This window comes from Triturus cristatus, chromosome 6 (genome assembly GCF_964204655.1).
Source record: "Triturus cristatus chromosome 6, aTriCri1.1, whole genome shotgun sequence".
Classification (NCBI taxonomy): domain Eukaryota; kingdom Metazoa; phylum Chordata; class Amphibia; order Caudata; family Salamandridae; genus Triturus; species Triturus cristatus.
Genome location: NC_140589.1, coordinates 4019875 through 4091963, shown reverse-complemented (window position 1 = coordinate 4091963; position 72089 = coordinate 4019875). Strand labels below are relative to the sequence as shown.

The window sequence follows — 72089 nt, the reverse complement described above, 5'->3', positions numbered from 1 at the left end:
CCACCTCTGCCACGGAATCCCTCAACACCACCCTTTAACAGTGCTCCTCAAGTCTCCAAAACTACTCTCTCTCAGATGCATTTATTAGTTTTATAGCGCCACACATACCAGTGTAGATTATCAGAGCACTTTACATCACACACATTACCCAGGGACAATCAATCATGCATGTGTAAATCAGTTTTAGGAAACGTTACATAGGACAGAGGACTACAAGGTGTTGGAGTCGACAGTATAGTTTGAGTGCTTGGTCTGGAGAAGCACAAACTCAGAATTGAAAATGAACACCTTGGTTGGGGGTTCACTTTAATAATAAGAATTAATTTCTACCCAAATAAACACATTTTGCAACATTAGGATAATGAAAGGCGTGGGAAAAAAGCATAAAGCTTCAGCCTATACCATGCAGTTTTCATGCAGCTCTTTCATAACAGTTAATCACCAGTTATTCTGACATTTTTATTGTTGGCTGAAAACTGCTGGAGGCAAAGAACGCAGCAGCAGATGCCTTTAAAACCATACTGTTAGGCGCCCCCACCCGATGTCAGCACCCAGTATGGTGGCACCCGTGGCACCGCCCTAGAGCCGACCCTGCCCTTGATATCAGCTCTTATCACACGGTTACCCGACGAGAAGTCGATATCCCACCCTGGCATTGAAGAAGAGCTGAAGACCACTGTAAACAGTGCAGTGGGCTTCCATCTCTTTTTTTGAGGCATCCACTAAGGGGTGTGAGAACATCCCGGGCCATAGGCACCAGCCTCTTCAAGCTATGGTGGCAGAGTGGGGGAAAAAGTGCCTCAGAGGTACTTCTCGGCACAAGGCCCTGCCCCCTCCAAGGCCCCGCCCCGTCTCACATGGTGAGATTTTTGTACAAGTTGGCGGGTTTGAGGACTACCTATCCTTCTCACTCTGTAAAAGGCCCCCCGCACATGGCTTCTTTCCACGCAGACCATTTTAGAACAATAATTATTATATATGATCACTCAGATTAATTACAGTCATTTTAATACCCTCAAAACAATGCAAACGTTGAGTTCAACTCACTGAACTATCTCCTGTCACCTCACGCACATTGGCTGACCTGCTTGGCTGGTCGAAACAAGAAAAGAATATACAACATAGGGAACCCGGACAGCAAGCAGGCCAAGGACGCAAAGGAACGGAGGAACCATCCCAACACCAAAGACGGCTGCTCACATGGAAGTATTCAAAAGACCACACCGCCACGTGTTTGCAATATTCAATTGGCCACACAACCATGTCTGAAAGCTCTTCACGATCCCCGGATCTTATGCGACAAAACACCTTCCAGTGCTGCAGATCAGAGCTTATAAATTCTCCCTACTTCCACGGACAGAGTAATTTCACAGTTATACGCACATACACTCATCATATGCTGGGGCCCATCACACCAACATTAATTCTATTACCCTATCCACACTGAATATACGAGAGAACTCCTAAATCAATCTGCATCTAATCTGAGGTCAATGCAACCTAATTGATTTGTCTCGAGTCATGATTTAAACAGTTTAAACACATTTGAGATCTCAATAAATTGACAAAGAAATAACCACCCGACACTGTAATTCAAACAAAAGGTTATTTTATCTAAATTAGTTCAAATGTAAAGTCATCCAATAGCAAAATCATTATTCTCATAGTTACCTATTCTAGCTAAATGTCGTATTTTAGGTCAGGACAGGTCTCTCAGTAAAGTCTCCCAAGTCGCCGTCCTCTCAATCAGCATCGATCCTCTCGAGCATAGGTTCAAGAAGAAGTGGCCTAAGACCCTCTCTAGTCTAACAATATTTAAACTAAAACTTACACATTAAAAGTTACAAACAAGCTCCAAGCGTCCGTTGAGCAGAGCGAGCAGGAAAGGATGTTGGCTCGCAACATTTAGAAAAACCTCCGCTCTCGAATATCTCAAAAATAAAAACACGGAAGAAGGAAGCACAAACTAAATCTGCAACATTCATGGATGCTCTTCTCCGGAATTATAGTGAAGCCACCGCAAGTTTATCAAAATGTTCATTGTGACAATTGTTCTCTTCCAAGGATATCTGGCGATGAGCCCAGAGCTGCTGTGCTGTCCTTTCGGAAACTTTTAGCTCAGACAGAGGCCGAGGTCATGTTCAACCATATTCCGCGAGGCCTCTCTTCATATTTCATCTACCCAAATGCAGGCTGTAAATGTCGGCCATTTTCCAATAGGCCAAAATGGACAATCTTAATTAAAAGAAACACAAAACAACGTTACTACATCGTATTGATTATACAGTGTTAATTCCCACTAACACCCTTATGTGTATGTATTTATCTAGCCATTTGCGACATAAAGAAGCGTTAAAGCATGTTATTTTAAAGCGCAAACACATAACAAATAGCACTTTAGCCACACGTATTTAATTAATTTGCTCACCAACTTAGTTCACGTATTAATTAAGCCATGCAATTGCATTCCCACGTGTAATTTTTCATTAGTAAGGTTGATTAGTCCGAACACTCGACAAAATTAATATCTAGTAATTATTCTTTAGTAATTTTAATTATAACATATAGAAATATAAACTGAAGTTTGAGTTTAAATAGAAAACCCTGCTCCAGCAATCCCCCCTTTGGTGATATATCATCACCACAAAAATCCACCCCAAAAATGTTGTCCCCTTTTCTTAGGAGAAGTTCAAATGCCTTTTTGCTTCACATTACACACCAGTTTCTCTTTCATCATCTTTTTTAGTTTCTAAGTACATGCTCTCTCTAAATTCTTCTAATTATATTTCTTGTGGGTCTCTTTTTGACCTCTTTTGTCTCTTTTCAATATTTTCTTTTACCATTTTCTTTTTACTCCTCCTATTTCTACAACATAAGCATCCTAATCTAAGAATCAATAAAGCAACAATCACACATGTCAATGGAAACAATATCTTACCAAAAATAGTACTACCTATCTTAGCAATAAAGTTCTTAACAGCAATCATCTTATTAGCCATTTTTGTCCAGATACTTTCAGCTTCCAGTGGTACTAATTCTTCATGCAAATCAGTAATATTTTTGATATAGACCTTTAGATCTTTGCTTTCATCAGGAATGTAAGTGCAACAATGTTGAACTTTCAGCATTCCACAGACTCCACCCTCTTTGGCCAATAGAATATCAAGGGCAAGTCGATTTTGCAGAGACATGGCGCGTAAGGCAACCATCTCCGTATTTACCAATAGAAACCCTCCAGCGGTGCTTGACGATAAACGATCCACCACTGTTGACAGCTTCCGAATTCCATATGCATTTAATGAAATTCCCACTGCTGGAATCAAAGCTCCAAAAATATCTCCTACAATATCTGACCAAGTTTCTCTCTTAAAGCGTGTTAATAGATTAATTTGTTCTGCATCTTCTATTCTATCCATATGAAAAATCTTTGGAAAGACCAGGCCAACATAACATGTGCCATAGCAATGGTCAGGCAACCTGTAATAGGCCTTATTCCCACAAATATAATACACTCCCATAAAAACTGGATCTTCTCCTCCCTTGAATCGCCATCCTGTGGCAATAAAGTATGTATCATGACACTCACTAGTCCCAACAAAATAACTATCATATTGGGATTTCCTTCTAGTAATGCATAGTTTACCCTTCTGTGGTGCATCTAAAGCCAAAGTTGGACTGGCCCCATTTTTCAACTCTTTTCCCATCTCAATGTCCCATATTGTCTCACTCATTTTATATCCTCCTGCCTTTTCATGCATGCTCACTCTCCTTTCCTCTACCATGTCTAGGAAAGCTTTTTCTTCCTCCTTCAAACTACAAGTTAAATTGTTTCTAAAAATGTAATCTAATGTTAATTCTTCTGCTTCAATAAAAATCTCACCAAAAATATTAGCTTCTTTAGCAGGATTCAATTTCTTATTCATAGGCAATTGCCCAAAAATGTTATCTTTATTAGACATCTCATAATCTATTTTCCCTAACAAATAAAAGATACTACTTAGCACACTACACGAAATCCCATACGTAGCTGGAAGATGATGATAAGTGACTCCCTCTGAAACGGATGCTGGTAATTGCATACAGACGTAGCAATCCCTTACTTCCATTGTCTTTACGTATTCATACAACAATTTTGAAAAAACATTGCTTGAAAAATCATTAATTGATCTATCCTTATGTATGTAAATATTACTAATTCTAGTTGGAACTATTTTCTGTGAATTCTTCTCTATGTTAGTCATATTCTCAGTATGTATTCCTAAAGTGTCTATTGTAAATCTAAAAGTAACTAATAAAGCAAGTACACCCCATAATAGCATTAATAGTCCCGTACAGCAGCAGCACATTCTGCACCATCTTTTCAGAAAGGTACATCTACTTTGATTATTTTCTGTGTTAGCCATTTTACTACTTTGACTGTGTCTTTTGACTTAGCCTCTACCACTCCATTACTGAATTTCTAGAACACTAGATTATTTCAATCTGTTCATTTTTAGATTTCTTCTTCTTCAGTCTTCTCCAAGTGACTCCTTTAATTCACTCAATTTGGATTTTCATCACTTTTCACTTCTTCTTCAGCAACATCAAATTGTATCAGATCTTCAATATCCTTAGCATCTGACTCTTCTCCAATGTCAGTCAAGATAACTTTCAGGATTCCAACAGCTTTCTCCTCCTCAACCACTCTCCGTAAGGTCCCCTCTGCATTTCCTTGACTCTCTGCCTCTTCTACTTCTTCAGGCAATGCCACGTACGTCCATTCCGGTGACCTATACTTCTGGTTGGGCATTCTGATTCTCTTGATCTCCTCTGGTTCTTTTGATTCCTTTTGTTTTTCACCTTTTGCCTGATTCTGACTCGACACCTCGTTCACCTGTTCAGCTTTCGATGAATTCGCTCGTGTCAGTCGATACCTCAGCCTCTTTATCTTGTTAGGCCAAAGATCTCCTTTTACACTTCTTTTCTGTTTCACTTCTCTATTGTTTCTTTCTCCAATCCAAGTTCTCTTTCTCAGAACTCGACCCTCTGGTTTCTCATTCTCACTCTCATCCGATTCTGTCTCATTTGCCTCTTGTTCATCAACAATTCTCTCTTTTTCCACAGTCTTCTTTTCCACCGATTGAGATTTCCCTACTACTGTCCCTCCTCGGGTCTCCGACACGCAATCTTCTTGCTATCTACTTGTCCCTTCACCTAGCTTATCAGGAATGTTCCCTACACCTCCTTGGGGGTCTTCCGCAATCTGCCCCTCTCTATCTTCTTCTGACCCTACTTCTTCAGAAGTAATCTCAAGTGGATCCTCAATCTCTTCATCTGACTCAGGTGTAGTCTCTGTGGAATTGCTCTTTTCTTTCCTCTTTCCCCCTTTATTTTCTCCACTGCTTGTTGAAACTTCAGGCACTCTTACAGAAACCGAACTCTCCTCTGAGGTTCTCAATGTTCCTCTTGTAACTCTTGTAACTTCATCTGGTAAGAAAAAAGAATCACCTGACTCTCTTTCTGACTCTCCTTCCCCCCTTTCAGGATTCTTTTTTCTTCTCACTGTTTCAGTGTCTGCATCATCACTAGAATCTGACTCTTCAAAATACTCTTTCCCAGTCCCCTCTTTTGGATTTGGAACTCTCAGAGTATGACTTGCATGAACCCAGTTCTTCACTCCAGCACACTTCACAGCAGTCGTCGTAGTCAAAATGACTTGTCTTGGCCTTCCCCACCTTGGAACCAAGCAATTCCTTCTTCTGTGCACTTTTATTCTCACCTAGTCCCCTGGACTCAGATCATGGGCTTGCTTCTTTTCAAGTGTGGTGGCGTCTCCTCCAACCTGGTGAAACACAGAATGAACTGCGTCAGTCAGGCCTTTACAGTAATCCAAAATCATGTCATCAGTTATTGTCATCAACTTGTTGACAGGCAGGAATGCATGTCTCATTGCACGTCCCATCAATATTTCATGTGGACTCAACCCTGTAGTTCTGTCTGGAGTAGATCTAATAGTCATTAGCACTAGAGGCAAGACATCAGGCCATTTCATTCCAGTGGCTAAACACATCTTACCAATCCTGTTTTTGATTGTGCCGTTCATCTGTTCAACAACACCAGAAGCCTCTGGCCTGTATGCACAATGTAGCTTCTGCTGTATGCTCAATGCTTCACAAATTAAACCCATGAGCTCATTGTAGAAGTGTCCCCCTCTGTCTGACTCAATTGTCACTGGGAACCCGTACCTAGGAATCACCTCTCTTAACAGCAACTTGGCCACTGTTATTCCATCATTTCTCCTAGTCGGATAGGCTTCAACCCACCTTGAGAACAAACAGACCACCACTAGAACATACCTCAATCTATTGACCTGTGGCATTTCAATGAAATCTATTTGCATTCTGGTAAAAGGACCTCCTTCTCTGCCTATTGTTCCTAGGCTCACCACTGTTTTCTTTCCAGTATTGAATTGCTGGCAAATCAAACATCTTTGACAGATGCTCTCTGCAATCAGCCTGAAATTCGCATTGTACCAGGTTTGTTTGAAGGACCTAATCATAGCATCCCTCCCCAGGTGTCCCTGGCCATGATACATTCTTGCCATTGTTGACAACATGGAATTTGGCATAACTGGTCTTCCATCTCTATAGATCCAAACATGATCTTTTTCTCTTGGAGCACAACCTGCTTTGATCCAATCTCTCATTTCCTCATCTCCTGCTTCATCCTACAACTGTTTCACCTCATCCCATGTTTCCAGGACATTAGTAAACATCACAGAACAAAAAGACATTTCCTTCTCTCTTCCCTTGTTAATCGAATGATTGTTCTTTGCACAATACTGTGCTATGTCATTTGCAAAGCGATTACCAAGAGTAACAAAATCATCACCCTGTCCATGAGCAGCACATTTTACAACTGCTAGTTCTTTGGGCAGCTGTATCGCCTCAAGCAACTTCCCAATCACTTCAGCATTCTTTATAGGAGTTCCACTTGAAGTCAAGAAACCTCTCTGTAGCCAAAGCTGGCCAAAGTCATGAACCACTCCAAATCCGTACTGACTATCAGTCATTACAGTCACTCTCAAATTCTTCCCGATCTTGCAAGCTTTTGTCAATGCCACCAATTCAGCTACCTGAGCAGATCTAACTCCTTTCAAAGATGAAGCTTCCATAACTTCTGAAACTTTACACACCGCATATGCTGCACTCAGCACACCTTCCTCCGTCCTCAGACACGATCCATCCACAAACAGCACATGATCACTCTCTGGTAGTGGCAGATCTCTTATGTCTGGTCTCGGTTTTGTACAGTAATCAAGCACATCCAAGCAATCATGATCAACATCATCTCTCACACTCACATTTTCAGCATCTGGCAACAGTGTCGCTGGATTCACATTCACACATCTCTCAAGAGTCACATTCGATGCTCCCAGAATGATTTTTTCATATTTAGTCAGCCGACTATGTGACATATATTGAGTTCTGCTTCTTGTCAAAAGAATCGCCACATCATGAGGTACAAATACCCGTACAGGATATCCCATTATTATACCCTCACTCTGTTCCAAGCTTCTGCATGTAGCAGCTACTGCTTTCAGGCAACCTGGCAAACCCACAGCTACTGGATCAAGTGTTGATGAGAAGTACGCAATCGGCCTTCTCAGACGTCCATGTTTCTGGATTAACACTGAAAGTGCACAACCATTCCTCTCACTACAGTACAGTTCAAACTCCTTCTCATAATCTGGCATTCCCAGAGCAGGAGCTTCACACAATCTGCTCTTTAATTCTTCAAATGCTGCCATTTGTTCTGCATTCAGTTCCAATGGGTCTTTTACTTCACTTTTGGTCAATTTAATCAGTGGCTTTGCTATCAGGGAGAAATTACTTATCCACTGACGACAATAACCCACCATTCCCAGAAACATTCTCACTTCTCTCTGGGTCATTGGGGCTCTCATTTCTCTGATAATTTTGATCCTGTCATTGGTCACTTTTCTCAGACCTTTTTCAATATTGTGTCCAAGATAATGTACTTCTTTCTTGCAAAATTGCAACTTGGCTGGAGATACCTTTAACCCTCCATCTGCCAGATGATTCAGTAAAGCTATAGTATCTACTTCACAAGCTTCACGCATCTTCGATGCCACAAGTAGGTCATCGATATATTGTACTAGTACTGAGCTTTCAGGCATGATCAGACTTTCCAATGACTTCTTCAGCAACTGATTGAATATTGAAGGACTCTCTGTATACCCCTGTGGAATACGGCACCATGCCAAAATACGCTGTCCAAACCGAAATGCAAAAATCGGCTGGCTGTCATGATGCAATGGAATTGAAAAGAAAGCATGGCACAAATCAATTACTGTATACCATTCAGCATCATGCGGAATCTGATACAAAATCACTGATGGATTTGGCACAATGGGACAGCATGATACCACAATTTTGTTAATCTTTCTCAAATCTTGCACAATCCTGAACTTTCCATTAGGTTTCTTCAGCCCCATTATCGGTGAATTACATGGGCTACTCAGTAACTCCCTCAAAACACCCTGTTGAATCATCTTGTCAATTATAGGGGTTATTCCCTCAATTATCTCTGGTGTCAATCTGTACTGTGGGATATTAGGGTAAGTGATTCCCTCTTTCACTGTAATCTTTACTGGATCTACATTATTCATCAATCCCACATCCTCTCCAGTAAAATCCCAAACTGCTGCTTTTACTGTATTTCTCAACTCTTGAGGTAAATCATCTGGATTAAATACAGCATATGTTCCAACAATCTCACTTTCTCTATTATCTATAGTCATCCTGTATAAGACATCCTCATCCGGTGTCTTAAAAGCTATTCCATCCGGAGTACAAAAAATTGTGCAATTCATTTTACACAATAAGTTCCTACCTATCAAGTTCACTGGACTAGTGTCGCACACCACAAATCTGTGCATATCTGAAAATTTCCCTATCCTTACCCTTACTGGTTCAGTAAGACGAGTCTTAATCTGTGTATTAGCTACACCAACCACTTGGATTGCTTCGTCCGAGAGAGGAAGATTTCTTATATCTGCTGACCTGACAGTTGATCTGGTCGCTCCTGTGTCTACTAAAAAAGTAACACTTTCCCCATTTTTTTTCCCATCTACAAATGGTCCTGCCTGGTCTATTTCTAGAGTTGCTCCAAGTAGGCACTCTTCCTCCTCTCTTCGGCACCGTCAGTAGTCCCCTTCAGACTCACTCCCCTCCTTCTTTAGCCAGTACTGTTGTACCGGGTTTGAACATCTCGGTTTGTTTACCTGCTCATCATTGTAGAATCCTGAGTCCTGGTTATATTTCTGGGACCCTCTATTCTGTGGTAAGGGCAGTTTTGGCTCTTGATTCTGCTGCTTGACAACCTTCTGCTGTTGCTGCTGATGATTACACCCCTCGTTCTGCACCTGTTGATTCAAGGATTTATTCTCATTACTCACTAATGGTGGCTTTGTACACTCGGATCTCCAATGCCCCAATTGTCCACAGTTGTGACACGGGAACTTCTTTTTGGCCTCTTCTAAATTCCCCTTTCCTTTTTCTGTACCATATCTGGGCCTATTTCCTGGATTATTTGCTTGTTCAACCAGCTGTGCTTCTTGTCTTTCTGCAACCTTCACCTGTGCCCACATTGCTTTTTCCTTCAGCTTTCTTTGTTTTGTCTCAATTTCATCACTGAAATATTTCGCATGTCTCAAGATCTCATCAATCTTTTTACTCTGCCAATCAACTGTGTGCTCTCGAATCATCTCACTGATTTCAGGTCTCAAGCCATATACAAATCTGTATACAAAATGACTCAAATCCTTATCACCCAGGTGTTCATCTCCACTGAACTGTTTAAAAGCCAGTATCAGCCTTTCATAGAAAGCATGAACTGATTCCTTTGCTTCCTGATGTGTTCGATCTATCTTAACCCAGTCTGTCTCTTTAGGGGGTACCTTATTCTTCAGAAACACAATAACCTGCTCGTACTTCTTCATTACCTCCGGGTCTGGATCTCCTGTTTTCTGATCTCTTGGGTACTCCTTAGCAGGCCAATCTACAACTATTTTGCACTCTGCCCACAAGTCTGCTGGAACAATTATATCAAACAGACTATTCAGGTCAATCCACAGCACTTTTTACAATTTCACAAACCTATCTACCTGCCTATACCACTCGACAGGCTTTTCTCTCAGTCGAGGGAAATCATTCGTAAATGACAAAATATCCTGTCTAGTCCATGGGACATGTACATATCCTCCTCCAGGAATCTCTCTCATAGGATAGGCATCCACTGTTTTTTCCTTTTCTCTCATAGGAAATGCTGAATAAGTCCTGTCCACTGAATCTTCCCTTTTCTTGTACCACCTATCCTTCCACTTTTCCACATCACCCCATTTTCGCAATAAGGAAATCATTTCCTTAATCTGCCCTGTTCTGCCAACATCATTTAGATTCTCGATATCTTTATCAGAAAAATCCACTCGGTAAGGCTTCTGCAAAGCTTTCACCTTATCCATGTCAACTCCCATTTCACTCGCTATTCCTTTTAACCTGTCATGTGTACTCTTAGCCCTCCAGGTGATACTCTTGCACATGAATAACAACTCTCCATCATGATGATTTTTCAACATTTCTGTAGGAATTGTTCCTGCTATGAGTTCCTCCAGTTCTATGCACAACCTGGCCACATCAATTGCCTGTGAATCTTTATCCTTCTTTTGGAGAACTTTCAACCAATCATTCAAATCCTCAGCCGTTATTTCTGTGGACTTTTTCACTGTACCCACTTGTTCTGCCATCCTCTGTGGTTCCAAAATCGATCCTTCCACACAACCAGCATTCAATCCTGAATTAGGCCGTACATCTAACCCTCCACTACATGTGTCATGTCTCAATTGTCTCAAATGATTTTCTCCCATCCTCATTCCTGACTCTCCCGAAGAACCAACCAAACCATTTCCTACATATGGAACTGTCAAACCATTTTCACCCATCCTTTGCTTATCAAAAATAGGCATAACCGGACCTATGGTTACAGGCACTGTAACAGCTTCTAGATTCTTCGTCAATTCTCTAATTTTCTCTGTCAACTCTGATGTGGTTCTTGCTAATTCTCTTGTTTTCTCATCCCCAATTGCACCCTCTCTCTTTCGCTCCCTCTCTCTCTCCCTTTCCGCGAAAGAGCTACCACTTTTCAGATCAGGTGTCGCAATTTCTGTTTTAACAATTCGCAAAGTATCTCTTATGGGAGTAACAACTGGTGTTCTCACTTCTGGTTCTGGTCTATATGGAGGTGGTCTCTTGTAAATCATGTCATCTAAGACTTCATCCTCATAATCATTAGCCCCATACCTCTTTAATTCTGCATCAGGTACCTTTTCCGTACCTTTCCTTCCTTCTGTTTCCTCAACAGTTCTCATCGGATACAGTCCCTCTGACATACTAGCATCTCGCCATCTCCTCATTCGATCATGATGAGTTTCACGATCATATTTCCTCCCAAAAATGTACCTATAATTACCTCCACTCCTCTGCTTTTCTCGCTCATGCACCTCATCTTCCCATTCCACCAATGCCTCGAACTGTGTCGGCCTTGGTCTAGGCTCTAGGCACATCATCTTTTCCCGTAAATTTCTCAACACGGCCAAATTAAATGAACCATGTTCCGGGAACGCTAAAACACCATCTTCTTTAGTGTACTTAGCCCAATTGTCTAACCAGATACAGGTATGATACCCATATTTCGCAACCATGAAGGATGCAGGGGTTCTTGTCGGAGGTAACAATTCACCTTCTCTAGTTATTATGTCTTTATCCTTGTCGAACCACTTTTTAATTTTACCGAACAAGGATTTCTTCTTCTTTTCCTCCGTTTGGTAATACATTTTCGCGTTTACCACAACCCTCTAGTCCTTTCCGCAACTGTACGATCTTTTGTCCAATAACAGCGCGACTCACACCAACACACCAATCCCGGAGCGTCTACGTCACCCTGTACTCCTTCCAATCCCTGCGCGGCTCACACCAGCGCACCAATCACAGCGCGAGCACTGTTCCAATCCACTGTCCAATCACAGCGCGGTCTTTCTGACGTCAGTAGTCACTGCAGTCGCTTCTACTCCTGTCTCCTGTCACTCGTTCGTCTACCCCTCGATCACAAAGCCTTCTCAGTAGACTCTGTTTCAAATTCTACAAAATCTATTAGTTACAACATATAAACATCTCCATTGTCAGCTCCGCTAACCACAGAATAGTAAAAACCTTTCTCACAAGAATCCCGCTTCTCTCTAGAACAGCGCTTACCTCTGCTCTACCACTGAATTATTACTTTCGCTGACACAGTAGCACATCCCTCTACTCTGCCCTTCTAACATGCGTCCAATAACTGTTTCCTCCCGGAATGCTCCAAAGAGTCTCACAATCAACTAAATGCTCACACATTCACGCACTTCCACACTAGAAAATGTAGTACATTTACACAGAATCCTGCTTTTCCCGAGAACAGCGAACAATCTGTCCCACTACAGAATTATAACATACGTTAACCAAGCAGCGTTTACCTCTGCCCAGTCCTTCAAACAAGCTCAGAGAATATCTATTACTTCTCCAGCGGTAAGCTTTAACGGCGAACCTTACGGATCCCTGGGACTTAAGACCAGAGTTTCACAGATAACCTTCGCTACCATACACACTCCTCTTATACAGAAAAATATCTCTAGCAGTAACACACGGCGATGTCACTAAATCCGAACCCAGACAATGCGACATGCAACTTCAATTGTCACACGCTTTTCCCTGCATACGTACAGGGCCAACAATCCCGTCTTTCCCGAGAGCAGCACTCACTTCCCTCTGCCCTACTACGGAACCGTCACCGACTCCCTACGTCGCAGAAGTCGTACACACTACATAGAACTCAATACGACGACTTCAACATTTAGTGTTAATACATGTATCAACATCAATCAATAAATCAATAAATCCAAAAGCCTATGTACAAGCAATCTATCAGATCAAGACAATAATCAAAACCATCATACTGCTACCAGGAAACTGCTTCAGATCAGAGCTTATAAATTCTCCCTCCTTCCACGGACAGAGTAATTTCACAGTTATACGCACATACACTCATCATATGTTGGGGCCCATCACACCAACATTCATTCTATTACCCTATCCACACTGAATATACGAGAGAACTCCTAAATCAATCTGCATCTAATCTGAGGTCAATGCAACCTAATTGATTTGTCTCGAGTCATGATTTAAACAGTTTAAACACATTTGAGATCTCAATAAATTGACAAAGAAATAACCACCCGACACTGTAATTCAAACAAAAGGTTATTTTATCTAAATTAGTTCAAATGTAAAGTCATCCAATAGCAAAATCATTATTCTCATAGTTACCTATTCTAGCTAAATGTCGTATTTTAGGTCAGGACAGGTCTCTCAGTAAAGTCTCCCAAGTCGCCGTCCTCTCAATCAGCATCGATCCTCTCGAGCATAGGTTCAAGAAGAAGTGGCCTAAGACCCTCTCTAGTCTAACAATATTTATAGTAAAACTTACACATTAAAAGTTACAAACAAGCTCCAAGCGTCCGTTGAGCAGAGCGAGCAGGAAAGGATGTTGACTCGCAACATTTAGAAAAACCTCCGCTCTCGAATATCTCAAAAATAAAAAACACGGAAGAAGGAAGCACAAACTAAATCTGCAACATTCATGGATGCTCTTCTCCGGAATTATAGTGAAGCCACCGCAAGTTTATCAAAATGTTCATTGTGACAATTGTTCTCTTCCAAGGATATCTGGCGATGAGCCCAGAGCTGCTGTGCTGTCCTTTCGGAAACTTTTAGCTCAGACAGAGGCCGAGGTCATGTTCAACCATATTCAGCGAGGCCTCTCTTCATATTTCATCTACCCAAATGCAGGCTGTAAATGTCGGCCATTTTCCAATAGGCCAAAATGGACAATCTTAATTAAAAGAAACACAAAACAACGTTACTACATCGTATTGATTATACAGTGTTAATTCCCACTAATACCCTTATGTTTATGTATTTATCTAGCCATTTGCGACATAAAGAAGCGTTAAAGCATGTTATTTTAAAGCGCAAACACATAACAAATAGCACTTTAGCCACACGTATTTAATTAATTTGCTCACCAACTTAGTTCACGTATTAATTAAGCCATGCAATTGCATTCCCACGTGTAATTTTTCATTAGTAAGGTTGATTAGTCAGAACACTCGACAAAATTAATATCTAGTAATTATTCTTTAGTAATTTTAATTATAACATATAGAAATATAAACTGAAGTTTGAGTTTAAATAGAAAACCCTGCTCCAGCACCAGGAGAGGCGGGTGATGGAGGAGAGGGGTGGGATCTGTGACACATAACTTCGCAGTCTCGTCGTCTCCCCAGGGTTGATTTCAGGAGGGTCGGCAAGAGCATAAGCAGGGGGAGAAAGAGGGAAATAGAAACAGAAGCAGGGCTTTAAGTGGGCCGGGTCCTGCCGGTGCTCATGACCAGCAGTTCTAAAAAGCCGGTGCTCAGATGGGTCCCTATCGGGCCCTCACCCTCAGCATAATAAAACAAATCTTAACTCTGCGACAGTGTCAGCCTTCACTGACTTTGATGCAACTTCAAAGAGACTCGTTGTAGGTCTTTCACAGTCTCATAAGGTCTGAATTGAAGCATTTTTAATGTTCTATACAAATAAGCCATAGTTGTTGCTTATTTATCTTATGCAACTAACAACCATTAGCAAAGCCAATAGTCCTGGCATGTTATAGGTGTCATTTTACTTGTAATATATATCTGGATGCAATGACAGAAGCAGCAAATTGTTAGTCAGGCAGCACACTATGCTAAACACACATTTTTTAGCTTACTTTTACAGCCGCGCCCGAATTACATTCTCCCTCGCCCCCCCTATGTTTTTTCATCCTACTTAAAGCCCTGAGCAGAGCTGATTTAAAGAAAGGGGAACGATCGGGAGAGAAGAAGAGAGACTTTTTTTTCAGGCTGGCCTGCTTTCAGCTCACCATCGGCTCTGGTAACGCTATCTTATAAAAGGCACCCAAGCAAGGGGGGAAAAAAGGAGGGGCGAGCGACAACAGCCAAGAAACAGGCAGATGCCGCGCAGTCTCATCAAGATGGTGGGGAGTAACACAGCCTTCATTTATCACATCGTAATCGTGCAGCTCCAGAGGCCTCATTTTTGATTAATAAAAAAAGTTGACCTAACTCACCTTTATGCTGCAGACAGGCTCTCTGTGCCAAACATCCCGTGGACTGGAGAGCGCGCGCTAGTAATGTTAGCCTCAGGAATTATCTGTTGACTTTTCCACGCCCACGTCCTGCGATGTAGTTTAAGTGACAGGCAGGCGGCAGCCAATCAAAACACTTACTGAGCAACGCATGGGCGGGCAAAAGCGTGCCTCCTGATTTGTTAACATGGTTTTCCTCTCTTCCATTTCTACGAAGATTAACATCGTAGAAAAGAAAGAAGGACAACCGTTTAACAGTGCAGGCTTTTGGAGTGACTGCAGATTTAAGTCACAGGTATGGTGGCGCCCGGCGCCCCCCTGACCTTGGCACCCGGTGCGGCCGCACCGCTCACACTGTCCAAAAGCCGGCCCTGCTGAAGTTTGGGGTGCTTGTTGTTACTACTGATAGATGCTCCACTTGCTTATCTCATTTTTGAGGCGATACTATTTTTAGTCATCATATTTATGGGCAGATTGAAATCAGTAAAATCGCTGGTGGTCCCCGCAAATCGCTCATCTATTTCTCGTGCACACCTCTATACTCGGCATATCAAAATCTATGGCTCTGTGACCTCTTCTCCAAAAAGTGTCTCTACTTCTTCTTCTACAGCCACCAAGGCACCAACCAAACGGTTGAAAAAAGATCCACCTTCTCCACCAAAGCAACCTACATCAGTCTCCATGGATCTTCTTCTAGAAGAGATACGTGCGTTACACTCTTTCGTGAAGACAAACTCTAAGATACAAGTGCTGACAGATGGCTGGGCAAAAATGGAAGAGAATTACTGCCGTTGAACATTGTGTGGATTTCCTGGGCTCGGCTTGCACTCAGGTTTCCGTCCTTCAATCTCAAGTTGCATTTTGTCAGAAGCAGATTGAAAACCTTGAAAATAGAAACAGGAGGAACAACCTACGCATTTGCCAGAAGGTTCTGACCCTATAGCCTTTTTTAAATCGTTCTTGCCGAAGGTGCTCAACTTGCCAGAACCCACTGTATTGAACATTCAACGCGCTCACAGGCGAGGTCCTCTCCACTCTTCGACCATCTGCTCAGCGCAGACCACGAGGTGTAATACTCTACTTTCTCGAGTTTACAGATTTTCTCAAGGTGTTGGCTACTGCCCGGTCCTTGAAGAGGATTTCGTCTTCAGGAAATCCACTTTTTTTCTCGCTGGACTATGCAAAGTCTACAGCATACAGAAGAAAGGAATTTCTGGCCATGAGACCGGCTATACGTTCTATTGGTGCACGATTTGGCTAATTTCAACCAAGCCTGTTTAAAGTGACTTTCAACAATAATACCGTTAATTATGAGGACCCGATCAAACTCAAAAGTTTCTTCAACTCACATTGCCCGGAGAAGATGGATATTTCAAAATTTCATCCCTGATGATTCTCTCTTCACGGCATCTTTCGTTACAGCCTCACATACCTACTCCGCTGAGTCACTCGTGGAGCTCATATACTATTTACCAGTTTGGTTTCTGTTTCATTCCACTTAATGTAACTTAATGTTTGCTTTCTAGGTTCATATTTCAAATGTTAACCCCTTCGCTGCAAGGCCTTTCCCCCCCCTGTGCAAAGCCTTTTTTTGGCTATTTGGGGTAGTGCGCGCTTAGGCCCCTGTAACTTTTTGACCACATAAGGTATCCACGACAAATTTGTGTCCTTTTCTTCCAATATCATGGGGATTCTAAAGGTACCCAGGGTTTGTGGATTCCCTGGAGGGGTCCCAGAAATTAGCCAAAATACAGCTAAAATTTGTTTTTTGGGGGAAAAATGGGAACAAAGGGCTGCAAATGAAAGCGTCTGGATTTTTCACTGCAAATGGTATCAAAAAAGTTTGTGGGGCTGAAATCACAATTTTCCCAGCTTTTAGGGAATGACAGACTTTTGTCAGAAAATCAACATATTTTACACAGTTTTGGCATTTTTATGGGGTATAGCCTATTTCTGCTATTTCATGTGCTTTCAACCTCCTTCCAGTTAATTGTAGAAATGGGTATGAAAGCAATAATGGATCCTGGAAAGCTATACATTTTAGAAAAGTAGACAAAATTCTGAATTCAGCAAGGGGTCATTTGTGTAGACCCTTTAAGGTTTCTTTATAGAAACTAACAGTTAAATATAGGAACAATTGAAAATTAGTGGAAAAAAACAGCCTTTTGTGTCAACGTTTTCACCTGTAACTTCTTCTAATTATGACAGCTCTTTGAAAGCAATATACTGTTACATCCACTGGACCTTTCTGGTTGTGGGGATATATAGGACTTGTAGGTTCACCAAGAACCCGACGAACCCAGAGTCAAAAACTGAGCAGCAATTTGCAATGGCTTTTTATTATGTTCCGGGTATATAGCAATTATTGTGGGAAAATGTATACATGGAAAAATCGGTATGAAAGACACCTATGTATTTCTGAAATGGGAATAAATTATAGAGTTTAGATACAGTAGATATTTGCACATTTTCGAAATTGGGAATACTCATATTAGCTTGAGAATTATCGGTCATTTTTCAAAATGATTTCTTTTTTACACAATGTCTTTCATTTGGAAGGCAGAAATGCATCGAAAGTCAATAGGTAATAACAGTTGCTTTACAAATCTGAATTACCCTAAGTCTCCCTATAAAAATGGTACCTCACTTGTGTGGGTAGGCATAGCGCCCACAACAGAAAATGGCTCAAAACCCAACGTGAGCACACCACATTTTTACAATGAAAAATTCCCCTTTTTTTGCAAAGTGCCTAGCTGTAGTTTTTTAACACTAGCTCTGCCGGCACCTAGGGAAACCTAGCAAACCTATACATTTTTTAAAACTAGACACCCAGGGTAATCCAGGATGGGGTGACTTGACTGCCTCCCACCAGGTTCTGTTACCCAGAATCCCTTGCAAACCTAAACAATTGTCCAAAAAAACCAATTTTCCCCACATTTCTGTGGTGGAAAGTTCTGGAATCTGCATGGATCTGCAAATTTCCACACACCCCGCGTTCCCCAAAGTCTTCCGAGAAAAATTGTACCTCAATTGTGTGGGTCAGCCTAGTGCCCACGACAGGAAACGGCGTAAAAGGCAACATGGACGCACCTCAATTTCACAGTGAAAAATGACCCTTTTTTGGCAAAGTGCCTAGCTGTAGTTTTTTAACCATAGCTCTGCCGGCACCTACGGAAACCTAGCAAACCTATACATTTTTTTAAACTAGACACCCAGGGGAATCCAGGATGGGGTGACTTGACTGACTCCCACCAGGTTCTGTTACCCAGAACCCCTTGCAAACCTAAAACATTGTCAAAAAAACACATTTTCCCCACATTTCTGTGATGGAAAGTTCTGGGATCTGCATGGATTCACACATTTCCAAACACCTCACGTTCCCCAAAGTCTTCCAAGAAAAATGGTACCTCACTTGTGTGGGTCGGCCTAGTGCCCACGACAGGAAACGGCGTAAAAGGCAACATGGACACACCTCAATTTCGCTGTGAAAAATGACCCTTTTTTGGCAGCATGCCTAGGTGTGGTTTTTGATCCATAGCTCTGCCGGCACCTTGAGAAACCTAGCAAACCTATACATTTTTGAAAATTAGACACCCAGGGGAATCCAAGATGGGGTGACTTGACTGCCTCCCACCAGGTTCTGTTACCCAGAATCCCTTGCAAACCTTTCTGTGATGGAAAGTTCTGGAATCCGTGTGGATCCACACATTTCCGAACACCTCACGTTCCCCAAAGTCTGCCGAGAAAAATGGTACCTCACTTGTGTGGGTCGGCCTGGTGCCCGCGACAGGAAACGGCGCAAAACGCAACGTGGACACACCTCAATTTCGCAGTGAAAAATTACCGTTTTTTGGCAAAGTGCCTAGCTGTAGTTTTTGAACCCTAGCTCTGCTGGCACGTAGGGAAACCTACCAAACCCACACATTTCTGAAGACTAGACAACTGGGGAATTCCAGGGATGTATAGATTGCGTGGATCCCCAAACGTTTCCTTACCCAGAATGCCCTGCAAACCTCAGAGTTAGCTGAAAAAATCACTTTTTTCACACAACCTTTGTGTGGGAAAGTTGTGGCATCACCTGGCTAACACAAATCTCCTACCACCCAGCGTTCTCCCGGGTCTCCCAATAAAAACGGTGCCTCACTTGTGTGGGAGGCCCAAGTACCCGCGACAGGCAAGGGCCCACAACGTAGTGAGGCGACATCAAAATTGCCTATCTCAAAACGACCTGGCTTTGCAAGGGGGGCCTCTTGGATTTTCTGGCCCAGTGTTCAGCGGCCACCTAGGGAAACCTACCAAACCCACACATTTCTGAAAACTAGACACCCTGGGGATTTCAAGGAGGTATGGCTTGCGTGGATCCCCCCAAAGTTTCCTTACCCAGAATGCCCTGCAAACCTCAATTTTAGCTACAAAATCAACATTTGTGACACATTTTTGTGTTAGAAAGTTGTGGCATCACAGGGCTGACACAAATGTCCAACCACCCATCGTTCCCCCGGGTCACCATATAAAAACGGTGCCTCACTCGTGTGGGAGGCCCAAGTTCCCGCGACAGGCAAGGGCTCAAAACGTAGTGAGTCGACATCAAAATTGCCTATCACAAAACAACCTGGTTTTGCAAGTGCGGTCCCCTAGGTTTTTGGCCCCGTGCTCGGCGGCCATCTAGGGAAACCTACCAAACCTATACATTTTTGAAAATTAGGCACCCAGGGGAATCCAAGATGGGTGACTTGACTGCCTCCCATCAAGTTCTGTTCCCAGAATCCCTTGCAAACCTAAAGAATTGTAAAAAAAACACACTTTTCCCCCACATTTCTGTGGTGGAAAGTTCTGGAATCCGCGTGGATCCACAAATTTCCACACACCCCGCGTTCCCCAAAGTCTTCCAAGAAAAATGGTACCTCACTTGTGTGGGTCGGTCTGGTGCCCGCGACAGGAAACGGCGCAAAACGCAACGTGGACACACCTCAATTTCGCAGTGAAACATTACCCTTTTTTGGTAAAGTGCCTAGCTGTAGTTTTTGAACCCTAGCTCTACTGGCACGTAGGGAAACCTACCAAACCCACACATTTCTGAAGACTAGACAACTGGGGGATTCCAGGGAGGTATGGATTGCGTGGATCCCCCAACATTTCCTTACCCAGAATGCCCTGCAAACCTCAGAGTTAGCTGAAAAAATTACTTTTTTCACACAACCTTTGTGTGGGAAAGTTGTGGCATCACCAGGCTGACACAAATCTCCTACCACCCAGCGTTCTCCCGGGTCTCCCAATAAAAATGGTGCCTCACTCATGTGGGAGGCCCAAGTACCCGCGACAGGCAAGGGCTCAAAACGTAGTCAGGCGACATCAAAATTGCCTATCACAAAACAACCTGGTTTTGCAAGTGGGGTCCCCTAGGTTTTTGGCCCCGTGCTCAGCGGCCATCTAGGGAAACCTACCAAACCCACACATTTCTGAAAACTAGACACCCAGGGGCTTTCAGGGAGGTATGGCTTGCGTGGATCCCCCAATGTTTCCTTACCCAGAATTCACTGCAAACCTTAATTTTAGCTCCAAAATCCACATTTGTCACACATTTTTGTGTTGGAAAGTTGTGGCATCACAGGGCTGACACAAATGTCCAACCACCCAGCGTTCCCCCGGGTCACCATATAAAAATGGTGCCTCACTCGTGTGGGAGGCCCAAGTACCTGCGATAGGCAAGGGCTCAAAACGTAGTGAGGCGACATCAAAATTGCCTATCACAAAACAACCTGGTTTTGCAAGTGGGGTCCCCTAGGTTTTTGGCCCCGTGCTTGGCGGCCATCTAGGGAAACCTACCAAACCCACACATTTCTGAAAACTAGACACCCAGGGGCTTTCAGGGAGGTATGGCTTGCGTGGATGTTTCCTTACCCAGAATCCCCTGCAAACCTAAATTTTAGGTGAAAAAAACACTTTTTTTCACACACTTTTTTGAGGGAAAGTTGTGGCATCACTGGGCTGACACAAATTCCTACCAACCAGCGTTCCCCCGGGTCTCCCAATAAAAACGGTGCCTCACTTATGTGGAAGGCCCAAGTACCCGCGACAGGCAATGTGTGGGTTTGGTAGGTTTCCCGAGGTGCCGGCAGAGCTAGGGTTCAAAAGCTACTGCTAGGCACTTTGCCAGCATAATAGTTGGTGTCTAGTGGGCTTTTTGCCCCCCGGGGGGGGGGTGGCAGATTGGGGGCTGCTGCCTCCATCTTCCCCCCAGGGAGGGCAGAAAGGCTATAATTGTTGCGGTGGGGGTGGGAGCATTGGCATGCCCGTTTTGGGCAGCCCCCACCCCAATTAAAATTTACCCAAAAAAATCCCTGGTGTCTAGTGGGTTTTTATCCCCCCCCCCCCCGGGGGCAGGAAGGCTGTAATTTTTGCAGGGGAGGGGGTGGGGGCATGGGCATTCCTGTTTTGGGAAAGTCTACTAGATGTCAGGGATTTTTTTTAGCAAATTTTAATTAGGGTGGGGGTTGCAAAAAACGGGAATGCCAATGCCCCGAACCTAATAAAAATGTTCCCCAAAAAATCCCTTTCGTCTAGTGGCCTTTTTGCCCGCCCGGGGGTGCAGATTGGGGGCTAATGGCTAATTATAAAGTCCGCCGCAATGGGCCACCAGTGCCGCCGCGGCCCCCGTGTGAAGTGCAAGCGCACCTGCACTTGTAAATGCTGCCTGCAGTGCACGCACTGTGAGGTGTGCTATGTACCTCGTTTGTGGTTGTGGGTCCCGTTCGAGGGCCGACAATCTTGTAGCGTGCGAAAGCGCTACCAATGGCTGCCCTGGGCATAATGTTGGCCAGCCCTCGCGCTGGAAAGTAGCGCAGCAGTGACGTGTCACCACCATGCGCTCTTGTGACATGAGGAGTCGAGTCGAGTCTAGGACAGTGGCAGTGGCAGTGGCAGTGCTGGGCGATTAGCTGCAGCAGAACAAACCACCCCTACTGTAGAGACCCTGGAGTACTGGAGCCTGAGGAACGGTAAGAGCTACGAGGGGAGGAAAGGATCTTTGGTGAGTGGCAGGGCAGTGGGCACAAGACAAGTCCTACTTAGCTGCCAAGGTTTCAGATTCCTATGTGTGACATTTTTATTACTTCAGTATAGTTAGGAGTGACAGTTCAATGACTACGAGTGACACTTTCTCTTCAATAAAATAAAACAACGAAGTCAAGGGAGCTGGGGCTGGGTCCAAAATACCTTCCAAGAAATGTTCACAGGGTTGCAGGTTGTCATCATTGTCAGCGATGACATCCTGATCTTTGCCAAGTCCATGAGGGACTAATGCTTCACACAGGGAAGTGCAAATTCCTAAAGGAACAGATCAGGTTTTTCGGGTACACCTTCTTGGCTGAAGGGGTAGCTCCAGAACCGGAGAAGTTGTGTGATGTCCAGGAAGCCCTGGCCTGACCAGTGTGTCTGAAGAAAGATGTCTTCTGAACTATTGTGGACGGTTCATACCTGATCTCACGGGCCTTAGCCAGCCCCTCTGAGGGGCTGGGTAAGGCCCCAATGGACAAAGAGAGCCCTCTCAACAGACACCACCCTGCGATACTTTGATCCAATGCAACCAACAACCATCGCAGTTGACACCAGCCCAAAGGGGCTAGGCGCTGTCCTCACCCAAGAACAGCATTGAGGAGCATGGACTCCCGTGGCCTATGCCAGCTGGTTGCTCACCACCATGGAACAGAGGTATTCACAGATTGAAAGGTAGGCCAAGACCGTGAGGGAAACCAAACTAGAATAGGCATGAAAAGGGCATTGGAGACCTTACATCTTTATAATAAGGAAAACAAACTCCAAGCCGATGCAACTAAAACTAAGGTGCTGGTCTTTGGCCACAAACCCAAAAAAATCACTACTCGGCCCGTTAAGAATTGCCACTGCCAATAAGTATAATTATCTGGGAGTACACTTCTTAGACACCGGTGGAACAACACTTCAGGCAAGAGCACTGGAGGCAAAAGCGGCCAAGGTCACACATGCCCTACGCAGATTACATCATAAGCTCCTAAGCCATTCAACAGAGGGCATTCGACGAGTAATGCAGCCAAGTTAATTCCAACACTGAGCAATGGCCATCTTGCTTTCCCTGGATTGCTGACTGGCAAATCGGAGCGCTTGCACATCACGGCCTTCAGAAAGATTTGTAAGCTTCCATATTTGACAAGGCGCATACTGTCTAGAATTCAATATCACAGCAATAGACATAGAATGTAAAAAGGATATAGTGAAATTCCATCATCATGTGATTAAGGCAAGTCCTGGCACTATCAGTGAAGCACTACAAATAGTCTTCGCCGACAATACTAGTCTTTGGGAAGGTACCTTGTGACAGCCTATAAGACACAGGGTCTGCCAGCTGATCTTCTAACGGACACTCAATTATCAATGGCTGGCCTAAAAAACCTGCTAAAGAAGCAAGGAAAGATCGCTTCAAGACAACAGGATCTTGAACGGATCAGATCCATTCGAGGCGCAGAGGGCCTTGTCTACTCACACAAAGCTATCCCATTGTTCATCTGCGCGTCGGTGCAGGGGTGATCTGCGGACTCCCTGCCGACGTGCTGATAATAGTTTAGTTGTGCGCACTACGGTACAATTGAAAATAAAAAGCGTCTGATGCGGCTGCCGGGCAGGAAATCACTGACCAGGCGAAGCATACTACACACCATGTCCCCGTGTGTCTCTGTCCTGCACGCTCGGTGCTGGCCAACCTCCTGGCCCAGCACTACAGCTAGAGCCGGAGAGTATCTGGGCTTGTGACATTGTGTCAGAGGGTGCAGAGTCTCATTGATGGACAGCTAAAGTTGTCTTCCACTTACCTGTGGTGCAGAAGACATGAACCAAGGAGCGAACAGCAACAGAACTGTTCATAATCAGGTGGTAAGCTATAAAGCAGCTCCTGGGCAGAATGAATTCCTGGATAAACTTTCATAATGTCCCCAGTATTTGTTTGCAACTTGTAGGTTTTAACATGAAAACCATCCTCCAGTGGCTCCAGCCCATGAGGGGAGTGCCCAGGGGGAAACAATGGGCAGTCTGGAGACAGCACTGAGGTGTGCCGCGTGTTCTGTTATCACGGTTTCCCAAATAATGCACCACACCCTACTTCCGCCGCACACCCTTGTCCCTTTCGCCAATGGATAACAGTAAGGCTCCGTCAAGGAGAAGGATTTAGGGTCAGGAGGACCACCTCCCCCCCCTTTGTTTATACAAAGGGCAGACAACCTGCTTTGGGCCTCAGACTGGGCAGAGAAGACAGCCTGCTTCAGAGAGCTGTAGGTAGCTCTGGGGCTGCAGGTGCAGTGACCCTGGTGCTCAGAGGAGTGAGGGGACAAGTGAACCCCATTTGGGCTGTTTTACTGTTTGACTATCCTTCTTTGCTTGCATTGGGGCCCAGTGTACACTTTCTGTGCCTTTCTGTGTTTGGGGCTTCAGACTAATGGCTCAAAGGAGCGGAAAACTAATCAGAGGAGGCACCTTGGCTGAGCCTCAGAGAGATGACAAAGAGGGGGTGAGGCAAAACAGGGGCCCTTGTTTTTATCAACATGCAGAGGAGACTGTTCAGTTTGCAAGGGAGAACCTATCATTGGCGTAGTGGGTGTAGTGACACCAGTTCCAAGGGGTGTGAGAGGCTCACTGAATCACAATTACTCCTGTATTTCTTGATAAAAGTGCCGTGGGGGCTCATTGTCCTTCAGGGCAGAGGGTACTACTCTTGCTGCAAAGAGGAGGGCAACATGAAGGAGCTCATTTGTTTCTGAAAGGGACAAATAGTCTGTTTCAAGGTTTGAGTGATGGTCAGGTGTGGTGGAGAAGGGGTGAAACAGACAGAGGAGACAGTCTACTACTCAGGGCTGCAGCTATCATTAGTGCAGCAGGTGCAGTTGCATTGGCACCCAGCTGTGTAACAGGGTCACAGAGCCCCAATTATGGGTTGTAGTGGATTTTGCTTCTAAGTCTCATATTTAGAGTGGCTTTTGAGCAATAGTAAAAGTACCTCTGAAATGATCTCATAAACCATATCCTGCGCACATCTCTGCCCTTCCTCTTCCCCCAATTCTAGCCATAAAAGTTTGGAAGGGGGCCAGATTTAAAAAACAAAGTTGCCTACAGGGTCTAAGAGCAAAAAATATTGCAGACCTCAGTGTGTCCCACCTGCCATGTATGGCTCTGCGGCTCTATTAATACCTCCCTCTTCAGGCTGAAGAAAATCTTATCCTACAGATGATGATGTATCTACCACCGTCTAGCCCCATTTTTATTATACATTCAGAGTTGCATTTGCAGTGCCTTACTGATAAGATCAGGCTGGCCCCTATATTGTTGTGGGTCATTGTTTGCCTGATCCAGAGGCATCCCTTTGGGGAAAAATAATGTCCTTAGTTTAGACAATGGATGTCATATCCCATGGTAAGATGATATTTCCAAACGTTGTATGCATTGGGATTGTCTGCCTTTATCACGATACCCCAGACCATTACTAAAGACGACACGCAAGGGTCAAGGACCTTTTTTCAGATTATTGTATGACACATACGTTGAACTCTGAATTGTCGAAACCATCGGTGTCAACCTTTCGTAGATTTTTTTCATCTGTCGAACCTGCTCCATACTCGTCTTTAGATCATTCACATTGGAAGGGGTCTCGCCTCTTCCGCTTTAAAGCAGGTACTCTTTGGTGGCTTGTGTGCTTCTGGAAGGACCCTTGCCCTATGCGGCACGTTGCTCCGCCTTGTCCATGCGATGGCTCTTCTGAGCAATCACTGTTATATTTTATGTTTTTTGGTAAATTTACCATTCCTTTGTTTAGATTTCTTTCTTAAATCTCTTTTGATTAACCTGGGTCATTGCAAATGCAGAGAAGCATTATTCCACCTACAGCTGATGAACAGCCGCAATCTCTGTTTTGGGGTGGGTTTCTTTCTTAAAGCTGCAGTGGTTGGTAGAAAACCAATGAAAGGTCAGCCCTCGGCATTGTTTGTGACAACTGTTACTCCGTGCTTGATGCTGTTTCAAAAATCCCAAATTTTGAGTTATTCAAGGGTAGAGATATTGTCTGTAAATTGTTTTTATTATATTTGTTTTTATGACCTGGATAGGGGCCAGCAATCTTTTACTTACTTTGTTCCTTGTTTTTAAATAGTGCTGTGCCTACTCTTTTTATGGCCATGCTTGGCTGAATAAAGATGTTTTGGATTTGATTTGATTGAAGACCTCAGCTTTAGAAGCTAAAAGGTTTGTTAGGTAAACGGGAGTTAAAACAATCCTTGCTTACCATGTATTTCTGATTATTCCACCAGACATGTTCGGGAAGCTGAAGGAAGTGTGGTGATCTGAGATAGAGAACATAATGAAGGAGACTGGAAAGACTGCACTCATGATACAAACAGAAGTAGCCATATCAGCCCATTGGAGGTTAATCCAGTTCAAATAGTTACACAGGGTGTACATCCCCAGCACATCCAGTGCAGCTCCGACTTCCTATGACCTCTTACGGAGAGGAGAGATGTCACACGCGGAGTGTGGAGTTGCATTGCGATCCAGAGAATGTGGGTGGCAGATGCTGAGCTTGTTTTAAGGGTCTTGGATGGAGATTCATTCTAACTCCTAGGGTTTCACATTTGGGCTTATTATAGGATATTGAGATGGTTACCTGCAGTAAGTGGATAATACTTCATGGGCTGCACGCAGCCAAGTGGGACTGAGAGACAATTTAAGAAGGAGAGTCACCTCCTTTGGTTGCAGGGCTGCCTCGATTTATCAATGTGTCCACTATTTCGAGTTCTGCGCTCATTTTCACTTCCTCTTGCTGAATTTTCCTTCAGATCTTAAGGACTAACCTTTTGAGGATTGCTCCTGTGTCAGCTTCGGACCGCCTCTCCTGCGGCTCTTATTGCGACAGCAAGACTCCAGGTAACAGCATCTCATGGTGCTTCCGAGCTCCTCACCAGGTGCTTTGTGTGCTCAGCAACCAGCTTTACCACTCGGAGCATCCGGTGAGTCCATATTTGTGAAGATCTGACCTAATTACCACACCAGTTGAACTAACACTGACATCCATGTTTGCAGTGTGTATTTATGTCATTACACCTGTATGATGCAATGCGTCTGAATGTTACCACTACTGCTGCCTCATCCAATCTGAGGCTGGGTCAACCATCCCAAATATCAAGGAGACAAGGCTGAGACATTCGGCATTGTCTCTCTTACTTCCCCATCCCCCGCACCCATTTTCCCCTGGCATGACTGAGTTGGTTCAGGTTTTGTTTGTGCCTGGCTAATGAACCTATATTGCCGGAGGATTGGTGGATCTCCATGGACTCCGACTTTATTATCATCCAAGCCGTGGCTCAGCCTCTTCATAGGATACAAGAACATCTTGAGGTTGCCTGACCAGAAGGAAGCCTTTTGTTAACTAAAATAAGAAGATTGGATAAAGTAAAGATTATCCAGGAATCAACAGCTCCAGTATAGCTTTGGTTCCGGAAAGTTTCATGAAATCCAGAGATATTTTGGCAACTCTTAAAGTAGGGACTGGTATACCCAATAGAAGGACAGGAATGGCCCCTACTTGGAAGTATGCAAGAGGCCTTCAAGAGTTTCAAGCATTTATCGCTCAATGTCACCTACATTTCTTGAAGAAGCCACAAGCCATCGCTACTGATACTTCAAAGGTAGTGTGTGTTCTCTCAAATGACCCCAAAGAAACTATTATCTAGGCCATTCTTTGATTATTGGAAATATTCTCCCAATGTCCAATTTACAGATCGTCCTGACTAGCTTCATTAGGATTTTTTTATCAGTGTCAGGCTACTCGGCCAGCTCCTTTAGGCCTGCTGACAATAAAAGACAGCTGATATCATTCATTTCCAACCACCTCAAACTGGAGGTCACCGAACAAATGGGACTGCAGTGACGTCATTTTATAATGGGCCTCTGGAGCAGTTAAAAGATGCCTGGCACTGGTGTTGAATCGCCCCACTGATTGAGAGCCAAACCAGCAGGTCTGTCATTAAAGAGCAAACATCGGACACAGCCCTGCTATCACAAATTCTAATTTTCACATCCGGATTACCTACACTAGTCCTCATGGACTTTGAATGCTACTGCACTGACAGATTGCTGAGCATCTGTTTGTTTCATTGATAAAGATTTTTGTAAAAATAAAGAATTTCTGCTTATAAATAAATACTGGTAGAAGCTATTCTTGTCATTGATGGGACACCACTGGGGTCAGACTGGACTCTTGCACTGTAAAATGGGAATATAGAATCTTTAACTTTCGACGATGTCACCTCTCCAACGTGTCTATTAGACCTCTGACCCACTTGGCTATGAACACACCATCCTCAGATCAACTGGAAAGAGGAATACAGGATTATGGGAAGCTTATATTTGAGACAGAATTGTTGGCTAACATCAGAGGAACGTTTCAAACTACCACTTTTATGCTGTGCCAATCATGCTGCTCAGAAAGAACTAAATATTCCCATGCTTACAGGGACTTCCAAGACGTATTTAGCAAGAAGAGAGTACATGAATTCCCTCCACAACTAATATATGAAAATGCTGTTGACCTTCAACCTAGTGCTCAGATTTCACATGGCAGAAGCTACCCTTTAACACCAAAGGAAGATATTGTTTTAACAATTAGTTTGCAGATAACCTGCCTACAGGATGTGTTCACCATCCGGCTTCTCCTGAAGCAGCTGCTGTATTTTTCGTACCAAAACCAGATGATGAATTCCAACAATGGATGGATTATAGACTTAAATGTTATTATCATTCACAATCACCATCCTCTCCCCCTCATTTCTGTCCTCTTGGATGAAGTAAAAAATAGTCAAGGTGTTTTCCCGCTTCGATCTAAGTGAAGCCTGCAGTTCGGTCCATAGCAGGGAGGTGTAGAAAGGGAAGACAGCTTTCAACAGCAAGTGTAGGCATGATGAGCATCTGTAATACCCCCACTGTTGTCCAGCATTTTGTAAATGACATATTTCAAGACATTCTAGATACTTGTGTTGGAATATATCTAGATATATTATGGTATTTTTCACAAACTTTGCAAGACCCTAAAGATATCTCAAGGAAGTTTTGAATATCAAAAGAATTCCTTATGTGCTAAGTTGGAAATGTGCATGTTTGAAACCAACACTGTTTTTTTCTGAACTTTTTCACTGTGATATTGGAATTCAGATGGACCCAGGCACAGTACTGTCCAGCTCCGAAGGCAATTAATGCCGGGGATAAGCAGGGTGATGGGGACCAGGAGTGTGTGAGATGGGGAGGGTGGCAGCGCTATGATAGGGATTGGGTTGTCTGGGAGTGTCACAGGTTTTGGGATGACAAAAAAGGGACTGGTAGATTGATTGAAAATTAAAAGGGTTACAAAGATTGCAAGAGTGGCAGAGACTGTGGGCGTGAAAAAAAGTAAAGGAACAGGGAGAATTACACGGTTTGGGGTGAGACAGGAACTTGGACTGTGAAGGACAGGAAAGGTGATAATGGTAGGGAGAGAGGTAGGAACTGTGTGCAGAGATGGTGAAGAGTGGCAGCGACGGGCTGTGAGAGCAATTGGGATGGCACGGTGACAGGGACTGGTGGTAAGGGGGTGACAGCGACTGAGGTAGCCACAGGTGCCAGTAAGATGGCAGGAACTGGGGGTTGACAGGTATGTAGAGAGTGACATGGAGGGTAAAAAGACCCAGTAGGGTGATAAGGAGAGTAACAAGGCCTCAGAGTGTTAAAGGTGGGGATGGTGACGGAGATGTGACTATGATAGGGTTTGGAGTGTGAGGGGTATTGGGATATGACAAGGGACCGAGAGTGAGATAGGACTCAGGAAAATCCACCTGCTCCCACTGCAGATATATCAGCCAAGCTATCCACACGCCCCCTAAAGCCTTCCCCCTACTTATTAGCCAAATCTCATCTTCCCCCACCTCCAATCAATACCCACCTGCGCCCAGCTTCGTCACTAACCACCTGCTCTCCTCAGTCACTACCCACCTGCTCTTCCCTCAGTCGGTATCCTGCTCCCACCTCTGTCACTAGCCACCTTGTTACTTACCTGAGCCATTTCCCTCCACACACCCCATCCCAACTACTAGTACCTCTCTGGCACAACTATCCACACTCCAGACCCAACTCACTCACCCCACATCTCTGCCTACATCCCACTCACTAACTACCAGCTCCTACACCCTTGGCTCTACTTTAGCCACTCGCCTACCTCACCCACCACAACCTACTTGCTTCCACATCCTCTACCAGCCTTGCACCTACACCCCTGCCTCACCTCACTCACAATCCACCTGACTCACCTCAGTCACTACTCACGTGTACCAAAATGTATTCCTGGTCCACTCTTACTAGGTGACTGGCTGCAACAGCTCTATCATAGTATCAGTCACTATCTAGTTGCCACCACACCCCCTGCAGCCACCTCAGTCCCTACCCTCTTGCTTCAACAATCCCTGCCCACACCTCAGACACTGCCCACTTCAAGCCCCTACCCTAGCAGCATAACCACCACACCCCAACCCCACCTTGGACACTGAATTTCTGCCTCCACCAAGGCTACAATATAGCTGCCCCCCATTGGCGTAACAAAGGCCCCTGCAGCCCCTGCAGTGCAGGTTTGGGGGCGAGCTCCAGGCCAATCCCCCGCCCCCCTTCAGTGCAGTATCCTGGTCTGAGATCTCCTGATAAGTCCTGAAGGGGGCCCCTCCATTCACTTTGCAGTGGGGCCCCCTCATTTAGTTACGTCACTGCTGCCCCCACAAAGATGACAAAACCAAAGACAGAAAATGATCCCTGCCCTGCTGGCCCCAGAGACACTATACAGCAGTGTACAGGTACACTTCAACGGACTGCGCCCCTAGAGACGCCAACACATGTCGCCTCCATCCCACGAGATATCACCCCTGTAAACTCTTATGGAACCCCTCTAACCCAGAGGCCCTCGGATCACTGAACATTCAGCATTGCCTCCCAGCCAACCTGCTGTTGCCTAGCAGTACATCGCCCTCCACCGGCAGATCACGATGCTGCATGCACCCTGCATATGCTCAGCAACCCAAGAAGACGAAACAAGGAATTGCACAACATTTACTTTAATGCGCAAGTACTTCATCCTCAAAATGTAAGTCAAAAGCTAAGGACTGGGTCCACTTTTGCAAGCTGATTGCTTGCATTTTAATCTTACATGCATTTTATGTTTGTGTGAATTTTCACTTCACGACAACCCACCGGCAGCGGTGCACCGGGAGACACCAGAAACAAGATATAAGTTCGGGATTTGCGGGAGAGGGTGTGGATCTTTGACCCCTTTTAAATCCGCCACTGACGTGAAACTAAACTAAGTTGTGCAAGCATTGATAGGTACAACATGCCTAAATCACTGGGCAGTAGACACAAACAAGCTTTCCAAGGGCCCGAAAGCAGATGTCCACATAGGTTTATTATTTAGAAATGTTGAGTATGTTCGAACAACAAACACAGCATGTCAGCAGAGGCGCAGTTCAGTTCTTCGAAGCACTTTTCATCTTCATACACCTGCAGGCTTTAGAGTAGAGTTCTCAAAGGCGTCTCTCTCGCTGCAAGAGGGAAGAACAAGGCGGATGAATAGGTTTTACCACTTGCATTCTTTTGTATAGTGAGATTTTGCCAAGCTTCAAGTCACAGCGTGGGCAGCAGCAGGGCAAGCTTCCTTCATACACATAGATAGTATAGTACAGCACCGGCACTGCAGATTTCCCTTGCACAGACTGAACAAGTACAACAGGTGCATTGACAGTACATGCCTTCCTCCTGCCCACTGCACAGTAATAGCACAAGCAGCAGCAGTGCACGCTCCCTTTGCACAGAGGAGAGGTATGCTACATCCAGGAGAACTGCACAAGCGGAGAGGAGGTAAAGTATGCGCAGCAGCTATCCAAGCATCCATCACAGACACAGAACAACCAGCATTTGTGCAAGCTTCTGTTAGACGGACACAAGAGTGAGAGCACAGGCAACAGTGCCAGCTTCCCTTGCGCTCACACAAAACAGTCACAGTACAAGCAGCATTTGTGCAAGCTTCTGCTAGACAGACAAGAGTGAGAGCACAGGCAAAAGTGCCAGCTTCCCTTGCGCTCACACAGAACAGTCACAGTACAAGCAGCAGCTGTGCAAGATTATTTTAGACAGACAAGAGTGAGAGCACAGGCAACAGTGCCAGCTTCCCTTACACTCACACAGAACAGCCACAGTACAAGCAGCATTTGTGCAAGCTTCTGCTAGACAGACAAGAGTGAGAGCACAGGCAACAGTGCCAGCTTCCCTTGCACTCACACAGAACAGCCTCAGTACAAGCAGCATTTGTGCAAGCTTCTGTTAGACGGACACAAGAGTGAGAGCACAGGCAACAGCGCCAGCTTCCCTTGCTCTCACACAGAACAGCCTCAGTACAAGCAGCATTTGTGCAAGCTTCTGCTAGACAGACAAGAGTGAGAGCACAGGCAACAGTGCCAGCTCCCCTTGCGCTCACACAGAACAGCCACAGTACAAGCAGCATTTGTGCAAGCTTCTGCTAGACAGACAAGAGTGAGAGCACAGGCAACAGTGCCAGCTTCCCTTGCGCTCACACAGAACAGCCACAGTACAAGCAGCATTTGTGCAAGCTTCTGCTAGACAAGAGTGAGAGCACAGGCAAAAGTGCCAGCTTCCCTTGCGCTCACACAGAACAGCCTCAGTACAAGCAGCATTTGTGCAAGCTTCTGCTAGACAGACAAGAGTGAGAGCACAGGCAACAGTGCCAGCTTCCCTTGCTCTCACACAGAACAGTTATAGCACTATAAGTAACAGTGCACACCCCCACGCAATGACCAGTCACATCACAGCCAGCAGCAGAGCAAGATTTCCATACTTTTGAGTATTTTTAAGATTGAATGAAGGATGAACTCAAAGGAGGTAAACAATATGACAAGACCTTGTGGGAAGCAGAAGGAATGTTAAAGTGTTGAGGGAGATAACAAAACCTGCAGAAAAGAGCTGTACAGTGTACTTCATAATATACATAGCTATGGACTAGACAGGCAGGAGGAAGGTTTTCTATACTTTAACGAGAACATTTAATGGCTTTAATAGGGGCTTATCGCCACAGGAATGTCACTTTTTGCGACGTTCCTGTGGGGATAATCCCTTCGCCATATTTACAAAGCAGGGTTAAGCCACTTAATGTGACTTCACGTCGCCTTGTAATAAGGCCCCCTTTCATGCTACATTTATTGTGAAAGGGGCGAGTAATGGGTGTTGCGGTGGGCGTACCGACGCAACACCTAGGGGTGGGCTTAGTTCGCGAAGTAGCACTTCGCGAAGCTACGCAAAGTGAAGTTCGCACTACGCAAGCTACGCGTAGCACTTCGCGAACTGCGTAGTAACATGTTCGCACTGTGCAAGATGTTGTTTTCAATGATTGCACAGTGCGGACAAGCAACCGGCACTGTGCAATCATTGAAAATGGCATCTTGCACAGTGCGAACTGGTAGTTTCTCATCGCGAGCGGTCGCGAGCATACGCGACCCCTCGCAATGAGAAACCTGACCTCCTCGCGTTGGGAATCTCGCCGGGAGGTTTATTTTCCATGCTCGCGATCGCCAACTTGATGTTGCTGATCGCGAACAAGGAAAAAGTCTCGCCGGGATGTCATTTTGCTTGCTCGCGGTCGCCAACTTGACGTTGAGGACCGCGAGCAAGCAAAAAATGACCGCAGCACTACGCAACACTACGCTACGCGTGTTCGCACTGTGCTACGTGCAGTTCGCGTAGTGCGAAGTAGCGCGAACTTCGCAAACTACGCGAGCGTAGCGTAGTGCTTCGCCCAGGCTTAATGCTGCCCCCGATTTACAAGGGTGGCGTAAATATGGGACAGCTCCAAAATTTAGGCCAAGGAAAACCGGGTGTTAAGATGGAGAAATGAGGAGAAATGTTTAATTTCTCCTCATTTTTGCTGTGTCAATGTGTGCTGCATTGTGCAGCACACATAGAAGCAGCAAATTGCCATGGATGGTTGTTTATGTGCAGGAAGGTGTCCCTTTCCGCACATAAACAATCATTAAAGAAATGACAATTTGCAACTTCTATGTGTGCTTCACAATGCCGCACACATAGGAGTTACAAACTACCATTAGTTATGGTAAATGTTATGTTAAAGGAATTTTGTAGAGCTCACATTCACCAAATGGTTTCTTGGCGCTGAGGGAGGACGGCAGCAGTTGCAATATAGAGAGTGGGTTTTCAGTTGTACGCCTGGGTGAATAGCCAGGTTTTAAGTCATTTCCTGAACTTGGTGTAGGATTCGGCGGTGCACAGATTTGGGGGAAGGGAGTTCCAGAACTGGGGGGCCAACATCGTGTATCTAAGACCTCCATGTTTTTTGCGTTTAAAAGTATGGGAGACCAGCAAGTTTTTGTTTGAAGAACGTAGGTCGCGAGAGGGAATGTACCGCTGTATATGGGAGGCGATGAAAACGGGCCCGCGTCCTAAAAGGGCTTTGTACATGGCACAGCCCAACTTAAACAGACAGCGTTGGAGTAAAGGAAGCCAATGAAGGCTTTTCAACAATGGACTCCCATGCCGATGTTTAGGCTGACCGAAGATGAACCTAGCGGCCTGATTCTGGACCATTTGCAACCTTTGTAACTGGTAGGCCAGTATGCCAGTATACAGGGAGTTTGCGTAGTCAATACGCGAAATAACCAGGGCAAGAACCACTTGGGTCAGAGCTGCGGTGGAAAGGAATCTACTGATTTTCCGAATTCTGCGGAGATGGAAGAAACACGCAGAGACCACTGAGCCTTCATGGTTAAATCATGGCTGATAATGCTGCCCAGACTTTTTACTGAGCTGGCTGGGAGGGGGGGACTACCTAGTGGTGGTGGCCAAAAGTTGGAATTCCAGGGGTTAGCCCGCCCACCAGTAAGGATCAGCTCCGTTTGTCTAGGTTTCACTTAAGTTGATTGGTATTCATCCAATACCTGATGAAATTCATAGTAGATTGGAAGCTGGACACAGATGATGCAGAATTGTCGATGTTAAATACCAGCTGACGGTCATCAGCGTAATTAAAGACTACGACCTCTCTTTTACGCAGGGCCAAAACAAAGGGGAGAACATACAGATTGAAAACTAAGGGTGAGAGGGAAGAGCTCTGCGGGACCCCACACGTCAATTTTCTTTGCTCCGCCCTAAAGCTGGCCAGGCGTACTGATTGGGAGCGATTGCTAAGAAAGGAAGTAGTCCATTTCAAATACAGACCCTGGATCCCCGCGTGACCGACACGGTCGATCAGAGATGGTGATCGACCGTGTCGAAGGCAGCTGACAGATCGAGAAGCATCAGGGCTTGGGTAGTGCCCTGGTCGGCCCCCCTTCTCAATTCATCCATAACTGCCAAGATAACGGACTCCGTGGAGTGTTCAGGTCTAAAGCCTCCATTGCGAGAGTCCAGGAAGTGAGTCTTTTCTACAAAAGAACTAAAACAAGTGGCGACATGAGCTTCTAAGACCTTACTTAGATGGAATAGCAAGCATATGGGGTGGCAACTACCGGGTGTTAGTGGATCAAGGCCGGGTTTCTTGAGGATGGGGACAACTTCCGCCGTCTTAAAGAGATTGGGGACAGTCTCTTGATCAAGAGAGTTGTTGAGAAGCAATAGAGGAGGATCAGGACAGCGCAAACATTTTTCCCGAAGGATATAGGGAGGACAGCTATCCGTCGGGGAGCCAGATCCAACTTTGTTGAGTAGGGCTAGGAAGGCATCTCTAGTAATAAGTGGAATATGATCTAAAAGCACTGTGTTCATGAAAAAGAGGTGGGGAGCCGGGGGTGTAGTAGATTTGGGGATGCTGGCTTTGATGGTATTAATTTTCTCAATGAAGAAGGTATTGAGCGAGTCACATAAAGATTGTGATGGAACAGGTTAGCAATGACTCGGTCTAATTTGGAAAGTTCATCCACTATAGAAAAGATGTCCTTCGCTTTATTGGTGGAACTTAATATTTTCGCAGAAAAGTATTCTGCCTTATTTTGAAGGATAGTTGTTTTGTAGTCTCTTAAAAAAGACACAAAAACAGCCTTTTGATTAGGACTATAGTCATGTTGCCATTTGCGTTCTGCTTTCTCAAGGCTAGTTTCTTTGCCTTCAGATCTGCCGAAAACCAGCTTTGGGCATCGTGAGGCCTCTTTGTTTTGACTTTCTTCAGTGGTACTAATCTATCTCTGGCCAAGTCCAGCCAGATATTAGTGATTGTTTATGTGCAGGAAGGGTCAGCTTCCTGCACATAAGCAATCATTCCCTCAACGCAGGCATCCTTGCACTATGGTGCAAGGATGCCCGCGTTGGCGATAGGCAGCTGAGTTTGGCGCCAGCACTCAGGAAAATGCAGCAATGTGCCGTACCATTGTAAGTACGGCGCATCGCTGCATTTTAGATTGACGGATCGTGGCGTTAGCAATTTTTGCTTAACACCGCGCTTCACCACTCACTTGTGAACATGCCCCGCGGATTCATGGACGCAGAGGGAAGAAAAGTATAGTTTTCAAGAAGGCTCAGCATTGAGTTATTACAGCGCTGAAAGGTCTTGGAAATGTGGACACTTCTCTATAGAAAAAATCCAAGATAGCATAACGTATATTATTAGCCCCAAATGATAATGCTGGGTGCACTGATATTATAATACTGAGGTATAAAGAAGCGCGCTCCCTGGGTGCCTCCAGTGGTCTCCACACCATCCCATCAATTACAAAGCAACATAAGCTACATGAAGAGGACCACTCATGACGCACTTGTTTACTTACAACAATACAACATGTTGATCTTTGCGATGTCGGTTTCGGTGAACTGTCGAGATTGCCCAATAGGAGTATTAGGATCGGGCTTGGGCATAATGGTGGGACTCCCATTGCGTGAGAAGGCGGTCCTGTAATGAAACACAAGTATGAGCAGATGCAAGGCAATCTCCTACTATTGTGCCGTGTCAGCATAGAGGCATTTAGGAGTCCTAAAGTTAGGAGTCCTAACTTTACTACTCCTAAACTGAAAAAAATCCTAACTTTAAGACTTTCGGTATTCACAGAAGGCATTTAGGAGTCCTAAAGTTAGGACTCCTAACTTCTGTGAATACCGAAATCAGTAAGTGCCTTCTGTGAATACCAGAATTAGTAAGTGCCTTCTGTGAATACCAAAATGGTAGTAAGTTTAGGATTTTGTCTTAAGTTAGTTCTGTGAATCGAGCCCTAGGATTTTGTCTTAATTTTGTCTTAAGACAAACTTAAGAAAGACTTAAGACAGACTTAAGACAGACTTAAGACAAACTTAAGACAGACTTAAGACAAACTTAATACAGACTTAAGACAAACTTAAGACAATCTTAAGACAGACTTAAGACAGACTTAAGACAAACTTAAGACAGACTTAAGACAGACTTAAGACAGACTTAAGTTAGGATTTTGTCTTATGTTTGTCTTAAGTCTGTCTTAAGTCTGTCTTAAGTCTGTCTTAAGTCTGTCTTAAGTTTTTCTTAAGTCTGTCTTAAGTCTGTCTTAAGTTTGTTTTAAGACAAGTTTAAGACAAAATCCTAACTTCTGTGAATACCAAAAGTAGTAAGTTTAGGAATTTGTCTTAAGTTAGTTCTGTGAATCGGCCCCTGAGTTTTTAGCCCTGAGATAAAAGATCTATTTCTCAGTGTTCTTAGTACTGAGGAATTTTAAGAGGAATGTTTTCAGAGTTCTTTCTTGTCCCCAGGAGCCTGTAGGCTACACTGGGGATGTGGAATGATACGATACTGTTCCCATTCGTTCACTATTTACCCTTATACGCGCTTGGTATAGCACTTGCACCACCGCCAAAGTGGCTTCTTGGGCAGATACCCCAAGCCCCCTTTTCGTAAAACCCGATGGTGATATTTAACAAGCTTGCTTTACATCTCATAACCATCCGTTATCTGTGCCGTCTAGAAATTTTAGAATGACTGAAAAATAGGTGTATCGGTGTAGGTGAGTCGGTGAAGGCATATGCAAGTGATAATGAGAGTAGCTATCAGGGGCCATATTACACAAAGTGCTCCGTGGGTGCAACGGACGTTTGCGCCCGCTGTGCATGCCCTGGGGCACTTTGGTATTACAGAAGGGGCTGTAGATGCTTGTGCAGCCCCTTCTGTAATACCAATAGCGCTGTCGCTTGTTGGCGCGCATAAAGCGCCAACGCTATCTTCAGGGGGCGTTCCCTCATTTGCATGAGGGCGTGCCCCATGCAAATAAAAGAATCCATTTGCCTCTGTGCCTGTGCTGAATTACAAACGTGGGCACAGAGGCAAAGAAGCTGTCAGGAGGCACACTGACAGTGCACCACCTAAAAGGTGTCACACTGTCATTGTGCCCCTTAAGAGCAGCTCTCTGGAGGAGCAAAGGAGGTCCTATGAACCCCTAGATATCCCCTTTAAAAGTACAGGTGGGTGCTGCCTGCACTGGAAATCACGGAGCGGCTTCAAAGCAGACGTTTGGTTCTTCACTTGAATGCGCTGCCCCCAGGGCATCGCGAGTTCGCGGCTGACCTGGGTGCACTGCATTAATCATAATACAGTGCATTTTCCTTCATTGTGCTAGGCAAACGTTTTAAAAGGTGCGCCCAGCGCAATGAAGGAAGATGCACTGCATGTTTAATGCGGCCCCTGATGCCATATCCAACACAAGGGGCCCGATTCACAGAACAAACTTAAGACAAAATCCTAAACTTAGTACCATTTTGGTATTCACAGAATGCACTTACTACTTCTGGTATTCACAGAATGAACTTACTACTTTTGCGATTCACAGAATAAACTTACTACTTTTGCTATTCACAGAATGGATTTAAGACTACTAACTTTACGTCCGCACTCGGGCCGGAAATTCCGGCCCGGAGGCGGAGCTTTCGGCCCGGAGGCGGGGCTTCCGGGCCGGAGGCGGGGCTTCCGGGCCGGAGGCGGAGCTTCCGGCCCAGAGGTGGAGATTTTAAATCTCCGCCACTGGCCGGAATCCCCACCTCCGGGCCGGAAGCTCCACCTCCGGCCCGGAAGCTCCACCTCCGGCCCGGAAGCCCCGCCTCCGGCCCGGAAGCTCCGCCTCCGGGACGGAAGCTCCGCCTCCAGGCCGGAATTTCCGGCCCGAGTACGGACGTAAAGTTAGTAGTCTTAAATCCATTCTGTGAATAGCAAAAGTAGTACGTTTATTCTGTGAATCGCAAAAGTAGTGCGTTCATTCTGTGAATACCAGAAGTAGTAAGTGCATTCTGTGAATACCAAAATGGTACTAAGTTTAGGATTTTGTCTTAAGTTTGTTCTGTGAATTGGGCCCAAGATTCCCAAGATCTGATAACTCATTTAGGTAGTATTTAATGATGCAAAAACAGATATTCTCCGTTAAGCAATGGCATCGCGAATTTTGTTTCACAAAACGTACCTTGAGTAGTGCATAATTGAAGCATAGTCATAACGAGTGCCAAGATTATTGGTGTTCACCTTTCGGAAATTTAGCTCCATGCCTAAGAGAAAATAATTACAAGCAATCACTGTTCATGTTATTAAAATATGAGTTGCTCAAGTCTCAGGTCCAGTAATATCATGGCAAACAGTACCCTAAGGTACTAATCAGACGTGTGCTTCCACACTGCATATAGTAAGGAATGAGACACGGAAAGCTGGAGGAGGAGGCCTCTCGTTCTCAAGACAACGGAAGGTCCTGTGCCACTTGGAGTTCCCTTGGTCCCCTTAATGTGGAAGAACATAGGAGAGACAGAGAGAACAAGGGCTCTGTTTGCATTATGGCTGCCATCTTTATCATCTTCAGGAGCGGCTTGTGTTTGGGAATAGAGGTGGGACAGGGCGGGGAAGGGGTCAGAGGGGTGGATGGGGGGACGACATAGACAAATAACCTTTTTTTTAAAGTCACCTGCCACCATACAGGATCGCGAATAATCTGCCGCTCTCCTCTCCACTGCAGGCAGGCACAGGCTCCCAGACTGGCCTGCGGCCAATGCTGAAGCTGCTCTCTTGCATGAGAGCGGCCTTACGATTGGCCTTAGTGCCGATGATTTGCGCTCCCAGACAGACTCGGAGCTTGTGCGTGATCTCTCCAACCCGGTAATGCAGCTGGGACGGCCGGCCAAACCCACATGCACAGTGAAGGCAGTGCCCCCCCCCCCCACTCCACCCTGGCCCTGCCCCCAAGATTCGGCTCAAGAAAAATAAAACAATACTAAAACGGGTTATAGGGTGAAAAGGTCGAAAAATGACAATCTACGTACTTTGGTGATATCGTCAATCGTGTACTGTTGTAAAACGTGGTTTACACCTTCACCATTATGCTGCAGCTTCTGCTTATGTTTCTTTCTTTGTAACAGGACTGAGCTCACTGGTCCAGCAACACCGGTTCCTTTATGTGTCCTCGTGGCTGTTCCATTTGTACCTTTTATATTTATCTATCCAATATAAAGGTGAACTCCCAGTGAAAGGCTTGGCATTGCCTCCAGCTAATGACTTCACCATAAGACTGCATAAGCCTTGCCTTCCCCATATACCCTCGCCCTCATAGCATCCCAAAAAAGGTGATTTGCAGAATACAGTGGTTCAACAAACCCAGGTAAATAAAATCAATATATATTCTATGAGATCTATAGGGCATTGAATAGATCAAATCTTAACCCAGGTTAGTTACCTCGCACCTTCCAGACTTACCTGGCATCACATTCTGGAGGAGGATGGTGACAAAGTCATCGCGGTCGCTGCGGTTCTGTTCATGGTGGAAGCCCAGGGCATGGAGGAGCTCGTGCTGCACCGTGCCGGTGAAGACACATCCGTTCCTCTGTATGGACACCACCTGACGACCTCCGATCCGTCCAATGAAGGACCAGCACCTGCAGAGGTGGAAGGACGCACTGTGATGAGCACTCGTACACTGGCTGCTCTTCAATACTAGATTCTCAGCCGGCTACCTGTAGGCCTCACTGCCCTTCAGGAAATGGAGCAAGGGGCAGTACAGGTTCTCACCACATCAATAATGAAACCCTACGTAAATAGCACATCCCTTTCCTTACTTTCTAATGGCGCTTTAGTGATCCTCGTTACGGAATAAGTTTCTTTATGTTGCCACTCCTAATATACAAAGCCCATCGTTCCTTATTGATAACCCCCCATACGCCTATTACTAACAGTGCAAAGTGAGACCTTCACTGACTGGCCTGTGAATCAATGCAAAACTGTCCCCCAGCCCTCCGGCCCACTGGGGGAATGTCCGGTGCCTGCGATGGCCAGTCCAGCCCTGCTGGGATTAGTTGAGAGTTCAATCCCTTTAGTATCTCAAGCCCGCAGGGTCCACAATTCGATTATCATTTAACCTCAAGTTGTGTTCGCCCAAATATGAGTTTATCTGATTCATCCAGTAAAGCCACGCCACGCTTATGCAGCACTGACAACTTTGTACTTTGTCCTTATCTTTTTAGGGATTACAACGATTGCTTTACAGTTACTATATATTCTTCATTTCTGCAATAGTGACGTATTCTCAGACGTGCTGATGTCAAACAGCATCAGTCACATATACAGATGCACTCACCTGAGAATCAGCCTTTAGACACTGCCATCAGCAGCAATCACACAACCTGTCATAATAATTCTCTTCTGGCACTATGCCAAAAATGCCCTTTCAGACACTGTTCCATCATATGGGCTGTCGAGAAGTACCCATCAAACACTGCCCTCGAAAATGCCCCATGAAGCACACATACTGACCCATTCTGTGGTTCGATGAAGAGATAGTCGCCTTCGTTTGTTCGAGGAATGAACGAAATACAGGTACGTGCTGCAAACGATTGTACGGCGCCCATTATCACAGCTCGCTCATTTGGGGCTGACAGGAACAAAGAATCAGAGAAACAAGTCAAAACACTAGTTGTGATTCCACAAGATTATTGCAAGAACAGCCACACCTACAGTGGAGTCTACATTATTTATGACAAACTCAATGAAACTGTTGGCATTGAAGCTCCACTTATGTTAACCATATCTGACTCCTGGCCACAGAGCAGGCTAAACATCCAATCTATCTCTGTAATAGCCACAGTGTGTATGGCCTGCAGCAATGGTGGTTATGGATCTCTGATTTGATAGTTCATGCCCATGTGATCACAGAAATGTCCACATCATTGACACTGGAGGTGTTGGACAGTATTAGGTCTTTCGTGGATCAGGGCAGATTAGCAGCCCTGATCCTTTCAGATCTGTCTGCGGCTTTCAACACAGAGTCTCATCGCCTTTTGCTTCCGACGCTGCATGGAATTGGTCTGCGTTCCTCTACCATGCGGTAGTTTCGCTTGTTTATAAGTAAAGATCTCGTTCGGTACGGCTGCCCCCGTTTTACATCAAACCCTCAGGACTGCAATGTGGAGTTCCTCGGGGATCCTCTCTGAGTCCGCCCTTGTTTAACATCTATTTGTCACCTTGGATTGTCTAGGCATTAGGCCTTGAGATCTTTATGTATGCTGATGATACTCAGCTGATTATTTCTATTGACGACAAGTACTCTGAGACTCGAGGGAATTTAGGTGGCTGCCTCTCCGAAGCAGCAGGGTGGTTGCGGGCACATTGTTTAAAACGTTATGCAGACAAAATAGAAATCTTGGTGTTTGGTGGGGTCTGCAAGGTATGGTATGGAATGATTCTTGGTGGCCTTTGTTGTTAGGTCCCACACCAAGGTCTAAAAGGGTGGCGAAGAATCTGGGTTTTTAAGTGATGATTCTCTTTCAATGCAGGAGCAGGTAAATACAGTGTGCAGGAGCTGGTTTGGACATCTGCGCACTCTTCACACATTATTTGGTGGATCTCAGTGACATGGTGAAGGAACAGCATCCAAGCTTTGATTATTAGCAGGCTAGACTACGGTAACAAGCTATATATGGGCATGCCGGATTATTTGTTCACACGTCTTGTCTATTCAGAATGCAGCGGCAAGACTGATTTGTAACAAGCCGAGCAGGAGTTCCACTGTGGCCTCTCTCAATTCTCTTCGCTGGCTTCCAGTCCATAAGAGATTCATTTTTAAGCTAGTTTGCCACGCGCACAGAGCACTTTATGACAAAGGTCCTGCAATCCAATGTGCCAGAATTAAATTTTATAAGCCGACTCGGGATCCCTGCTCTGCTATTGATGATTTGATATACTGTGCACGAATCAAGAAATCCAGAAGGGGTGGATTTGGAGAAGGTTAGAACTAAGCAAGTATGAGGTCTAGCGCTGGGATATCCCTCAGGGGTGAGAATGCGCTTTATAAATACTTTAATAATAATAATTACTATGTCACAGGACATGAGTTAGTCTGAAAAGTTAATCATTGTTTTATTTTTATGTGACTGCATGCAAGTAATGAGACCAGGTTTTTCATGAATAACATCCAAACTGTAGGAACAACTTAAAATCCATAAAGGTTTGTGACTTATTACTTACAGTAGGTGGGGGAGATCTCAAAGGGCACTAGCACCTGCCCGTTAGCAGCACTGGGCCAGCGGCACCGGTCGGAGGCACATCGGTTTGCGTTTCCCAGGGGGTCCACTGCGATGTCACCAAATACAAGGGGTGGCCATCCAAAGGGAGATTTACCTGAGAAAAATGAAGACAGGAGAAAAGCAACTGAGGTGATATTCTGAATATTTCAGCCATCTACTGCAAAAGCTGACAGGCTTCATGCTTGTTATGAACTCCTTTGCAGCTAATGCTTGCACCCTCACCACTATAGCCACAGAGTACAAGCAGCTTCATGGAAACAGGTGAGGGAGGTGATGCGAATGTTTTTGATAAGCTATAAGCAGCTTTGATCGATATTCTGCACCTAATGTGTGTAGTGGTATAAATGATTTGGAAAATATAAGGTGTTTATAAAAGAACCATCACTCAATCATGGCTGATAGTTGTGGGACATTTAAATTGCTCCCACTTATCTAAGAATATGCTAAACTCGCATGTGTACTAAAAGTTACGGGACTGTCAAGGATGCAGTAGGTTTGCATGCTGTTGAGGCACCTTGAGGAAAGTTTTAACTACAGGGTCCACCTCCTCACAGTATCCCAAGGTGGAACCAGCTACCTCTAATTAAGACTGGATACAACAAGTACTGTCCTCACAAACAGTGGGGGTTCTGTAAGTATTGACTGCACAACACCCAGAGTTTATCATATTCTTTGGTCCTGAAGAAAGCCAATCTGAAAATAAGCGGGAGCAATTTAAATATCCCACAACTATCCCCCAAGATTTTTTAATATTACCAGAGAGTCCTGAAAATAAATCACAATTTGTGGATAGGAGTCGCAAGTTAATTTTATTTTCACCTCACGATGGCACAGCCCCAATATCACTCCATCATATAAACCAGCTCTGCTGTAATCAGGCGTCGCAGCACACCCTGGAAGCACTTGGCCACCAGGGTGGGAACCCAATGATGAAGCATGTCCCCTACTAGGTAGATGAGTGAGGGTTTGTTTATAAACTCTATGGGCTAATTACAAATACCCCCCGACACCGTCTCGGTGCTGGGACTGACAGAACTCAGGTCAGTGGTCCCAACCGCCTAATTAGGATGCGTCCGAACACTGTTTAGTTGCACTCCTACATTTCCGTATGGTTGCGTGCATTACAGCCATAAACCGGCCACAATACATGCTTCCATAGGGAAATGGGAGGTGCTGTTCATCCTGGCACCCTGTGGCAGGCACCTCAAGGTGTCTTCCACGAGATGCAGGTATCGACGGGGGGCAGGTCCCCAACCAGAGGCTGCACACACAAGGGCACCCTGCTGAGGGCCCCAAACACGCTTTCCGACATGGTTTCCATGTTGGACAGGCCAGCATGGAAACCATTCCAGAAACCGTGCATGGTAATCCCAAAGGCAGAAAGGGCAGCACTTTGGGATTACGAGCTGGTTCCGACTGGCTGACCGGCTTCTTGAGCCCGTCGGAATCAATCTGGAATGACTGGCCGGTTATAATTCCGACCGTCTGATACATAATCAGCCGGTCGAAATTGAAACCGGCGATTGGGGTCGGACCTCCATCGTGATCGACCCCCTTGTGTTTTCCAAATCAATGACCCTTTGAACAGCAACAAAATAAGGTTATGGAAAAGACATAAAAGATATAGGTAGAAGACTCCTATTGTTGTTGCAAATTTTTTAACTGTTGGGAAGGCGAACGGGTCTATACTGCTCCCTCTCCCTTTGTTTCTTTAGTGATACAGTTTGACGGAAACTCTTTCAGAGGAAACAGGGACTTAAAACACCAATTTATGAATATGTGACGGGTCTCAAAAGATTAGTACTAGATTGCAGGTTTAGACCTATACAAGAGGAATTAGTGAGGGACCGAGTTGTAATGCATGTTAGAGATCCCACAATTCAAGAGAGGTAAATAGGTATGCAGACTTAAAGGACATTTTAGCTATAGTCAAGAAGGCAGAATTATCAAGAAGAAGTGTAAGGGCCATTAATATGACTTAAATGATACTCAGGTGGAGGCGGTTGGCAAAGTGGGGAGCACGGATAATGATAAATATACAACATTTCTTATAAAGAATGAATCTAAGACTGCAGAGAAGATTAGAGAAGGTCTTAAGTGTTATAGTTGTGACTGCAGCTCACATTTAGCAGAGAATAAGGCATGTCTTCCATTAAAGAAAAAGTGCTCGACATGTGGAATAATGGGGCACTTCTTGAAAGTATGCAAAAGGAAAAAGAACAACTAAGTGAAATGTGTAGAACAAAGGAGTTCAGGCGAGGAAGAATAGACAACTTCAGCACAGATAAGTAATGTCAATGATGGTTTGGGGTCTTTCGTTTTGAATATAAATTTCTATTTTTTTCAAAAGCTATTTGTACAAAGTCCTTAGGGGGTGTTAAGATACAAATCTAGGCAGACTCAGGATCTCCCTATACAATCATAAAGGAAGAGATGTGGAACAATAAGTTTGTAACAAAACTAGGCCCTAAATTAGAAAAGCCAGACATAAAGCTGAAAGGGTATTCTGGTGAAGGAATAACTTACTAGGGTATAGATCTCTCATTTTTAGGTTCAAAAATCGGAAAACCACATGCAATTAATATGTGGCAAAGAATGGACCCTCCGTTTCAGGATGTTATGATCAAGGCAACCTACACATACCACTTAAGCCTAACAGTAATGATTGTTGATGAAGGAGAGGTTGGAGGAAATAATGTACTGAAAAACTTTCCAGATGTGTTCAGCTGAAGGATTGGGATTTGACAGTTTTCAAACATCCGATGATATCAAAACAAGATTTTTGTCAAGAGAACATAAAGCAAGAAAAATTCCAATTCTCCTTAGGGAGGAGGTTGAAAAAGAAGTGCAAAGGTTGGTGGAGGCTGGCGTTATAGAGGCAGTGGAAGCATTGGAATGGCCTTCTCCTATCGTAGTAGCAAGGCACAGCAATAGAAAAATCTGTTTGTGTGTAGACATTTGCAATTTGAACAATAACATCCCTATTGACAGATTTCCATTATCTAAAACTTCGGAAATGCTAGTTCTGGTAAGGGATGCCAAATGTCAAACACCAAATGTTTCTAAGACTATATTTTAACATATGGAAAAAGCAAAGAGGAACATAATGGAGTGACAGAAAAAGTACTCAAACTCTTGGGTGAAAGAGGTTTGACTGTAGACTATTCTAAATGCAGATTTGCCGTTGAATCAGTAACATACTTAGTTAATGTGTTGAGTGGCAAGGGCGTAACCTCTAAACCTGCACTAGTTGAGACTAACAGGGAGCCCCTGCAACAATAAAGATGGATGAGGTGAGGTCTGTTCTGGAACTAGTAGAATACTATGCAAAGTATGAGTAGAATTTGGCAAGTAAGGTTTTTAGCATTCATCAACTGTTGAAAAACAAAAGTAAATTTGAATGGAATGCGGAGTGTCAAAAAGAGTGTGATGGTATCAAAGAATGTGTAGTGAAGGCTCCTGCCTTAAGTAGTTTGAACCCAGAATTGTTGAGTATAGTGTAATTATCACTTGTGCAAGTTGCAAGGGGTTGGCTACAGTGTTATGCAAGAAACATGAAAATGTTACTCATTTCTCATTCCTCCGCATCCTTAAAAACCTAACGATCTTTTCCACCTTGGCTCCCCTGCTTCACGTTCGTCATAAGGTTTTTGCCTTTCTGACTCCAGCTTAAAGCTTTAACTTTTCCATCAGTGAGGTTCTTAGCTGCTTACCTCTCTCAGGCCTGTCTCTTTACCACAGAAGAACAGAAGCACACCACAGCATTTCAGGAACCTTGGTGCCACTGGTTAGTTTGTATAATAAAATAGGTGTTGTGGCTCTCGTCAGGAGGCAGCTTCCACCCGCCCATTTCTGCTGTTAGCACCACCTCAAACAGAACCAACTGCGGACTATGAAAGTAGGGAGGATGTGGCGCAACAGCTAGAGCCGCAGACCTCGGAGCTGGGGAACCAGGTTTGAGTCTGGCGTTGGCTTAACATCCTGTTATTTCTGGCAAATCACTTAATCTCCCCGTAAATTAATGTGTCCTTAACTGGTGCTCATGAAAAGCACCAGTGTTGATGATCAAGTGCTGGTGCACCAGAAACCACCGGCTCAAATTAAGTGCTGTTTGGTGTTATGAGTTTTTATTTTGTGATTTGAGCTCTGGTTCAGGTTTCACCTTGGAAATCAGAGGTTCCTGGGCTCTGTGACAACTTGAGTCATTTGCCGCTGGTGGCCTTAGCCCCCCCCTCGTTCCCCTCTTACTCAATTACAGAGTCCTTCTCTTTAGCAGTTGCCTCTCAGGATAGTGAGACCGAGCAGTCCAAGAATTACTCAAGGATGTGGTTGTGGTGTGTGCTAAAATCTGAGAACACAGTAAAAGACAGAACCCCTTTGTAACTGGATGTTTGGCCGGTGTTTGCTGTAATATAAGCAATGTCCATCCAAACAAAACAAGTTACTATGCATGAGGTGGAGGTGAACAAAGGAAAGCAGGACTATCTGAACTACTAGCCCCTTCCTAGCCAGAGATCTTGTTCCAGACATTATGGAAGCACCCATGCACCAACTGCTCGATCTTTCTCTTTGCGTCTGTTAAGCCAAAGAGACATATATTTTAGCGGTGCTCGCGGATACTTGCTGTGTGGTCCTGGCCCATAGTTTGTGTGCTCAGCAGCCAGAAGCACAAAGCATCAGCTCAGATTCTCATGCAAAATAGTTATTATCCCTCCCTCAGGTCCCACTGTATCCGTGCAGTTGAGTTGACTGTGAAAGTGTGCACCTCTTCATGAGTTCCAGTTTTTCCAGGGTGCAGCACTTCAAAGGAGGGCTTGTCTTGGCCTCAGCTTGGCTCAGCCCCCCTGCTTCTATCCCAGTTGTATGGCTGCCTTTGAATCAGCGAGACATCAATGAGGGGCTTCATATTTATGTGAATGTCAGAAGCTGTGATCCCTGGTGCTGGAGTCCATAGATCCCCATACCATGTCAGTCCACCGTACAGCCACCGCTGTGGAATGGGTCCCATGGACCAGTTATTTTCTGCTTTTACAGCCCAAAAAGAACCTTTAAGCAAAACCTTTTGAGGCACTTGAACTTATATCAGGGTCTTCAAGAGGGACAGAAAGATATGTTTAATGGTCTGGAAAGGTAGCTAACCTGTAGGAAGCTTTGTCGCTTCCCTGACTCACTGGTGCACGCCAGTTGCAGCCCACTTCTGCTCTGTATATTTCAGCAGCTCTGTATGTGTACATGGTCCATACTCGGAGCCAACAGTTGAGCGGGCAGAGTCCCGGCTGACAGGTATCCAGGGTAGGCAGCACCCACAGGCTGTCGGTGAGATGGATTCATGTTGGTGTTAGCAGACACTGGGCAACCATTGAAATGTTTGTGGGCCACTGCGAAGGCTGGAGATTGAAAGGAGGCAGCCCAGTGCTGTGGTATGCCAAGAAAATAACAGTGTGTGCACATGTGCACCTCTATTTGCACATGACAAGTCCCACCCCAATGGAGCTGCAAATCCAAACCAAGACTGAGGAACGTAGTCATGGGCTGCCATGCCCATGTGCTACAACACTTGGCCAACAGGTTAGCATGCATAGATGGTCTCTGTGCGAATAATTGTGTGACATTAGTGACTTCCACATCAAGCACTTTCACTTATATAGCATGAGACATCAATGCCTCGGATGGCCAGTCCTCACCGAGACCAAGACAGCAGCTGCGGACCTCTGGTTGTTGTTTCTTGGAGTCTGGAGGATCAGCACATCCTCCAGCAGGTGCATTGTGGTGTCTCCGTTACTCGGCCTGTGGATGCTTACAAGAGCCTCTTTGCATCCATGTTTGTGTGAAAATAGTCATCCTCTACACTGTCCCCTTGCCAAGATGTAGTGTGGCCTGGACCGCTGGCTTAGCGGTGGCGATCTGTGATAAGTAAGGTGTGTACCTCTCCACTGTTCCAGGTGGGGCTTTATTGACCTTCTACTTTTGCATCTACTGCTAGAAGTGTTACCTAGTTATCTCATAAAGAGCCCACGGACGACCTGCAGTCTCCACTATGTTACTATACCATGCAGCAACATATGTGGATTACCACAGACATCCTGAAATAGTCCATGTAACCAGGTCAGGACCAACAAGTGCTGGTGCCGACCACTAGTACCTACTAGCTCAAGTCAAGTACTACCCTTAGCAGTCATCATGGCACCTTGCAGATCATCTTCTGTGACCTCTAGGCATTGCTCCCAGCCATCACCCTCGCTCTCAGCCATCCATTAGCAGGACTCACCAGAAGCTTCATTAACTTTCAGGATTTGAGTTGAAGGTTCGGGGTCTTCCTCCCCAGATCCGTACTCCCTCTGCGCATCATACCATCCTACGACAACAAATCAATGGTATTTGAAATTGAGACATTGGATCCTGTGACTTTGACATGAGAACATAAAGTGACAATAGTCTCTCCCTCAAGCATACATGTGGCATTGAATAATTACCCAGGCGGTGTTTCTTCTCCCACGAAGCCCCATGCCATCCTTTGCCAAGCGGCCAACTCTGTGCCTGGGGAAAATAAACATATCTGTAAAATACCATACCTCGGTAGCATCGACCTTAAAACCATTAACCAGTTGATAAGGTAGCCGTCAACATCAAATGACAAAGCTCTGGGAATGAGTGTGCTAACAAGGCACATACAAAAGCGTAAGGACAGGGGAACCCTACACACTAACGGAACCAGGGTAATGGTTATATAAAGGGAAGCAACGGTTCCTGTGGACTCATAAAAAATGATTCAAGCAATATAATTTGCACAGTCATAATTGTACAAATGTGTTGGTGGTTCCTTGCCCTCTGACATTATTCTACCCTCTTTTTATTGCGATTGTGCAAAATATATTGCTTGAATAATTTGTTATGAGTCCACAGGAACCGTTGTTTCCCTTTATATAACAAGGCACATACAGGCACCAACTGGGCTTCCCATCACTAGCCGGCTAGAGACAGATGATAGGAAAAGGGACACCAAAGCCTTAATCAGAGCCCAGAGAGGAGTTTGGAAAAGTACTTCTTGGAAGAGGAAGATGTTGCACTTGTCGGGAACATTGAAAGGCTTACTGTGGCTTCAGTGGAACCATAATGTTTACGCAGTTTCGTGCGTTGAAAGGTGCTGCAAGCATTCAGCCAACATGGAGGCATCGGGCACTTTCACATGAAATCCCTTGGAAATGCTTGTTGTAAAATGTTGAGCGCATTCGTCATGTGGTAGGAAACCCCAGCTTCTGATAGTAAGAAATATTGATAAGTAACCGCATGGAAAGTTGTAAACAAGCCAGCAAAGGAACTGAAAGTCCGAAATAGATTTGCGTCACTTGCTTCCACATCTGCGCCCTAGCACTCAGACGCGTTTGTGGAGAATTGACATTACATTTCCCCGATACTTTACCAAAGAGAGGTCTCTCCCCAGGGGCAGGCATCTCTAGATGGTAAGGTATAGGGAAAAGTAGAAACACTTAAGAAGACTTGAAAACATTGTTAAAATATTTGTAATGTTAAACAATAATGCCAATTAATGTGTTATATTTATTTTAAATGTAGAACAAAATAAAAGATGCTAAAGTACTATTAACTTAATTTTGAACTAAATAATTAATTCATTTAAATATATTACATTAAATAGAAATTATTTATCTTAAGTTTATCTTAAGTTTAAATTGATAAAATCCCCATCTAAAGTTAAACACATATATTTTTGTATTTTGTACTAATAATTAATAAATGTAATGTATTGAATTATTTAAAAGTAATAAAACTAATAACACTGATAAATAAATTGTTAAATATGTTTTCTTTTTGGAGATTCTTTTAATTTTAAATTGCATTCATATATATTATTAAATAGTTTAAATCATTTAAGTTCATTTAACATTATTTCCTACAGGCCTTTATTTTCAATCCCTACCTTCATTTTTGTTCTCATTAAATGTTAATAGCGTTTTTACACTGCAACAATAATAAGTCCCATGCATTATAAGTCTGTTGCTTTGATCCAAGTATATGTCTTCGAACATACACAGGAGATTACAGAACGGGGGAAATATCTCATCTTGCCTTACACAACTAGCAAATATTTCTAATTGCAGGTTTAGTTATCAACCAACATTAAACCATAAGAAACTAGGAAACTTACTCATCCGAGTACAGTAGCACCGCACCCCCATTCAGTCGGCTGCCCAGTCCATTTACAAGAACGTCTATGTACTATTTCTTTGACCCCTTTCATCATAGAAACTTAGCAACAAAAGTGTTTTTCAGTGGTAGCACCAAATCCAATATGTTCCAATCCACACGATTCTCATCTTTACTTTCATTGATTTTGATGTTAGGCGATTGCAGGTCCAGTGGTTGGCCATGTGTGGTGGTGCTGGACTTATCCAGCGCTGAACTGGAGCATAGTTACTACTGTTTTGGGTCCTTTTTGGCTGTAGTAACTTTAGAAGGCAGTTTATAAATAGCAATGTGTTTACTCTTTTTGTGAGTGAGTTTACATCCCTCTCATATCCCTCAATACCCTCCCATTACTTGTTCTTACTCCTCCCTAAACCCCACTTATTTTGTCGAGATAAAAGTTTAGTAGTACCACTAAAAGTACAATAAAATGCAGTTTGTGAATAAGTCTCAAAATAAATCCACTCCCAATGCTTAGTGACTGTCTCAGCTCCCATACACAGGGGCTTCAGTGAAAGTTATGACCATTGACATCTTTGTCACACTCCAGAGACCCACAGCTCACCACTTACCACACAAACACTCACACATGTAGCAGTCCTTCTTCTTACTGGTCAATGGCTGAAGCCATGGTGCCCACCATTACAGCACTGGCCAACAAACAGTGTGTTGCATCCACACTTTCACCACAATGTTTACTAGTCACACTGGCCTCCATATATAGAAGTGCCTCAGCTCCAGAGTTTTATCGGCAGCTGATAATTACAAGAATTAAACGTGTGGGAGAATTGGTGGCCTGTCGACTATCATGAAGGTTAGTGATGCCACTGGGGTTCCTGAGCAATCCCAATGACAGCACAGCCTCATTCTGACGCTTCAGGACCTGCGGCTCAAGCTTCCTAAAGACAAGCGCCAGTGGACATACTCACCATGGTATTGCACGCCCCCAGACAGCTTTACATTTCTTTGTTCCATTCGCCTCTTTTTAAGGCTGGCAACATCAATGGGTGCGGTCTCTCTGTGTTCCTAAATCAGATCAAGCTGACTGCCTCCCAGCGGAGACCAGCCAGTGAACACTCAGCGACCCCTCCTCTCCCTGGCGTGAACCATCTATGTTGTACCCCAGCTCCTTTTCGCCTGTACACAATTGGGGCCGAGGGGCAAGGAGAGGGTGGTAGGGCGGTGGAAGGAAAGGGAACCAGTAAGAGTAAGGAACTGATAAGAGGGCGAGGACAAAGCAAGCACTGGCAAAGCCAATGGCTCTCTCCTATGCCAGAGCTATTGGCTTTGGCAATGTGTTTTAGCAAATATTTCCACCACTGTGGCTGCTGTTCAACATGGCCAACAGTGACGTGGAGTGTGGTGGAAGGTGTAGATTGGAGTGGGGTAAATTGGGGTAGAGTGGAATAGGGTAGATTAGGTAGATTGGCCTAGTGTGGAGTCGGGTAGAATGAAATGGAGTAGGTTGGGGGAGACTGAGGTAGAGTGGAATAGAATATATGGGGGTAGATTGGAGTGGGGTAGATTGGACAAGAGTTGAGTGGGGTGGATTGGGGTAGATTGGAGTGGAGTGGGTAGACTGGATTGGAGTGCAGTAGATTTGAGTGGAGTGGGGTAGATTGGAGTGGGGTAAATTGGGGTAGAATGGAATAGGGTAGATTAGGTAGATTTGCCTAGTGTGGAGTGGGTAGATTGAAATGGGGTAGGTTGGGGAGACTGAGGTAGAGTGGAATAGAATATTTGGGGGTAGATTGGAGTGGGGTAGATAGGGCAAGAGTTGAGTGGGGTGGATTGGGGTAGATTGGAGTGGAGTGGGTAGACTGGGGTGGAGTGCGGTAGATTGAAGTGGGGTAGATTGTGTGGGTTATAGTAGGCTCACATGGAATGGAGTATGGGTAGAGTGGAGTGGGTTAAATTAGGGGAGCAGGGTAGATTGGAGTGGTGTGGAGTAGAGTGGGATGGGTGGAATAGGTTGAAGTGGGGTAGACTGGGGTAGAGTGGGGGTAGATTGGAGTGGAGTGGGGTAGATTGGAGTGGAGTGGGGTAGATTGGAGTGAGGTAGATTGGATAACTTATAGTAGGCTCACAAGGAATGGAGTATGGGTAGATTGGGATAGTTTGGAGGGGGTAGACTGGGGTAGAGAGGAGTGGAGTGGGTAGACTGGAGTGGAGTGGGGTAGATTGGAGTGGGGTGGGGTAGGTTGGAGTGGGTAGACTGGAGTGGAGTGGGTAGACTGGAGTGGAGTGGGGTAGATTGGAGTGGGGTAGATTGGGTGGGTTATAGTAGGCTTACATGGAATGGCGTATGGGTTGATTGGGGTAGTTTGGAGTGGGGTAGACTGGGGTAGAGTGGAGTGGGGTAAATTGGGGGAGCAAGGTAGATTGGAGTGGTGTGGAGTAGAGTGGGACAGGTGGAATAGGTTGAAGTGGGGTAGACTGGGGTAGAGTGGGGTAGATTGGAGTGGTGTGGGGTAGGTTGACGTGGGGTGGAGTGGAGGTAGAGTGTAGTAGTGAATGGCTTCTTTATTATTTCAGTTAATTAAAACTGTAACAATGGTGTCTAATTAGTGGAATGCCTAAATAAGGTGCATCAATGCTAAGTAAACATCGCCGCACCATATAGTATTACTTGATAAAATAAGTTACAGATGCAAAAAGCTTTAAGGTTTACAGGCAAATCACCCGCTCAGAAGATTGCTTCATTTGAATACAACAATTCATGATAACATGCGGGGCATCAAAGGGGTTCCTAAATAGAGTTTTTCGATGTAAACAATATTTAAAGTCTATCAGGGAGAATGCCTTCTTAGAACACAAAAGTTCATGTTAATATGTAAAAGGTTTTCTATCTCTGTGTAACACTATGTTGTCCCAGTCCATGGACATGATAGGCAAGACTGGGGTAGAGTGCAGTCGTGTGAACAGGAGTAGAATGGGGTAGATTGGAGTGGGGAAGTGGGGTAGATTGAATTGGGGTAGGTTGGGGTGATATTGGGTAGATTGGATTGGAGTGGTGTAAACTGGGGTAGAGTGAAGTGGGATATATTGAGGTAAATTGGAGTGGAGTGCCATAGAATGTGGCAAAGTGGAGTGGGGTGGATTGAAGTGGAGTGGGGCAAATAGGAGTGGAGCATTGTAGATAGAAGGAGTAGATTAGAGTGGAGTGGGGTAGATTAGAGAGGAGTAGAGTGTAGTGGAGTGGAGTAGAGTGGGTGGATTATGGTATGGTACATTGGAGGGAATTTGGGTAGACTGCAGCGGAGTGGGTAGATGGACGTGAGATAGGAGTGGGGTAGCTAGTAGTGGAAAAGAATAGATTGGAGAGAGGTAGATTATAGTTGAGTAGGGTAGATTAGAGTGGAGTAAAGTTGAGTTGGGGTAGTTTTGAGTGGAGTAGATTGGAGTGGAGTTGGATAGAGTGGTGTGGTGTAGATTAGGTTGAGGTGGGGTAGATTGGGTTGGGATGGAGTAGACTGGGATAGGGTGGGGCAGATTGGAATGGAGTAGATTGTGGTAGATTGGATTGGGGTAGATTGGAGGGGTTGGATGGGATGGGGTAGATTGGAGTAGGGTAATTTGGGGCGGAGTGGGGCAGGGTAGATTGGAATGTGGTGGAGTGGGTTGGGTTGGGGTGGAGTGGTTTAGATTGGACTGGAGTGGGGTAGCTTTGAGTGGCATATGGTAGATTGTATTGAATTTGAGTGTGGTAGACTGGGTAGAGTAGAATGGAGTATGGTGAATTGGGGATAGCGGAGTGGGATAGAATGGGTGGATTGGAGTGGGAAGGATTATGGTAGATTGGAGTTGGGCAGATTGGAGTAGAGTGGGTAGATTAGAGTAGGGAGGAGTTGGATAGGTTGCAGTACAGTTTGAATTAGCGTGAGGCAGATTGGTGTGAAATGGGTTGGACTGGGGTAGATTGGAGTGGAGTGGATAGGGGTAGATTGGAGTGAGGGAGTGTGGTAGATTGGAGTGATGTGGGGTAGACTGGAGTGGTTAGGTGTCGAGTGGTGTGGCGTGTCATAGAGTGTCTGAGAGTGGATGACCATAGAGTGAAGTGGCATGTCATGAAGTGGAGTCGAGTGGCGAAGAATGGAGTGGTGTGGCAAAGAGTGGCAGGGCATGGAGTGGAGTGTAATGGCATTATGTGCATTTTCATTACAGAGAACACATTTTCAATCGAAATGACCATTACATTAGCACAGAAATACGGTTTTACTGCACGCAAATGATAATGTGTGCAAATGTCATGACCAAGTGTATTGATGTGTTTTGATTGTATTCAAACATTTGTTTCTACCACACTTCAGAATTACAAACAAAATGTGCTTCATTTGTACTAATTCTAATATATTCTGAAACATCAGCACAGTTAATTTTTTTTATATGCTTGAAAAAAATATCCTACACCCTTCCCTCTTGCACGGATACTCGGCATGATCGCCACATACATTCTCTCACTTTGAAGTCAGATAGTGGAAAGTAAACACCAAGCTCCCTCAGAAGAGAGTGTTTGTTATTTGACCTCTGTCTTTGAATGCACAGCAAACGCAACAATATAGGAACAAGATTTAAAGTCCTGTTTACAGAAATCGAGTTCATGGGAGAATACAGTAAACGAGGTTTTTGCAACAGGAGGGACGAACTCAAGCTAGACAGGCGAAAGCAAATTAAGCCAGCAAACAGACAGACAGAAAATGTGAGTTGCAGACCACAAACCCAATGGTAAGAAACAAGCGGAAATCATTCCTAGGTCAGCTTTCTGAATGTCCCCAAGAGTTCTTTAGCAAACTGGTAGGCTTCGACCTAAACAATTAACAAGCACCAGAAGAATTTGAATAATAGAATTATTGATAAAAGGCTCTTTGCGAAGTCAGCTCCATGTGCATTCCTCTGAATCTAAGCACCCTGGCCCAGCTCGCTCAAGCTTGAGGCCCTGTAAGTGACTAAGGATGCGTCAGGCCACACCTGTCAATCTCTTTTGAAGGTGTGCCGAGCAACATCTTTTCCTGGCTTGAGGTTCAAATTGTGGAGAGTCTCCACCATCTTGCATGCATGGAATGATCGAGCAGCTAGAGGGGTGCAAGCCAACAAATGAACAGGGTGCCAAACCAAAGCCAAGCCTAGAGTGTGGCCAGTCCACGAGCCAACCAATGAGAATATTTGGCATGTAAATCATCCTAAATCATCCTGAAACAAGCAAAGAGGTGCACGAGAGCTAAGCTGGAGGTCTGCTCTGGTTCTAAGAGCCAGTCTTGAAAATAGCTGTCATGTAAATCATGAACCAAACCAGGTCAAAATATGGTATGTGTCTTCAACATTCATAAAAGTGTATTTCTTTAACGCGTGGAAGCATTTCAGCTTATCACAGCAAAGTAAGTCTCTGCATTGAGACATCATTTCTTTAAAGTGAAAGTTTTTAAACATGAACTGAGAAACATTCCTGTCCCCGCCCTGCTATTAGTGAACAAAGAAGCAAGACAGCTGTCACACGCATCCTACATGTGGCCCAGATCCTTATTTTATAAGAAGCAACATTACAGAATATTAAATCAAACACAAGAGGCTCTTGTTTAGCCTGCATGCTGTAGTCACATATTTGAAGTTGGTCTCTTTTGTAATAATGAAGAAAAATGAGGTTCTGCAAAATAAAGTATCTGCCCAGGATCACACAATTTGGTCAAAGAGAGAAGCTGGGATTGATCCCAAATTTTCAGTTTCACACTGTGCAATTCAGACACTCTATGGATACCTCTTCCTCACATTACAGAGTAATATTTTGCCCTTAATTTATGGAGGATGAGATTTGAGTGCGGTTGACCACATTTTATTTTTGGCAGTTTCTCATAGTGCAAACCTTGAGGAAAGTTCATAAGTGAGCTTCACAACAGACATGGGTAGGAGGGAACCCACCTGCACTTTCAGGAGGGAAGAGAGCTCCTTTGCAGGTGAATGCCGTGAGTAACTTCACCCACCTGCAAGGGGATGTCTGAGGGGTTCAATGGGACCCCCCTTCTCTCCTCTCGAGGACTGCCTTGAGGAGGCGCACTGAAAGTGCCTCACCTTTTTGTGGCGCACTGAAAGTGGGTCTCCTAATGCCACATTTGCCTCTGCGTCGATCTCCATAATACAGAGTGGGCGCAGAGCCAAAGCGATTCCGGGCCATATTATCAAGGAACAGAGAGAAAATTATTGCCGCTTTAGCAGCAGGAAACTGCCACTAAAGCGGCGATAATGGGTTAGATAATATGCCCTTGAGAATTCCCGTAGAAGCCCAGGTTCCTTGATAATATGGCCCTTCCCCACTTGCATGGGAGCACCCTCTTGAGATAGAGCAGGCGCTACATGTACGCCAGCGCTATCTGTAGGCGTCTGCGGCCATTCTGTAATACCAAAGTGCCCCGGGGCACACAAAACAAGCACACATGCCTGTTGCAGCCCTAGGGCACTTTCTATAATATTGCCCCAGACTGTATCACTGCATTGAGGCATTTAATAAAAGTGATAGTTTTTAAAAGTGAACTTAAAAACATGTTCACCCATCTGTCCCGCCCACACGACAAAGCCATTGCGTCACTAAAGTTATTTGTTGTGTACCCTCCATGTGGCCTCGGTTCTAGCTCCTCATGTGTCGTCATGTAACGCCTCTGGTGCTTTGTAAAGCGCTCTGATACCCGATACCTCCGGGTCAAGTGCGCGCTATATGAAAATCCGTAAATTAAAAATGAATAAAAGTAAAGATGGAGCCACCGGATAGTCCAATACAGCAAACACAAGAGGGTTCTGTACAGCTCTCATCCTGAACTTTATTGAACGCGCTCTTGGATTCGATAACGAAGAACAGTAAGGTAAGGCCAAATAAAATATTTGCCTAGGATCACAGAACTTGCTTAAGGAGGGAAGCCGGATTGATTGCCAGTTTTCTTGTTACACGTTTAGCTTTCGGCCCATAGATGGCGCTCTCTTTCCCTCGCCTTTTTGGTGTCGGAGGGTAATGCTTTGACTTTAATTCTCGCCCTGTGCCAGTTCCCTTTGAAGCGATCTAAACCTACCAAAGAAGACACTGAAGCACACATGAAACCCCTAAATCCATGCTAGGACGACACATCGGTTAAGTAGTTAATTAGAGCGCTTAAAAACGGCGGAAGTTTAACGTGAGGCACTACATATACTTAAAAAACAGCTATTATCATTCCATCCAAGTAAAACCCCCTCACCATCCTGGCGCGAGCTGGCAGCGGGCCTCCGAGGGGCGTGGTGGGCATCAGGGCGAGGGCAGCGCACAGGAGTAGCAGCTTCATGGCGCCTTGAGGTCTGGAGCGCTCCCCGTGACCCCTGCTTTATTTATACCCTTGTCCAAGGTGGAGCAAGAGGGCTCTGCAAGGAGGAAGTCTGTGGCAACCCTCTGTGGGCTAACGGATGTGCACATCTGTGGGTCCCAACCGACGGACCCCCCGCTGGTCCGAAAGGAGGCGCCAAACTCCAAGAGAGGAGCCTCTAGGCGCGTGCCCCGGAGCTTAGCCACAGACTTCCTCTCCAAAAACATAGCACCAGGCCCGGCTCCAGGAATCTTTATTTGGGTGAGCCACTGTGGGCTTGATTTGTCGCTTATATGTCTAGACAGGCCTGCTTCAGGGCCCTCCTTTATCACTTCTTAGTCTTACGAGGCCCAGTAAAACGCCCTCTTTTCCAAGTCTCTTTCTAAATATTATCACTCTCAAAAAGTGTTTTTTCCACGTAATGTTCCTTTGATGGGAAGAGGAGGCTTCTGAGGTGGGAATATCAGGCAAGTGACACTTCTCGGGCTCCCTCTGTGCGAGCCTTCAGGGAGAATCCCTCTTCATTACTACCTCCACCTGACCCCGGACTCTGCAGCTCACTCCCTAACAGGCTCCCTCTGTGCGAGCCTTCAGGGAGAATCCCTCTTCATTACTACCTCCACCTGACCCCGGACTCTGCAGCGCACTCCCTTACAGGCTCCCTCTGTGCGAGCCTTCAGGGAGAATCCCTCTTCATTACTACCTCCACCTGACCCCGGACTCTGCAACGCACTCCCTTACAGGCTCCCTCTGTGCGAGCCTTCAGGGAGAATCCCTCTTCATTACTACCTCCACCTGACCCCGGACTCTGCAACGCACTCCCTTACAGGCTCCCTCTGTGCGAGCCTTCAGGGAGAATCCCTCTTCATTACTACCTCCACCTGACCCCGGACTCTGCAGCGCACTCCCTTACAGGCTCCCTCTGTGCGAGCCTTCAGGGAGAATCCCTCTTCATTACTACCTCCACCTGACCCCGAAATCTGCAGCGCACTCCCTTACAGGCTCCCCCTGTGCGAGCCTCCAGGGAAAATCCCTCTTCATTACTACCTCCACCTGACCCCGGACTCTGCAATGCACTCCCTTACAGGCTCCCTCTGTGCGAGCCTTCAGGGAGAATCCCTCTTCATTACTACCTCCACCTGACCCCGGACTCTGCAACGCACTCCCTTACAGGCTCCCTCTGTGCGAGCCTTCAGGGAGAATCCCTCTTCATTACTACCTCCACCTGACACCCCGGACTCTGCAGCGCACTCTCTTACAGGCTCCCCCTGTGCGAGCCTTCAGGGAGAATCCCTCTTCATTACTACCTTCACCTGACCCCGGACTCTGCAATGCACTCCCTTACAGGCTCCCTCTGTGCGAGCCTTCAGGGAGAATCCCTCTTCATTACTACCTCCACCTGCCCCCGACTCTGCAACGCACTCCCTTACAGGCTCCCTCTGTGCGAGCCTTCAGGGAGAATCCCTCTTCATTACTACCTCCACCTGACCCCGGACTCTGCAATGCACTCCCTTACAGGCTCCCTCTGTGCGAGCCTTCAGGGAGAATCCCTCTTCATTACTACCTCCACCTGACCCCGGACTCTGCAGCGCACTCCATTACAGGCTCCCTCTGTGCGAGCCTGCAGGGAGAATCCCTCTTCATTACTACCTCAACCTGACCGCGGACTCTGCAATGCACTCCCTTACAGGCTCCCTCTGTGCGAGCCTGCAGGGAGAATCCCTCTTCATTACTACCTCCACCTGACCCCGGACTCTGCAACGCACTCCCTTACAGGCTCCCTCTGTGCGAGCCTTCAGGGAGAATCCCTCTTCATTACTACCTCCACCTGACCCCGGACTCTGCAACGCACTCCCTTACAGGCTCCCTCTGTGCGAGCCTTCAGGGAGAATCCCTCTTCATTACTACCTCCACCTGACCCCGAAATCTGCAGCGCACTCCCTTACAGGCTCCCCCTGTGCGAGCCTCCAGGGAAAATCCCTCTTCATTACTACCTCCACCTGACCCCGGACTCTGCAATGCACTCCCTTACAGGCTAGCCTTCAGGGAGAATCCCTCTTCATTACTACCTCCACCTGACCCCGGACTCTGCAACGCACTCCCTTACAGGCTCCCTCTGTGCGAGCCTTCAGGGAGAATCCCTCTTCATTACTACCTCCACCTGACCCCGGACTCTGCAGCGCACTCTCTTACAGGCTCCCCCTGTGCGAGCCTTCAGGGAGAATCCCTCTTCATTACTACCTTCACCTGACCCCGGACTCTGCAATACACTCCCTTACAGGCTCCCTCTGTGCGAGCCTTCAGGGAGAATCCCTCTTCATTACTACCTCCACCTGCCCCCGACTCTGCAACGCACTCCCTTACAGGCTCCCTCTGTGCGAGCCTTCAGGGAGAATCCCTCTTTATTACTACCTCCACCTGACCCCGGACTCTGCAACGCACTCCCTTACAGGCTCCCTCTGTGCGAGCCTTCAGGGAGAAACCGTCTTCATTACTACCTCCACCCGACCCCGGACTCTGCAGCGCACTCCCTTACAGGCTCCCTCTGTGCGAGCCTTCAGGGAGAATCCCTCTTCATTACTACCTCCATCTAACCCCAGACTCTGCAGCGCACTCCCTTACAGGCTCCCTCTGTGCGAGCCTCCAGGGAGAATCCCTCTTCATTACTACCTCCACCTGACCCCGGACTCTGCAATGCACTCCCTTACAGGCTCCCTTTGTGCGAGCTTTCAGGGAGAATCCCTCTTCATTACTACCTCCACCTGACCCCGGACTCTGCAACGCACTCCCTTACAGGCTCCCTCAGTGCGAGCCTTTGGGGGGAATCCCTCTTCATTACTACCTCCACCTGACCCCGGACTCTGCAACGCACTCCCTTACAGGCACCCTTTGTGCGAGCTTTCAGGGAGAATCCCTCTTCATTACTACCTCCACCTGACCCCGGACTCTGCAATGCAATCCCTTACAGGCTCCCTCTGTACGAGCCTTCAGGGAGAATCCCTCTTCATTACTACCTCCACCTGACCCCGGACTCTGCAGCGCACTCTCTTACAGGCTCCCCCTGTGCGAGCCTTCAGGGAGAATCCCTCTTCATTACTACCTCCACCTGACCCCGGACTCTGCAATGCACTCCCTTACAGGCTCCCTCTGTGCGAGCCTTCAGGGAGAATCCCTCTTCATTACTACCTCCACCTGCCCCCGACTCTGCAACGCACTCCCTTACAGGCTCCCTCTGTGCGAGCCTTCAGGGAGAATCCCTCTTCATTACTACCTCCACCTGACCCCGGACTCTGTAACGCACTCCCGTACAGGCTCCCTCTGTGCGAGCCTTCAGGGAGAAACCGTCTTCATTACTACCTCCACCCGACCCTGGACTCTGCAGCGCACTCCCTTACAGGCTCCCTCTGTGCGAGCCTTCAGGGAGAATCCCTCTTCATTACTACCTCCATCTGACCCCAGACTCTGCAGCGCACTCCCTTACAGGCTCCCTCTGTGCGAGCCTCCAGGGAGAATCCCTCTTCATTACTACCTCCACCTGACCCCGGACTCTGCAATGCACTCCCTTACAGGCTCCCTTTGTGCGAGCTTTCAGGGAGAATCCCTCTTCATTACTACCTCCACCTGACCCCGGACTCTGCAACGCACTCCCTTACAGGCTCCCTCAGTGCGAGCCTTTGGGGGAATCCCTCTTCATTACTACCTCCACCTGACCCCGGACTCTGCAACGCACTCCCTTACAGGCACCCTTTGTGCGAGCTTTCAGGGAGAATCCCTCTTCATTACTACCTCCACCTGACCCCGGACTCTGCAATGCAATCCCTTACAGGCTCCCTCAGTGCGAGCCTTCGGGGGGAATCCCTCTTCATTACTACGTCCACCTGACCCCAGACTCTGCAGCGCACTCCCTTACAGGCTCCCTCTGTGCGAGCCTTCAGGGAGAATCCCTCTTCATTACTACGTCCACCTGATCCCAGACACTGCAGCGCACTCCCTTACAGGCTCCCTCTGTGCGAACCTTCAGGGAGAATCCCTCTTCATTACTACGTCCACCTGACCCTAGACTCGGCAGCGCACTCCCTTACAGGCTCCCTCTGTGCGAGCCTTCAGGGAGAATCCCTCTTCATTACTACGTCCACCTGACCCCGGACTCTGCAGCGCACTCCCTTACAGGCTCCCTCTGTGCGAGCCTTCAGGGAGAATCCCTCTTCATTACTACCTTCACCTGGCCCCGGACTCTGCAACGCACTCCCTTACAGGCTCCCTCTGTGCGAGCCTTCAGGGATAATCCCTCTTCATTACTACGTCCACCTGACCCCGGACACTGCAGCGCACTCCCTTACAGGCTCCCTCTGTGCGAGCCTTCAGGGAGAATCCCTCTTCATTACTACCTTCACCTGGCCCCGGACTCTGCAACGCACTTCCTTACAGGCTCCCTCTGTGCGAGCCTTCAGGGAGAAATCGTCTTCATTACTACCTCCACCTGACCCCGGACTCTGCAATGCACTCCCTTACAGGCTCCCTCTGTGCGAGCCTTCAGGGAGAATCCTTTTTCATTACTACCTCCACCTGACCCCGGACTCTGCAGCACACTCCCTTACAGGCTCCCTCTGCGCGAGCCTTCAGGGAGAATCCCTCTTCATTACTACCTCCACCTGACCCCGGACTCTGCAGCGCACTCGGTTACAGGCTCCCTCTGTGCGAGCATTCAGGGAGAATTCCTGTTCATTACTACCTCCACCTGACCCCAGACTCTGCAACGCACTCCCTTACAGGCTCCCCCTGTGCGAGCCTTCAGGGAGAATCCCTCTTCATTACTACCTCCACCTGACCATGGACTCTGCTACGAGCTCCCTTACAGGTTCCCTCTGTGCGTGCCTTCAGGGAGACTCCCTCTTCATTACTTCCTCCACCTGACCACGGACTTTGCAACGCACTCCCTTACAGGTTCCCCCTGTGCAAGCCTTCAGGGAGAATCCCTCTTCGTTACTACCTCCACCTGACCCCGGACTCTGCAGCGCACTCCCTTACAAGCACCCCCTGTGCAAGCCTTCAGGGAGAATCCCTCTTCGTTACTACCTCCACCTGACCCCGGACTCTGCAGCGCACTCCCTTACAGGCTCCCTCTGTGCGAGCATTCAGGGAGAATTCAGGGAGAATTCCTCTTCATTAAGGGTAAAGAACCTTTGTTGCACTGACAGCCTGTTCGTTGTTGCTATCCTTCCACCGGGTTGTTTTAATAACTGAGTTATATGTTCTCTGGCGGTTTTATCTTTCAAATTGCACTTTATCCTGCTGCTATTGTGTGGGGGGACTTTTAAGTGTTTACATCAGACAGCTGCTATCACCGTTTTAATAACTAGCCTGAACATCGTTTTTAATCATTTTTAAAATCAGCTGCACTCTCGCAGATTTGGGTAAGGTCACAAACCATTCTGGGAAAGATATTTATTTGTTCAGACCTTACCTGCTGTTTTATTTTGCACTCATTGCGCTCGACCCTGGCGGGACCCGGATGTTAGCGGGCCCGCACGGCACTCAGGGTTGGCGCGCTAGTCTTTCCTTGCCTTCTATCGCATGGAGCATTTATCAGGCGCGATGAGGCGGACGCGCAGCGGACGCGCGCAGCGGGCGTGCCGGCGGCGCGCCAAAGGCAAGCCCGTCTGCGCCCGTCAGCGTCCGTAACGCGTCCAGCGCCACAACCCCTGGTCGAACTTGCTCCATAAAACACAGCAGGGTGGAGCTGCTGGCCTATGATCATGGTTCATGTAAATTACACGACTTGACTCCCTTAGGTAAGACCGAGTGTGTTAACTGTCGGTTTCGCTTGGGAGGCCTGATCGAGGCAAAGATAAGAGGGAGGGAAGGTAGCATGATGGATACTCCTAGAAACATTCAGACCATCCCCCCCCCCCAGCCTATAGTAGCTGGTTGTGGATCCGGCGAACAGGAACGATACATTCACTGTATGCTGCTTAATGTTTGGTCATTGAGCAAACATAAATATCAAATCGAAGACATAATTCGAAGTACTAATATCGATATTATGTTTCTGACTGAGACATGGGCAGATAATGCCTCATGTCCAGACTGGAACACAGCCCTACCCCAAGGTTATGCGGTGATTTCACACAACAGGGAAGGGGGAAAAGGGGGGGGCATTGCCATTGTCCATCGGGATTATATCAATCTGCGAATAAATGCTATTCAAGATCTTTCGGCGGAAGCCGTGCATTTTACTATCAGCAGAAATAATGAAATGAATGTTCAGGGCCTATTACTTTACCGCCCCCCTGGTCCAAAAGCAATTTTTGCCCAATCATTGATGACCTACTTAGAGTCACAAACTGGTTCGGGCCCGTTTCTGCTGCTTGGTGACTTTAATTTTCACCTGGAGCTTGGGGACAATTCGGACACGGGAAAACTCCTTGACAATCTTGTCACTTTTGGACTGATCCAGTTGGTTGTTGAACCCACCCACCAGGCGGGTCACACCCTGGACGGTATCTTCTCTAATGACTCTAATACAAAAGTGGTAAAGGTTATTCCTCTGTCCTGGACAGACCATTATGCAGTCCTGTTCGGGATTGGACTCTTATTTCCACTGTTACAGAAACAGATAAAATCAACGAAAGTCCTGTCCCGACGGTGGAATAAAGTCAGTGCTGAGGATCTATTAGTGGCCCTCAGTCCAGGTCCTGGGCCGCTACTTACGGACTGCAATTCTGCTGCCTCTAACATTAACGATTGGCTTCAATCAGCAGCAGATCAGGTAGCTCCTGAAAGATGGTCTACCATCAGGAGGCATAAGCCAACCTCTCCTTGGTATAACTCCCAGCTGAAAGCTATTAAGGTGAAATGTCGTACAGCCGAGCGAAAATGGCGGCAGGAGTATGATATAGTCGCAAAAATGATCTATAATACTGCCCTGAAAGATTATAAAATGGCCATTATTGAGGCAAAAAAGAGGTTTTTCGCAGACAAAATAGACGAAGCAGGAAACTCGGCTAGAGAGCTCTTTAAAACTGTTAATTTGCTCTCTAAAGCCCAGCAGGGCTCTGCTTTTCATCCTGACCAAATAATTTGTGACAGGATGGCAACTTACTTTCAAAAGAAGGTTCAAGTTATCTATGATGACCTCTCGGAGGTTTGCCGGCTTACAGACAAAGTACAATATCCCCCAACAACAGTGAGACCACTCTCTGGGGAACTTACGAGTTTCCCCATTATTGCTCAAGAGGAAGTTAGTAATACACTTCTTTCCTTAAAATCAGGATCATCTAACGACCCCTGTCCTGCCACTGTGCTCCATCGGGTTGCAAGTAGAATTGGGGAGATGCTAACCCCACTGTTAAATCAGATTGTGGAACTTGGCACTTTTCCAGCCTGCTGGAAGACGGCAATTGTTAGGCCTTATTAAAGAAGCCCACGCTGGACCCTACAGAGCTAAAAAACTACCGATCGATTGCTGGGCTGCCCATAATGGCTAAAATCATGGAAAAAATAATGAACAGTACTTTGACTGACTATCTCGAAACTAACGAGATATTAGATGTAGCCCAGCATGGTTTCAGACCAAGTCATTCGACTGAATCTGCCCTATTCGTAGTCACAGAAGAGATCCGCAGAACTATAGATCGGGGGGGAAATGCAGACTTGGTTCTGCTTGATTTGTCGGTGGCTTTCGACACTGTGAACCACACAGTGTTGGGTCAGCGGCTCCAAGATGTGGGCATCAGGGGCACAGCATTGTCCCTTCTATCTTCTTTCGTGGATGAAAGAGTTCAGAGCCTGAGTTGGGAGGGTTTACAGTCAGAGAGCTTTTCCTTGCCTTGTGGGGTCCCTCAGGGCTCCGCTCTGTCACCTACCCTCTTCAATATCTATATGCTGCCATTGGCGGCACTGATTAGGAGGCGTGGCTTTGAATTTACATCATACGCCGATGATTCGCAGCTTATAATCTCCATGACTAAACATCCTGAGAACACGGCAGCCAGGTTTCATGCTTGCCTGGAAGAGATTATAGCCTGGATGAATCGTAGCTTCCTCAAAATAAACACCGATAAAACGGAGGTCATCGAATTTGGCTGCGGCCAACCTCGGTGGGATGCTTCCTGGTGGCCTACGACAGCCGGGCAAGGCCCCACCCCAGCATCTAAGATCAGAAATCTGGGGGTCATCTTTGACTGCAATCTAACCTTCTCGGCTCAAGTGAACGGCGTTACTTCCTCCTGCTTTTTCCCTTATTAAAACCTTGAAGAAGATCTTTCCTTTCATTAGAAAGGAACAACAGAAATTAGTGGTAGTGGCTCTCCTGCTCTCAAGTTAGACTATTGTAATGGCCTATTTTTGGGAATTGACAAGACCCAAATGAACAGACTTCAATCATTACAGAATGCTGCTGCGCGACTGATTCTGGATATACCCAGAGGTAAACCTACCTCTGAGGCCATCCGAACCTTGCACTGGCTCCCAATGCAGGATCGTGTTGAATTTAAGGCCTTATGCTTGGTCCACAAAGCTTTTTATGGAGGCGGTGCCAGGGCTATGCGGACACTCTTTAGACACTATATTCCGGCTCGACCATTACGATCCGGTACTCAGAATCTTCTTTGCCTGGATAGGATCAGGAAGGCAAGATGGGGTGGTAGAGCGTTCTCCCACCGGGCGGCTCTATTATGGAATTCGTTGCCTGTAGCCATGCACCTACAATCTAACAGATTGGCGTTTAGGAGAGCTTTGAAAACCTTGCTATTTTCCAGGACATAGTTGCATGTAATAGGCTATTGGTTTTACTAGGTTCCTACCTCCCTTAGCGCCAACACACCATGGACTCTGCAATGAGGGAGAATCCCTCTTCGTTACTACCTCCACCTGACCCCGGACTCTGCAGCGCACTCCCTTACAAGCTCCCCCTGTGCAAGCCTTCAGTGAGAATCCCTCTTCGTTACTACCTCCACCTGACCCCGGACTCTGCAGCGCGCTCCCTTACAGGCTCCCTCAGTGATAGCCTTCAGGGAGAATCCCTCTTCATTACTACCTCCACCTGACCCCGAACTCTGCAGCGCACTCCCTTACAGGCTCCCTCTGTGCGAGCCTTCAGGGAGAATCCCTCTTCATTACTACCTCCACCTGACCCCAGACTCTGCAACGCACTCCCTTACAGACTTGATTATCCACTACTCCTCTCCAGTGCACCTTATCTCACAGCTGACCTTGGGCCCCAGCCCCATATCAGGCACCATCGGGCTCCACTTTCATTTTTACCGGTAAAAACATTAGTAAAATCACCTTCAAACTTAAAACATTGAATATAGCAGTAAATATAAATAGTACGCACTTTAAAGTATTTTCCACAGTAGCCCTTATGACCCGACTGCTAATTAAATAAACAAAAACAGAAAGGCCATGACAGGGCCGGCTTTAGCGCTGATGCGAAAGTCTTTTTTGGCGCCGCACCAATAACCTCTTTCTCCGTAAATACCTTTACTACCACCTTCCAACAGTGCCCCTCATCCGTCCATGGCCCCCCCATTAACCTCCTCCTCGGATTCCCTCACTGCCACCCTCCAGCAATGCCCCTCATCTCTCCCTAGCTCCCCCCTCCACCCCATTAACCTCCTCCTCGGATTCCCTCACTGCCACCCTCCAACAGTGCCCCTCATCTTTACGTAGCCACTCTCTCAAATGCATCTCATTTGTTGTACAGCACTACTCATATCAGTGTAGTATGTGTCAGTCCTTTACACCACGCACACATTATACAGAGACAACGAATCATACAAGTGTGTAAATCAGTCTACAGGGAATGTCACATAAACCAATGAGGATTACAAGTTGTATGAATCACATGTCATCCATACTGGTGGGCAGTATATTTGACGGGGGATTGGTCTGGAGAAGCACAAACTCAGGATTTAAAGAGTACTCCAATGGTTGGGGGTTGCCTTTACTGATAAAAATGTATATCTGCCAAAACAAAATTATTTTAGCAACATTAGAATAATGAAAACCTGAGGAAGTTCTAATTATATCACAACACAAAAAAGCGAAGTTCTAACTCTACAATTCATGTTTGTAGGCAGCTCTTTGATGACAGTTCATTGGTCACTGTCCTATGTTAGGATTGTAACTTCTGACCTGCAAGTAACACAAGGATCTCTGTGACAAAGGCAGTAACCCACTGAAAAAGCCAGAAAGACTCCAGGCGATGAAACTTGTTGGCATATAAGAATGGTATGCATATTTAGCAACCTTTTTAAGCATTGAAGTAGGTGCACTCCTAAGGCGGAATAAAGTTTGAACCTATAGAGGGTGTACCTTTTTCACTTTTTATTCTTCACTATTCAGTCGCATCACTTACCTACGAATTTTTCGTTGGGTTTATTTTGTGGACACCTCGTTTATTACTTTCGAGCGAGATGGCTACCGATGATGAGAAGAGTGGGCAGAGCTGACGAGTACCAGCCAGCAGGCTCGATTGGGGTTGCGCACGTGAGGTGCCATCACGTCTCTTTCACATTTTTTCACATTTATTTTTTCACATTATTTTTTCACGTTTCTCTCAAGAGGCAATTGAATTGAGAAACTTCTGGTGTACTATACATGAGTTTAGACACCTTGACGATCATTTGGGAGACTGCTTGAAGTAAAATCTTTTATCGATTTAAAAAGTGAAGGTGGCTAACTGGTTGGTGACTACCCAAAAATTCTCAAATTAAGGGGAGTACAAAATACCTATAGGGTTTTGAACCAATTTTTATGGCCGATATACCTTCGGAAACCTAGGTCTTCGTAGTAATAGATAGGTCCTGTTTGGGTGGGCCAGGCTCCTGTTTGGGTGGGCCAGCCTCATGTTTGGGTGGACCTGGCCCACCCGGCCCACCCGCTAGAACCGGGCCTGCATAGCACATGCACCGGCTCCACCATCCGCTCCAAAGTGTTAGTTAGAAACACTTTGAAAATATGAAGTGTGCTTTTTACAATCCAGTGAAATATATCAGCAAAGGAGCTGCAGTGTGGCTTCCATAAATGTAGACTTAATACGACTTTACATTGCTTTGCTGTTGAATTTATGTAGCGCTTTGAAACCCCTAAAAAGACCCAAACCCAGTACTTTAAATGGGCCGGTACTCACCGGTACTTAGTAACGGCACTTCCCATTTTTAGGGCCGTCAGTACCGGCACTTCTCTGTAGACAGGGAGAGCACCGGTACCCTGATTGACCCTTTTGCAGAGTTGCTGCTGAAGACTCCAGCAGGGTCCCTTTCAGTGTTCCCAAACTGCAGGGGGTTGAGTGGGCACGTGTCACACTGTGATTAACAGGGCAGGGTCTCAATCAGGTGTGCAGCGACCATTCGTATGATAGCACTTTAGCACCATATCCTCACCCTTCCCTCGGGTGCGTGAAATGAGTTGGGGCCTCCAGTCACTAATCCAGTCTCATTTAGGCTATGGCACTGGCTGTAGTAAAGTGAGTGGCGGTGCAAGACAGTCCTCCACCACAGTCGGGCCGTAGTAAAGTGAGTGGCGGTGCAAGACAGTCCTCCACCTCGGTCGGGGCCGTAGTAAAGTGAGTGGCAGTGTAAGACAGTCCTCCACCTCGGTCGGGCCATAGTGGAGTGAGTGGCAGTGCAATACAGTCCTCCACCTCGGTCGGGGCCATAGTAGAGTGAGTGGCAGTGCAAGACAGTCCTCCACTTCGGTCGGGCCGTAGTAAAGTGAGTGGCAGTGCAAGACAGTCCTCCACCTCGGTCGAGCCGTAGTAAAGTGAGTGGCAGTGCAAGACAGTCCTCCACCTCGGTCGGGCCGTAGTAAAGTGAGTGGCAGTGCAAGACAGTCCTCCACTTCGGTCGGGGCCGTAGTAAAGTGAGTGGCAGTGCAAGACAGTCCTCCACCTCGGTCGAGCCGTAGTAAAGTGAGTGGCAGTGCAAGACAGTCCTCCACCTCGGTCGGGGCCGTAGTAAAGTGAGTGGCAGTGCAAGACAGTCCTCCACCTCGGTCGAGCCGTAGTAAAGTGAGTGGCGGTGCAAGACAGTCCTCCACCTCGGTCGGGGCCGTAGTAAAGTGAGTGGCAGTGCAAGACAGTCCTCCACCTCGGTTGGGGCCGTAGTGGAGTGAGTGGCAGTGCAAGACAGTCCTCCACCTCGGTCGGGGCCGTAGTAAAGTGAGTGGCAGTGCAAGACAGTCCTCCACCTCGGTCGATCCGTAGTAAAGTGAGTGGCAGTGCAAGACAGTCCTCCACCTCGGTCGGGCCGTAGTAAAGTGAGTGGCAGTGCAAGACAGTCCTCCACTTCAGTCGGGGCTGTAGTAAAGTGAGTGGCAGTGCAAGACAGTCATCCACCTCGGTCGGGGCTGTAGTAGAGTGAGTGGCAGTGCAAGACAGTCCTCCACCTCGGTCGAGCCGTAGTAAAGTGAGTGGCAGTGCAAGACAGTCCTCCACCTCGGTCGGGCCGTAGTAAAGTGAGTGGCGGTGCAAGACAGTCCTCCACCCCGGTCGGGGCTGTAGTAAGGTGAGTGGCAGTGCAAGACAGTCCTCCACCTCGGTCGGGGCCGTAGTGGAGTGAGTGGCAGTGCAAGACAGTCCTCCACCTCGGTCGGGGCCGCAGTAGAGTGAGTGGCAGTGCAAGACAGTCCTCCACCTCGGTCGGGGCCATAATACAGTGAGTGGCAGTGCAAGACAGTCCT

At 46.1% G+C, this 72089-nt stretch overlaps 1 protein-coding gene across 1 annotated transcript; it reads right to left on the bottom strand.

Annotated features, from left to right (window-relative positions):
• Nucleotides 1-31405: 31405 nt before the first annotated feature.
• LOC146813619 (hatching enzyme 1.2-like) lies at nt 31406-59402 on the bottom strand. Its single transcript, XM_085610098.1, has 9 exons — nt 59304-59402; nt 50358-50421; nt 50153-50239; nt 43826-43978; nt 42116-42233; nt 41063-41241; nt 39789-39870; nt 37149-37270; nt 31406-31907 (listed from the first exon to the last, which is right to left on the bottom strand). The coding sequence occupies exons 1-9, from the start codon at nt 59385-59387 to the stop codon at nt 31876-31878; spliced, it is 921 nt and encodes a 306-aa protein (XP_085466224.1). The 5' UTR covers nt 59388-59402; the 3' UTR covers nt 31406-31875.
• Between the last annotated feature and the right edge of the window lie 12687 nt (nt 59403-72089).

Coding starts and splice junctions, on each gene's coding strand:
- LOC146813619 (XM_085610098.1), bottom strand. CDS start 59,387: ATGAAGCTGCTACTCCTGTGCGCTGCCCTCGCCCTGATGCCCACCACG. Junction 50,240..50,357: donor GGAGAAGAAACACCGCCTGG/GTAATTATTCAA, acceptor TTGTTGTCGTAG/GATGGTATGATGCGCAGAGG. Junction 31,908..37,148: donor GATCAACATGTTGTATTGTT/GTAAGTAAACAA, acceptor TCCCTCTTGCAG/CGAGAGAGACGCCTTTGAGA.